We start from the raw sequence: 72089 nt of genomic DNA, 5'->3' as shown, positions 1-72089 counted from the left end.
GTTGTGGGATCGAGCCCCCAGTTGGGCTCTGCACTGAGCATGAAGCCTGCTTAAGATTCTCTCTCTGTCTCCCTCTGCCCCTCCCCCTCACTCACATGTTCTTTCACTCTCTCAAATAAAATAAAATAAAATAAAATAAAATAAAATAAAATAATAATATTAAATAAAAAATTAAAAATTAAAATAAATAAAATAAAATAAAATAAAATAAAATAAAATAAAATAAAATGAAATAGCATTCCCTTGAAAAGTCATCCATTTTCCTCTAGGAAAAATGATACAAAACATCTGAATTCAAGGTCACCAATTCTATCAGTGTCCATTTTATTTGCATTATTTTTATTTATATTATCCCTATATCTTTCGTTTATCTCTCTTCCTCTCTGCTTCCTGCCTTCTTCCCTTCCTTCCTTCCTTCCTTCCTTCCTTCCTTCCTTCCTTCCTTCCTTCCTCTCTCTCCCCTCCCTGCCTCTTTCCCTCTGTCTCTCTCCTTCCTTGACTCTCTCTCTGTCTTTCTCTTTCTCTCTCCTTTCCTCTCTTTTCAGTGGTGAGCATACTGAGAGCAAGGCAGAGGAATCAGGGCATTCAGGCAAGGAAAACCAGGTTTGGACCAGAAACAAAGCATCTTCCAAACAAGGTGACTTTGTTAAAACACAACTCTTTGAATCATTCTCATAGGGAATTTTTTAAAAGAATTTATTCCTATGTTCTTGCCCCTAGATCTGAATTTTCTATCACAGTCGCATTGCCATTTTATTATAGAGCTCTGACACCAAAATATGGGATCATTTCTGAGGCTGCAGGAACATAGCATAAAATGGCTAAAAAAAATTAATCACTCATTTTGATTTAGTCTTCTCTTCTGCCCAGTAATGACTTTGGATGCCATCCTATTGACCTTCTCTGCTTTTGTTCCCATCAAAATCGATACAGTATGCAATGTCATAAATTTGCTTTGGCTACCTTACAGTTCATTGTGGACCAAATGCTCCCCCTGCAAACTGGGTGATAATGAAGTTGTGGGCGATGGGCCTCCTGTAATCAGCCATCATTACAGTGGTGCCTGGCTTTAAAGTAAATGACAGAGCCAGTTAGGTTGGGAAGATATTGATCAATAACCAGCCTTGGGAGGCTCAAACTTTACCTGAAGTTCTATAGCCAATGAGTGTTAGCTACGAAGTACCAGGTTCAAACCATTTGCTTAATAAGGTTCTTTGAAGCTGGACCCGAGAACACCAATAGTTTATGTGAATTCAACATAATGTTTCCTCATGAAAGTGACCCCTATCCAGTTACAAAATATACTGTATACATAAAAGATCATACAGAGCACACATGTAAATTTTAAAGAGTAGGCCTGAACATCCATTTATCCTTAAGAAATAGACATTTCTAATATCTCAAAGCATCCATCATCTGCCCTCTTATGACTGGCCTCCTCTCTCACTCTCAGATATGACTCCAAAAATGATTTTTGTGGCAATAATTCCATTTACTTCCATAATATTTTATCACTTGTAGATGACTCCTTTAAGAATGTATTGACTTAAATGTTGTGTTTTCCAATGTTTTACAAGTGAGATTGATATCATTTGTCTGGGATGACTTTCCCCTTTGCTTTGAAATAATTTTTCTTCTTTTGAGACTCACTCACATTATGCACATGACTGTGGCCCACTCATGGTTACTGTTTTATAGCACTGTTTAAATGCACTGCAATCCATGTATTCTTTCTACTGTTGAAAGACATTTGAAGGTTTTGTGTTTATTTATTTCATTTTTATTTAAAAGCTATCATGAAACTACTTCCATATTTTTTTTTTGCTCATTTTACCAAAATTTAGAATCAACTTATCAAGTTCCAAGGAAAACTGCATTGGAAATTGAATTGGAATTCCAGTAAGTCTGAGTCAATTTAGAATTGATATTTTATGGTAGTATGGTTTTCCATTTATTTATGACTCCCTTAATATCTTTTAATAGAGTATTATATTTTTTGCACAGAGACTGTGCATAAGTTTTTCTACATTTTCTTGAGTAACTTTTTAATGATGAGTGTAAATGGTATCTGTAGTAGTTTCCTAATTTATTCACAGTCTTGGAGAATAGAAATCTAAATCCAAAATGTCAGCATTGGCCATACTTCCTGGTAGCTTCTGAGTAGAATCCTTTCTTGCCTCTTCCTAGCTTCCTAAGGTGGCTATAGACCGTTTGCTTTCCTTGACTTGTAGCTACCTCACTCCAATGTCTGTGTATGTCTCTGTGTTTCTGTCTGTCTCTGTGTTTCTTCTCTTCTTCTTTTTTTTTAATGTTTTTATTTATTTTTGAGAGACAGAGCATGAGCGGGGGAGGGACAGAGAGAGAAGGAGACACAGAATCTGAAGCAGGTTCCAGGCTCTGAGCTGTCAGCAGAGCCGCATACAGAGCTCGAACTCACAAAATGTGAGATCATGACCTGAGTTGAAATCAGATGCGGGGGCGCCTGGGTGGCTCAGTCGGTTGAACAGCCGACTTCGGCTCAGGTCACGATCTCGTGGTCCGTGAGTTCAAGCCCCGTGTTGGGCTCTGTGCTGAGAGCTCAGAGCCTGGAGCCTGTTTCAGATTCTGTGTCTCCCTCTCTCTGACCCTCCCCCATTCATGCTCTGTCTCTCTCTGTCTCAAAAATAAATAAAAAAAAAAAACTTAAAAAAAAATTAAAAAAAAAAAGAGAAAAGAAAAAAAAAAGAAATCAGATGCTCAACCAACTGAGCCACCCAGGTGCCTCTTTTCTCTTCTTATAAGGGCACCAGTCATATTGGATTAGAGTCCATTCTAATGAATTCCTCTTAGTTGATTACATTTGGAAAGACCCTTTTTCCAAATAAGGTCAGGCGCACCAGTACCAGGGAATGGGATTTCATCATGTCTCTTGTGTGACACAATTCAGCCTATAACAGTGTCTTAGTGCTTTTTATATTACATTTTTCTAACAGCGTTGTTGCTAGCATATAGAAAGGCAAGTGACTTCTGCATATTGATTTTAAATTCAGTAAACATAAATTCCTTATTAATAGATTTCTTAGGTTTTCTACATAGAAAATATTATATACAAATAATAGAAATTTTGTTTCCTCCTTTATTAAACAGAGTTTTTCAGAAAATCAGAACCAGTAGAATATATATATTTAATATTTTTTTTTCAATATATGAAATTTATTGTCAAATTGGTTTCCATACAACACCCAGTGCTCATCCCAAAAGGTGCCCTCCTCAATACCCATCACCCACCCTCTCCTCCTTCCCACCCCCCATCAACCCTCAGTTTGTTCTCAGTTTTTTTTTAACGTTTATTTATTTTTGAGACAGAGAGAGAACAGAGCATGAACGGGGGAGGGTCAGAGAGAGAGGGAGACACAGAATCTGAAACAGGCTCCAGGCTCTGAGCTGTCAGCACAGAGCACGACGCGGGGCTCGAACTCACGGACCGCGAATCAGGACCTGAGCTGAAGATGGACACCCAACCGACTGAGCCACCCAGGCGCCCCTGTTCTCAGTTTTTAAGAGTCTCTTATGCTTTGGCTCTCTCCCACTCTAACCTCTTTTTTTTTTTTCCTTCCCCTCCCCCATGGGTTTGTGTTAAGTTTCTCAGAATCCACATAAGAGTGAAAACATACGGTATCTGTCTTTCTCTGTATGGCTTATTTCACTTAGCATCACACTCTCCAGTTCCATCGACATTGCTACCAAGGGCCATACTTCATTCTTTCTCATTGCCACGCAGTACTCCATTGTGTATATAAACCACAATTTCTTTATCCATTCATCAGTTGATGGACATTTAGGCTCTTTCCATAATTTGGCTATTGTTGAGAGTGCTGCTATAAACACTGGGGTACAAGTGCCCCTATGCATCAGTACTCCTGTATCCCTTGGGTAAATTCCTAGCAGTGCTATTGCTGGGTCATAGGGTAGGTCTATTTTTAATTTTTTGAGGAACCTCCACAGTGTTTTCCAGAGTGGCTGCACCAATTCCCTTGCCTTTGGGGATGTGTCGAGTAAAAGATTGCTACGGCTGAGGTCAGAGAGGTCTTTTCCTGCTTTCTCCTCTAAGGTTTTGATGGTTTCCTGTCTCACATTCAGGTCCTTTATCCATTTTGAGTTTATTTTTGTGAATGGTGTCAGAAAGTGGTCTAGTTTCAATCTTCTGCATGTTGCTGTCCAGTTCTCCCAGCACCATTTGTTAAAGAGACTGTCTTTTTTCCATTGGATGTTCTTTCCTGCTTTGTCAAAGATAAGTTGGCCATACGTTTGTGGGTCTAGTTCTGGGGTTTCTATTCTATTCCATTGGTCTATGTGTCTGTTTTTGTGCCAATACCATGCTGTCTTGATGATGACAGCTTTGTAGTAGAGGCTAAAGTCTGGGATTGTGATGCCTCCTGCTTTGGTCTTCTTCTTCAAAATTACTTTGGCTATTCGGGGCCTTTTGTGGTTCCATATGAATTTTAGGATTGCTTGTTCTAGTTTTGAGAAGAATGCTGGTGCAATTTGGATTGGGATTGCATTGAATGTGTAGATAGGTTTGGGTAGTATTGACATTTTAACAATATTTATTCTTCCAACCCTTGAGCAGGGAATGTCTTTCCATTTCTTTATATCTTTTTCAATTTCCTTCATAAGCTTTGTATAGTTTTCAGCATACAGATCTTTTACATCTTTGGTTAGATTTATCCCTACGTATTTTATGCTTCTTGGTGCAATTGTGAATGGGATCAGTTTCTTCATTTGTCTTTCTGTTGTTTCATTATTAGTATATAAGAATGCGACTGATTTCTATACATTGATTTTGTATCCTGCAACTTTGCTGAATTCATGTATCAGTTCTAGCAGACTTTTGGTGGAGTCTATCGGATTTTCCATGTATAATATCATGTCATCTGCAAAAAGCGAAAGCTTGACTTCGTCTTTGCCAATTTGGATGCCTTTGATTTCCTTTTGTTGTCTGATTGCTGATGCTAGCACTTCCAACACTATGTTAAACAACAGCGGTGAGAGTGGGCATCCCTGTCATGTTCCTGATCTCAGGGAAAAAGCTCTCAGTTTTCCCCATTGAGGATGATGTTAGCTGTGGGCTTTTCATAAATGACTTTTATGATGTTTAAGTTTTCCTTCTATCCCGACTTTCTGAAGGATTTTTATTAAGAAAGTGTGCTGAATTTTGTCAAATGCCTTTTCTGCATCGATTGACAGGATCATATGGTTCTTATCTTTTCTTTTATTAATGTGATGTATCACATTGATTGATTTGTGAATGTTGAACCAGCCCTGCATCCCAGGAATGAATCCCACTTGATCATGGTGAATAATTCTTTTTATACGCTGTTGAATTTGATTTGCTAGTATCTTATTGAGAATTTTTGCATCCATATTCATCAGGGATTTTGGCCTGTAGTTCTCTTTTTTTACTGGGTCTCTGTCTGGTTTAGGAATCAAAGTAATACTGGCTTCATAGAGTGAGTCTGGAAGTTTTCCTTCCCTTTCTATTTTTTGGAATAGCTTGAGAAGGATAGGTATTATCTCTGCTTTAAACGTCTGGTAGAACTCCCCTGGGAAGCCATCTGGTTCTGGACTCTTATTTGTTGGGAGGTTTTTGATGACTGATTCAATTTCTTCGCTGGTTATAGGTCTGTTCAAGCTTTGTATTTCCTCCTGATTGAGTTTTGGAAGAGTGTGGGTGCTTAGGAATTTTTCCATTTCTTCCAGGTTGTCCAGTTCGTTGGCATATAATTTTTCATAGTATTCCCTGATAATTGCTTGTATCTCTGAGGGATTGGTTGTAGTAATTCCATTTTCATTCATGATTTTATCTATTTGGGTCATCTCCTTTTTCTTTCTGAGAAGCCTGGCTAGAGGTTTGTCAATTTTGTTTATTTTTTCAAAAAACCAACTCTTGGTTTTGTTGATCTGCTCTACAGTTTTTTTAGATTCTATATTGTTTATTTCTGCTCTGATCTTTATTATTTCTCTTCTTCTGCTGGGTTTAGGCTGTCTTTGCTGTTCTGCTTCTATTTTCTTTAGGTGTGCTGTTAGATTTTATATTTGGGATTTCTCTTGTTTCTTGAGATAGGCCTGGATTGCAATGTATTTTCCTTTCAGGACTGCCTTCACTGCATCCCAAAGCGTTTGGATTGTTGTATTTTCATTTTCGTTTGTCTCCATATATTTTTAAATTTCTTCTCTAATTGCCTGGTTGACCCATTCATTCTTTACTAGGGTGTTCTTTAACCTCCATTCCTTTGGAGGTTTTCCAGACTTTTTCCTGTGGTTGATTTCAAGCTTCATAGCATTGTGGTCTGAAAGTATGCATGGTATGATTTCAATTCGTGTATACTTATTAAGGGCTGTTTTATGACTCAGTATGTGATCTATCTTGGAGAATGTTCCATGTGCACTCGAGAAGAAAGTATATTCTGTTGCTTTGGGATGCAGGGTTCTAAATATATCTGTCAAGTCCATCTGATCCAATGTATCATTCAGGAGCCTTGTTTCTTTATTGACCGTGTGTCTAGATGATCTATCCATTTCTGTAAGTGGAGTGTTAAAGTCCCCTGCAATGACCACATTCTTACCAATAAGGTTGCTTATGTTTATGAGTAATTGTTTTATATATTTGGGGGCTCCGGTATTCGGCGCATAAACATTTATAATTGTTAGCTCTTCCTGATGGATACACCCTGTGATTATTATATAATGCCCTTCTTCATCTCTTGTTACAGCCTTTAATTTAAAGTCTAGTTTGTCTGATATAAGTATGGCTACTCCAGCTTTCTTTTGGCTTCCAGTAGCATGATAAATAGTTCTCCATCCCCTCACTCTCAATCTGAAGGTGTCCTCAGGTCTAAAATGAGTCTCTTGTAGACAGCAAATAGATGGGTCTTGTTTTTTTATCCATTTTGATACCCTATGTCTTTTAGTTGGTGCATTTAGTCCATTTACATTCAGTGTTATTACAGAAAAATATGGGTTTAGAATCATTGTGATGTCTGTATGTTTCATGCTTGTAGTGATGTCTCTGGTACTTTGTCTCCCAGAATCCCCCTTAGGATCTCTTGTAAGGCTGGTTTAGTGGTGACGAATTCCTTCAGTTTTTGTTTGTTTGGGAAGACCTTTATCTCTCCTTCTATTCTAAATGACAGACTTGCTGGATAAAGGATTCTCGGCTGCATTTTTTTTTCTGTTCATCACATTGAAGATCTCCTGCCATTCCTTTCCTGCCTGCCAAGTTTCAGAAGAGAGATTGGTCACAAGTCTTGTAGGTCTCCCTTTATATGTTAGGGCACGTTTACCTCTAGCTGCTTTCAGAATTTTCTCTTTATCCTTGTATTTTGCCAGTTTCACTATGATATGTCGTGCAGAAGATCGATTCAAGTTACGTCTGAAGGGAGTTCTCTGTGCCTCTTGGATATCAATGCCTTTTTCCTTCTCCAGTTCAGGGAAGTTCTCAGCTATTATTTCTTCAAGTACACCTTCAGCACCTTTCCCTCTCTCTTCCTCCTCTGGAATACCAATTATGCGTATATTATTTCTCTTTAGTGCATCACTTAGTTCTCTAATTTTCCCCTCATACTCCTGGATTTTTTTATCTCTCTTTTTCTCAGCTTCCTCTTTTTCCATAATTTTATTTTCTAGTTCACCTATTCTCTCCTCTGCCTCTTCAATCCGAGCCGTGGTCGTTTCCATTTTATTTTGCATCTCGTTTATAGATTTTTTTAGCTCCTCCCGATTATTCCTTAGTCCCTTGATCTCTGTAGCAGTAGATTCTCTGCTGTCCTCTATACTGTTTTCAAGCCCAGCGATTAGTTTTATGACTATTATTCTAAATTCACTTTCAGTTATATTTTTTAAATCCTTTTTGATCAGTTCATTAGCTGTTGTTATTTCCTGGAGATTGTTTTGAGGGGAATTCTTCTGTTCGGTCATTTTGGATAGTCCTTGGAGTGGTGCGGACCTGCAGGGCACTTCCCCTGTGCTGTCTTGAACAACTGGAGTTGGTGGGCGAGGCCACAGTCAGACCTGATGTCTGCCCCCAGCCCACCACTGGGGCCACAGTCATACTGGAGTGTACCTTCTCTTCCCCTTTCCTAGGGGCAGGATTCACTGTGTGATGGTGTGGCCCATCTGGGCTACTTGCACACTGCCAGGCTTATGGTGCTTGGGATCCAGCGTATTAGCTGGGGTGGATGGGCAAGGTGCACGGGGGCAAGAGGGACAGGCTTAGCTCGCTTCTCCTTCAGTGGTCTGCTTCAGGAGGGGCCCTGTGGCAGCGGGAGGGAATCAGACTCGCCGCTGGAGGGATGGATCCACAGAAGCACAGCGTTCAGTGTTTGCGGGGTGCAAGCAAGTTCTCTGGCAGGAACTGGTTCCCTTTGGGATTTTGGCTGGGGGGTGGGAGAGGGAGATGGCACTGGCGAGCACCTTTGTTCCCTGCCAAACTGAGCAATGTCGTCCGGGGCTCAACAACTCTCCCTCCCATTGTCCTCCAGCCTTCCCGCTCTCCGAGCAGAGCTGTTAACTTATAACCTTCCAGATGTTAAGTCCCGCTCACTGTCCGAACACACTCCGTCTGGCCGCTCCGCTTTTGCCGGCCAGACTCAAGGTCTCTGCTTGGCCGGCGGGCTGCCCCTCCACCCCAGCTCCCTCCCACCAGTCAGTGTAGCAAGCACCGCCTCTCCGCCCTTCCTACCCTCTTCCGTAGGCCTCTACGCTTGTAGTCTGCGCTTGGCTCCAGGGACTCCGTTCTGCTAGTCTTCTGGCGGTTTTCTGGCTTATTTAGGCAGGTGTAGGGGGAATCTAAGTGACCAGCAGGACGCAGTGAGCCCAGCGTCCTCCTACGCCACCATCTTCTCCTGGTATCTATATTTAATATTTTTTTAATTTATATTTTATTATATATATATATTATATATATATATATTTTATTATATAATTATATATATATACAGTTGACCCTTGAACAATGTGGGTTAGGGCAACTTTGACTCCCTCAAACCTACTAATAGCCTACTGTTGACCTCACCAATAACATAAACAGTTGGTGATCACATATTTTGTATATTATGTAATTTATACTTTATTCTTCCAATAATTTAAGGTTGAGAAAAGGAAATGTTATTGAGAACATCATAAGGAAAAGAAAATACATTTATAGAACTGGACTTACTTATCAAAACAATTGGCACATAAGTGGACCTGCATAATTTAACCCTATGTTGCTCAAGGGTCAATTGCATAGATAGATAGATATGGATAAGGATATAGATAGATGATATAGTTAGAAATATATAGATGATTTATAGAGAGAGAGAGATAAAAATAGAGATAGAGAGAGACAGAGATAAAAATAGAAATAGAGATAGAGAGAGATAGAAAGAGAGGATGATAAAGAGAGAGATAGAGAGATAGAGAGAGATAGAGATAAAAATAGAGATAGAGAGACAGAGACAGAGATAACATAGAGATAGAGAGATAGAGATAGTAAAAAATAGAGATAGAAAGAGAAATAGAGATGATAGAGATAGAGACAGAGATAGATAGAAATAGAGATAGAGAGAGATAGAGATAGGGATAGAGATAGAGGTAGATAAAAATAGAGATAGAGAGAGACAGAGATAGAGATAGATAGAGATAGAAATAGAGATAGAGAGATAGAGATGGAGAAAGAGAGAGACAGTAGAGATAGATGATACAGGTAGAGATAGAAATGGAGATAGAGATAGAGATAGGGATAGAGAGAGAGATAGAAACAGAGAGAGAGAGAGAGAGATTTATTTTAAGGACTTGGCTTACAGAATTATGGAGGCTGAGAAATCCCCAGATCTGTAGTCAGCAAGCTGAGGATCCAGGAGATTCGAAGTGTAGTTCCAGCCTGAGTCTGAAGGCCTGAGAAGTAGGAGAGCTGATGGTGTGAGTTTCAGCCTAGGAACAGGAGAATAGCAGCTCTCATCTTACTGGCAGAAGTTCCCTCTTACTGGAGTTTGTGTTCTATTCAGGTATTCAGTTGATTGGAGGAGGCCCACTTACATCGGAAGAGATATTCTGCTTTACTCAGTCTATACCGTTTCAAATGTGGCTCTCATCCAAAAACACCCTCACAAGACACACTGTGATGAGAAACCAGCCATGGTCACTGCCCCAACCACCTTATAAGCAGCAGATGCTTTCTCCCTCTTCTCTGTCTCCTGCTTGCTTGTGACCTGGGAGGGAGGACTGCCCTTCTGCTGGTTCAGGGCACTTGGGTTCTGGGATTTGTAAATAATAAACCTTATGACCTTACTTCCTTTGTGTGAGTGTCTTCAAACCCTGCCTTTGCTCATAACAGCACTCGTATGTGGAATTTAAGAAACCAAACAGAGGAACATATGGGAAGGGAGGAAAAAAAAAGAGAAGAGAGGGAAACAAACCACAAGAGATTCTTAGAGAATGAACCGAGGGTTGAGGGAGGGAGGGAGATCGGGGATGGGCTAGATGGGGGATGGGTATTAAGGAGGCCACTTGCTGTGAAGAGCACTGGCTATTGTATGTAAGGGATGAATCACTGGGTTTTACTCCTGAAACCAATATTGCACTGTATGTTAACTAACTAAAATTTAAATTAAAAAAAAAAAAGAAACAAAGCAAAACTGGGGTTTTTCACTGCTGGCCCCATGTGGGTGCATGTGCCTCCTCATTCTGCAGGTCAAAATCTGCATTTTCTTGGGCACCTGAGTGGCTCAGTTGTTTAAGCATCAGATATTGATTTGAGCTCAGGTCATTATCCCATTGTCCTGAGATTGAGCTCCGCACTGAGAACGGAGACTGCTTAAGATTCCCATCTTCTCCCTCTGCAGCCTTCCCTGCTCATGCGCTCTCTCTCGCGCGCTCTCTCTCTCTCTCTCTCAAAAACAGAAACAAGCAAACATAACCCTGCATATTCTTAACTCACCAGCTCGTGGTTTGCCAACCCACAAACCCAAGAAGTGCAAGCAAATGTTCAAGCACCCTGTAGTCCAGTCAAGTTGACACACAAAAGTAACCATCATGCCTCCTTTCCAATTTGTATGGCTTTGTTTTTCTTTGACTAACTGTACTGTCTGAGAATTCTATTTTAAAAAAAAAATGAAAACAATAATCTGTGACTTTATCTTGTCCCTCTTCATCAGGAAACTATTTCCAACATTTCACCATTAATATATGAGTTGCTATAATGTGGTAGGGGCCCCTCACTAAGGAGAAAAAAGAACAAAAAAACCTCAAGGCAACATGGCTATAGCGAAGGTGACAACATCCCTCACGACCTTGTAACATGAGACAACTTAATCAGATTGCATGTTTGTGTGTTACCATATATGGGAGACTAAGAAATAGAAATGTATAAAAACCTACTCCACGTGATGTTCGGGGCTCAGTTTTCCGGTACTAACCCAAATGAGCAGTGCCAACACGAATAAAGTTGTTTCCTGGAAGGAGAAGCCTCGGTGTGGTGACTCTGTGCAAGAATCCTGCTACAATAATTTTTTGTTGTTGTTTAGATACTACTGATGGGTAACTATTTAAGAAATTGTTTTTTCTATTCTTAGTTTGTTGAGGATTATTTTTTTGAATATCATGAGGCACCGTTTCTATATTTGTTGAAATGAACATGCAGTTTTCTCCTATTGGTTAACATGATAAATTACAACAATCACTTTGCTAATAGTAATCCCAGCTTTTCTGGGTAAATTCAGCTTGGCAGAGCTACCTGCCAATATTTTACATGATATTTTTAATTGCATATGTACCCCTAAGTTTGGCTTTAATTTTCTTCCTGGTTTTGGGATCAACATAATGTACAACCCATAAAATGAGCTGGAAATGTTTTTTTTTTTCTTTTTCCATTTTTCAGATGAATTTATATAAGATTGGCAACATTCTTTCTTAAATATTTTCTAGAATTTACCAGGGAATCTCAGAAGTCTGGTCCTAGAACTTCTTTGTGGAAAGAAAGGTCTTCGCTCATTCATTCCATTTTTTAATAGTTTTTAAAATAGATTTTCTATTACTTTGGTATAACTTCTGATGAATTGTAGGAGTTTATTGAATAAAATTTTCAGATTGATTGCAGTGTCTTCTGACATTCTTTGTCATATCTGATCTGTAGTAATGTCCCTCTTTGCATTCTCTTGCTCTTTGTGCCTTTTGTGCCTGTAGTCTTTTCTTCCTTATTCAATCTTGCCAGAGATTTCTTCCTTTCTCTAGCCTTTTCAAAAGACCTGTTTTGCCTTTGTTAACCTCCTTGTAATTTCTCCCATATCAATTTTACTCTCATCTTTTAACATTTACTTCTATTTTGTCAGAGTCTATTTGTCTTAACTTTTGATTTTCAATATTTCGCCCTTTTATGGGAAAAGCTTCTAATTCCCTGTAACAGGGCTTCTCACTGTTTTCACCAGTTTTGATGACAGTATTTTTCATTTTCATTTAGTTCCAAATGGTTTCTAATTTCCCTTTTGATCTATGAGTGTTTTTTTTTTAGAATTTTACTTTTAAATTTCTAAACACATGGCTTTTCTTTTTCCAGTTTTCTTTTAATCGCTTTTTCACAGAGAATGTGATTCATATGACACCAGTCTTTAAAATGTGTAGTTACTAAATTTTATCTCACATGTGGAAATTTTTAAAAACTGGTTACCACGTGTTTATAAAGAAGTGTGTTTTCCAAAGTTGTGTGGGCTATTTTATATATGTTTGCCCAAAGTTATTGTCCTTTTCAAAAACCTCAAAATTCTTCTGTTGGTTTTTTCCACTTCCTTTATTCTCTCTTTCCCTGTCTTCCTCTCTCTCTCTCTCTCTTGCTCTCTTCCTCTCCCTCTTTCTCTCTCTCTTCTCCCTCTTCTATCTCTCTCTCTCTGTCTCCTTGAGGAATAATTTACTAAAGAATATGAATTTTAAAATCTGCCCACTGAGTTTGTGATTTTTTAAATTGTTTCTTGTAGTTCAACCAATTATTACTCTTTATATCCCAATCCTTCAATTATATCAAGGTTAGAATTGTTATATCTTCCTCATGAACTGAATACATATTGTTAATGGAATTATTCTTTCTAATATTATTAAGTTTTAAAAATCTATTTTGTCTGGTCACACCAGTTTCCTTCAGGTTAGTATTTCTGGGGATAAGCTTTTCCATTCTTTAACTCTTTAGCTACTCCTTTTTGCTTTGTTTCTTAAAAACAACAAAAACCTTGTTTTGTTTTTATTGTTTTTAATCTTTAAATTTTTGTCTTAAACTTTTTCATTTTACCAGTTGTCCTTGCATTTATCTCTAACATCTCACTAAGTGCTTTATGCCCACTTGGTTTACAGACTTTCTATACACATATTCTCTTTTTTAGAAAGATTACAAGCTTCTTTTTTTTAACCTTATTCTTACTCTCTTTATCTTTAATTATTGAACAGTTGATGTATAATCTTATGTCAGTTGCAGGTACACAATACAGTGACTCGACAATTCCCAACATTATTCAGTGCTCACCATAAGCGTAGTGCCTGTCACCATACAGTGTAATTGCAACATGACTGTTGGCGTGCCCTGCACTGTACTTATTTCATAGCTGGAAGCTTGTACCTCTTAATCCCCTTCACCTATTGCATCCACCCCCCCCACTTCCCTCCTTTCTAGAGGCTATAATGCTAAGTGACATAAGTCAGGGAAAGACAAACACCATACAGTTTCACTTATATGTGGAATCTACAAAGTGAAACAAAGCAAACTAAAAAACAGAAACAGACTCATAAATATAGAGAAACAACCGGTATCTTCATTATTTTTTATTCCTCCTACTGGTTTGGAAGTTACATGTTCTTATTCTTTTAGCAGAGAGCCTGAGCTTTTAAAAATACATATATAATACAGCATAAAGTTAATCGAAGTTCTTATTCTCCTCTAAAAGAACCATGACATATTTTAACTTTCATTATCCCTTTCACCTGAAATTATATTGATTTCCAGGGTTGCTTTTTTTTGTTGTTCGTATTTGTTTTTGTTGTTTGTTTGTTTACTTCTCCCTTGTCATGCTCCCCCACCCACCACACACAAATTAGGCATTACTGTTTCTAATATATCCGTACACACTTACGTATATATTAAGTACATGTAAACGTATTTTAACAACATACTTATATAAATGGTCATAATTCATTACAAATTCCAGCTCTTACTTGATATTATTTATTTCTGCCTTATATGTGTCATTTAGAATTTCCTTATAAAAAAAAAATCTGTTGATAGTACAGATCCCACCCCCCCACCCCCCGCCATTATCTTCTCTTGTTCTCATTCTCGAAAAGTGTTCAGAGTATAGTATTCTGGGGAAAGATTTATGTAATCTCAGCACATTAGAGATAATATTTCACTGTACTCTGGCTTTACTAGTTGTTTTTAATAAATCAGGCCATGCTAAGTAATATTTGTCTGTGGTGGATCCATCTTTTGGTCTGTAGCTGCTTTTAAATGTTTACTTTTTTGGGTGTCCTGCAGTTTCAACATGATATGTCTGGGAGTAAATTTTTTAAATGTTCTTTTCCTGCTTTTGTTATTCATTGAACTTCCTCATGTGAATTTAGTGGAATCAATAAGATAGGATATAGGTCACAATGGAACACTATGAATACAAAAAGGTTAATTTTACATAGAGAAACATGGATGGAACTGAAGCCCACCCACATAGCTGAAAGGGAAAAAAAAATCAAAACAAAAAGGAATCTAAAATGTATAATATAATAGTATTTAAACAAAGTTTTAAGAATTTATACAAAACTATATAAAATCAGGGACAGTTAAACAAACAAAAACCAATCCACCCACATGTTAGAATGGTTGTTTATGAAGACAGGAGAGAGGGATATGAGTGCAGAATGAAGATAAAGGGTAGAAAATAAGCAAACAAATAAGCAAATAAATAAATACATGAATAAGTGGGTTCTTAAATTGACCGATATGATAACTTATATGGAGCCAAGAAATATTTATTCAAATGTTTACATTTGAGCCCAAAATACATGTGTCTATACTTGTGCATGTGTGTCTATTCAGTTAGTACATTTGTTAATTAAAGTTTTAATTTGCAATGTAATTAAATTTGCAAGTTTTTACTTATATTTTGTGTTTTCGAAGCTTTCTCCAAAACGTCAAAATGATGTTCTCTTGTGTTTTTTTTCCATTAAAGAAGAAAATGTGTGTGTGTGTGTGTGTGTGTATGTACTTTTCATAATTAGGTCTTTAATACAGCTGGTGTACAACTTTGCATGTGGCATGAAGTGAGATTTCCTTCCAGCTTTCTACTGGCACTAACAGTAAGTATTTCATGGTCAGTCTCCATTTCAGGCCCCACGGAGCCCTCATATACTTCTCCCTGACGATGATTCAGATTTGCGTCCCAGTAAGAAGCTCAACTCTAGCAGGTTACAATGCATTGAATGATGTTTCATTAGCCTGAATTATTTTTATTATGGCCACAATTGGAATGCAAACATTGCAAAAAAATAACCATATATTAGCCTACAGCAACTCTATAGCCAGGGTGTAGGACTTAAGCATAATCGGGTCTTTGAAATTTCACTAGTGACCAGATAAAAGTTGTAATTAAAAGGGTAGGCATAATGAAAAACCAGCAAGTTCTCCACTATAGCCAGAACTTCGACCTCTGCTCCAATCATCATTTCTATATCTTCAGTTAATCGGCTTCTTCTGTAAATCCAGATGATTCCTATTAGTTCCAGTATAGTGGCAATCAAAATCCCTCAGGAAGCACTGAAGGGGACAATCAGGGCAATCCAGTAAGTTTCAGCCTGAGTCACACAGGGTCCTTTCTTCTCTCTTGCTTTTACACTCTCACTCCTTCTGTCTGCCTGTCTCATTCTCCATCTCTCTCTTCACTCCCTCTCCCTCCACACAGTCCCTCTCTTTGTCTTAGGACAGTCTTACTTTTCTTCACATGCCTGACGTACTCATCTGTGTGGTCTCAGTTTCAAATGCCACTTTCTTCATGAAGCTTCTCTGAGTAATCAATAAGCACCCTGCATTTGCCCCATGAGAACACTCACCAACTGTAAGGCACTATTCCACAGGACTTGGGGGACTATTGTTTTAAATATGACAACCTTTTCCCTTCTACTTCTGATATTAGATCCCTCCACTTTGATACTTGGCATAGCCCATGCCCCTGGGAACAACAAGGGCCTCAGATTGTAAGTACTTTAATACACTGATTAGAGCTTTTCACTGGGGCTGATATGGATGTCTCTATTGGAGCTTTTAAATGAGAAGATGAAAATCCAGAGTCACCAGAGGCCATATTCACCTGGTAATTGAAAAGTCTTCTCTGCCGAACACAGTCAAACAGAACCTAGGAGAAGTGGGAGAAGCAAAAAGAAGCTTCTGGAAAGATATATGTTATTTGATTGAAAACTCTAAGATTCCACTTCAGGAAGTTCTTCCTTGATCTTTCTGAATCCTAGAACCACTAATTTTCTTTTTTGTTTATGTTCTTTAATGGATCTGTATCTCTTGTAATAGAGTTCTAACTAATATTCTTGACCATTCATTTGTATGTCCCTCAGAATGTAGTCAGCAGACCAACACAGCAGCAATATCACCTGGGAGCTTATTAGGCATCTCAATCCTAGGTCCAACCACACATCTTCATCTGCATGGTTCTGGGAGTCTAATCTCGATGCATCCTTCAGGGTTCTTACACACACGCTAAACTTTGAGAAGATCTCATCTAGATTATAAGCTGTACAAGGACAGAGAATAGGGATCTCCTGCTCAGTCATATGCTCACCACCTAGAAAGTACTTGATACACAAATTACTATTGTGGCATATTGGGCAAGCCACAAATAGGCAGCAATAACACTGTAGCCCAGTAAAGTTATTGCACGGAGAAGTGAACCAGAAGTAAGCAAGGTACTTGGAGGACATGGAGCTGGGGAAAGAAGATGTGAAGCTGAAACTTTTGAGTTGAAGAATAGGAAATGGAGCTGGGTATGAACCTCTGGGAAGTTAACAGGTGCTAAGACCCAGGAGTGTGGAATCCAGCCCAACCTATCACCGCTTATATGTGTGTAACATTTGTTCCTCATTAAAAGGTAGATAGACAATAGAAACCCTCCCCTATCCAGCAAAACTTCCATACAACACCTGCATTGGGAGCATCCAACATACACATAGTAGCTAAGTACCTCACATCAAATTTTCTTTCCCAGATAGACAAGACTTTGAGCAGGTAATGAACATTTGAGTAAAGGTTGAGGTGTGATAGATGTCAGGTGTCATTTCCCTGGGGGCTGCCTGGCATAGAAGGTGAGAGCCAGGAATCCTACCAAAACAAGAGGGCTGGCAGTTCACTTACTTGAATCATAGAACCAAGATTAGAGCACAAGGGACAAGACTGATATGAAACATACTAACATATTATAAACTCTACTTATTTGTTTACTTATTCCCTCTTTGGAATGGTAGCATGAGGAGGGCAGGAATTTTGTTTCTGTTGTTCATTCTGCATTCCTAGATCAGTGCCTGAACGTAGAAGGTGCTCAAAAATATTGAATGAAGGAAAGAATAAAACACAGATATGACAGAGAAGAAGACATTTTAAATAAAAGACAAGAAGCACATCCTGAAACCATACATAAATCAGTAATGACTTGTCAGAAGCTTGCAACCTTGAAAAACAGGTTGGAGGGTGTAGCTAATGTGCCAAACTAGCAAACACTCACTTTCATTGTAGACTATACGTGAACCTAATATATTGGGGCCAACTCCAAAAATATCTTTCCTCCTTCTTTGGTCTTGTCCCTTTCCTATAACTCATTCCACTATAGTAACCATGCCCCTGTCTGTGGGCTTCCATTAACTTCATTGAATTGACCCCTGGCTTCACAGCACCTCCAATCCAGGCCTTCTAAAACCTCTTATCCAGGTCTGTCTTCTTTTGACACAGCATCACATTCATAACTTATCCATCTTGTACTCCCTATAAAAAATATCCTCAATCCTTCTATGCCTTGCCCTCAAAGCCCAGGGAAGTGCTTCAGAGCCAAGGACATTGAAGAGGAAAAAGGGCACAGCATGGTTTAAGAAGCATTCCCAGCTCATAAAAAATTAACATCTAATTGATGATTTATCTAAGGTCGTTTGTTTCCAGGGTTATTTTGAAGAATTATACTTAAGAGAACAGTAATTTAACCCAAAATGAGTGTCTCACCAATGGCATTTCAAGCAAGTCACAGACTGTTAAGACACATGTTTTGGAGTGGCGTTAAGAGATGGGATGAGGCAGGTGGTGGCCTGAAAATCACATCTGAGAAATGTCAGTCCTTGACCACAGCCCCTCAAAAATGTGATTTCCATAAAAAAAAAATGAAATGGTGCTATTTGTAGCAACATGGATGGAGCTAGAGAGTATAATATTAAGTCAAAGAAATACATACCGTATGATTTCAGTCATATATGGAATTTAAGACATGAAACAAGCAAAGAAAAAAGAGACAAACCAAAAACCAGACTCTTAACCATAGAGAAAAAACTGATGGTTGGTTCCTAGAGGGGAGCTGGGGTGGGGATGGGTGAAATAGGTGAAGGGAATTAAAGGTTCACTTAACTTGATGAGTACTTAGAAATGTTTAGAATTGTCAAATCATTCGCATTGTACACCTGAAACTAGTATAACACTATATGTTAATTATACTGAAATTTTAAGATATTTTAATGTGATTTCCTTTTTGCTACAGTTGTGGTTAGAACTGCATGATAAGCCTAGTCCCAGAAGACTGAAGTAACTTCAGTTGGCATTTTCTCTCCTCTCCTGGAGCACTGATCCACATAATGTTTAATGAACACTAGCACTTACCTTTCCATTCTGAGTAATTAAGGGACGTACAAAGCAAGAAACATGAAATAAACTGGAACTGAATCACCTCTTTCTACTATTTTGTAGCTCTTTATATTTTCATAATTTGTATTAGGCACATGCCATCACTTCCACAATTTGGTTTCATTAATGCATTCGTGTTGATGTTATTGTGTGATTAAATGTGCAACACTGAATTTTTTCTATCTGAAATGTACCTCTTTCTCTGCCTTCTTACAGACTCAAATTTTCCCATCTCTGATAGTTGCTTGATTGAGTGGGTATAAAGATAATAGATAGTCAGGGTGCCTGGGTGGCTCAGTCAGTAGAGCACCCGACTCTTGATTTTGGCTCAGGTCATGATCCCAGCGTTGTGGGATTGAGCCCCATGTCAGGCTCCATGCTGAGCGTGGGGTCTGCTTAAGATTGATTCTCTCCCTCTCTCTCTCTCTCTCTCCTTCTGCTCCCCTCTCCTGAATAAAATAAATTATTTTTTATAAAGATAATCAGTAGATAATAGAGACGGAACCATTCATGGAGTCTGAGTCTGCCAAGGCCTTGAAACCAACACATGGGTATATTGTTTGGTGAATTATGTCAACTTTTTTGACATGTGACTGTTTGCTTTGGTAAGGGCTAGAGTGTCATGATTACAGACTATTTGAATTTAATCATGGAAAGATATGCTGTTAATGGTTCCCTTTCCTGTATTCCAAGAAGGTTTTTATATGCCCAAAAGAATGGCCCACTAGCATAATCTAATGAGCAAAATATTCTTCTCTTTTCCCTTTTATCTATTGAAACATAAAACTGTCAGTGTATTAATTTGACATTAATTGAGTGCCTACCACATACTTTCCAGGCACAATCTAAGTCCCTGGAGACATACAGATATACAAAATCCCCATACCTTTGCTAAGGAATTCATAGTAAGAGGGGGAAGACATATAAGTAAACAAAAAAAGTGCATGAATGTGTGACAGGACAAAATGACATAGATGCATTTCTCTTTCTGCCCACCAAACACAATGGTGATCCATAGAAATAACAAAAGAAATAACCAAAGGAGAAGAGGGAGATGTGGAAGAGGAGAGCAAAATGGTTTGAGACTCCAGGAACAGCACAGCAGGAGGGTGCCTCAGCCTCCCTCACCTAGTGGAACATGCCACCTTGTGTTTCCTGACCCTCAGCCTAGCAACAGAAGGCAATCCCTCCCAGGGATCTAAGGGAAGCCCAAACATCAGAAGAGCTTTACACCACAAGCAAGGGGGGATCAATTGGAAACCCCACTAACAATAAGTGGCTAGAAGAAGTGCCTCTACTTCCCACTATGCCTGAGATGTCCATTCTCTTCCAAGACATACAAACATAAGCAGATGGGATCAGCAGGAGGGACCCAGCCATGACAAACAGTCTGCCCAGAAATTCTCTCTTTCTCCATATGTCTGAGACCCTTTTCCCTTCTAGGTGATTCCAGGCCAGGTAGGCAGAACTAGAGTCACACTAATTTTATGCAATTCCTTCCAGAAAATACAAGGAGATGGAACATTTCCCAATTATTTTATGAGGCTAGTATTGTCATGATATCAAAGGACTGAAAAATATAGTACAAAAAATGACTACAAAACATTGTTTCTCATGAACATAGACACAATAGTCCCCCCAAAAATATTAGCAAATGAATCTATTACTGTGTATAAAGAATTACACTCCGTGACCAAGAGGTGGTTATTCTAGGTATCCAAGGCTGACATTCAAAAATAAATAAATGTAATGCAACATATCAAATATAAAGTTAAAGATATATTAAAATAAAAAGATAGGAAAAGATACACAAAGCAAATTATAACAAAAATAAATCTAGCGTGACTATATTACAAGCAGACAAAGTAGAATTCTGGGCAAGGTATAATATAATGGATAGAGATTTTACATAATTCCTTATAATTATTCCTCAAGAAGACATACCCATTGTAAATTTATATGCCCTTTAAGCACAGTTTTAAAATACTTGCAGCAGAAATTGATCAAACTAAAAGAAAAAAAATAGAACAATTCACAATTATAGTTATAGACATAAGTAATCCCCCTTAAGTGATGAAACAAGTGTACTGAAATGAGTAAACATATTTAATACCTGGACATTATCTACCCACGTGACCTAAATAACATCTATAGAACACTTCAACCGACAACAACAGAATACACATACTTTCCAAGTGCACGTGGAGAGTTCACTATGATAGACCATATCCTTAGTCATAAAAAAATATATATATTTTTTAAAGAATTGATATCATACAAAGTACATTCTTGGACCAAAATAAAATTAAAGTAGAAACCAATTAAAAAATAATATTCAGGAAACTTGCCAATATTTATAAATTAAGCAACATTTTTCTAAATAATCCAGTGATCAAAGAGGAAATCACATTATATATTTTATATATAATTATATAAGGCATTATATATTTTATATTAAATTAAAATAAAAATACAACATATAAATGCCTTTATATAAAAGGCATTATATATTTTATATTAAATTAAAATAAAAATACAACATATAAAAATTCCTTGGATACATCTAAAGCAGTGCATAAGGGGAAATGTATGATATAAAATGCTTATATTAGAAAAGAAAAATGGCTTGAATCAATTATTTAGCCTTCAGCCTCAGGGAACTTGGAAAGGTAGAGCAAATTAAACACCAAGCAAGCCAATGAAAGGGAATAATGAAGATCAGAGAAGAAATTAGTAATATAGGAAACATAAAAACAGTAGAGGAAGTAAATGAGACAAAACAAAACAAAACAAAACAAAAAAAAAAAACCTTGTTCTTGTAAAGATAAACCAAAACCATAAATGACACAAATTTTCAAAATACAAGTTGAAGACATCCTACAAGGATAAAAGCCACAAACCATCAAAAGTCACAAGAAGCATTACACATAATGAACAGTTCTGTATCTATTCAAGACATTGAATTCTTATTCACGACCCATTCCACAAAGAGAAATGCAGACATACATAAGTTCACTGGTGAAATATTCCTAATATTTAAGAAAAAAGTTACATGAAAGCACAAAATTTCTTCTAGAAAAATATAATAAGAAGAAAGTCATCCCAATTTACCTTGTGAGGCCAGCACCATACTGATACCAATATCAGACAAAGGCAGCACAAGAAATGAAAAGTAGAGACCAAAACATTTATGACCATATACCTAAAAATCCTTAACAAAGTATTAGCAAATGGAATCCAACAATAGACAATAAGGACAATATTAGCAAATGAGATTTATCATAGGAATGCAAGGTTGGCCAAATATGAAGAAGCCAATCAAGGTGGCCTCAAATAAACAGTCTAAGTTTTTATCTTAAAGAAAACTAGGGAAGGAAAAGTAATATAAGCCCAGATCAAGCAAAGATAAAATATTTCTTTTTTTAAAACTATCTTATTTGAAATTATATAATTTTTATTTGAAAATAAGAGCAGAAATAAAGGAAATTGAAACTTGGTAAGCTATAGAGAAAGTCAATGAAACAAGAGCTGATTTGTTTTTTTAAAAAATAATAAAATTGGTAAACCACTGAAAAGACAGGAAAACAAAAAGAGAAGGCAATATTAAGAATGAAATGAGACAGCACCACAGATCCTGGAGCAATAAAGATAATTAGGGAACACTGCACACCACTTTATACTCATAAATTTGACAGCTTATGAGAAATAAATGAATTCCTCAAAAACCAAGATGACATAAATAATTAATCTGAACAGTCTTATAACCATTAAGGAAATTGAATTCATAATTAAATGCTCCAGAAAAAGAAATCTCCTAGTATTTATAGTTTAACTGGAAAATTCCTCAAAATATTTAAAGAAAATTTTCACAAAGTCTCTTCCAGAAAAATATTAAGACAAAGTGTTTTCCAATTCATTTCATAAGTCCAACATTACCCTGATACCAAAAGCCTAAAAAGTCAAAATTTCCTTAAGAAGGGAAACTACAGACCAATATCTCTAATGAACTTAGACTCCAAAACCCTCAACAAAATATTAGCAAATGAATCCATCACTGTATAAAAGGAATTATAACTTAGGTCTAAGTGGGATTTTTTTCCAGGTATGCAAGAGTTCAACATTTGACAATAAATCAGTGTAATCCACCATATTAGCAAGCTAAAGAAGAAAAATTGTGTCATCTCATCAATTGACACAGAATAACATTTAGCAAAATCCAACTCTCATTTATGTTAAAAACTCATGAGAATAGAGGGGAATTTCCTCAACTTGATGAAGGGTTTTCCTGGTTGGTCCAGTCAGGCCAGTCAGCAAGATGTTGTTCCCATTAGTGCTATAATATTTCCTTTCCTTCTTGACACTATTAAAGTCCTTACTCAAACACAACCTTCTCCAGGAGGAGGAGCCTTCCCCAACTGATACAATCCTCATTTATTAGCCAGTTCTGTCTATCAATCAATCAATCAATCTATTGATAGCTGGATATTTGTGCCACAAAAGAAAACCTTGTAATATTGTTTATTGTTATTACATGTTATGTTAGCTTTGTTCCATTAAGGACATCAGAAATTTCTTAAAAGCAGGAATTGAGAATATAGTTCTTACATTATTTATGGGCCTCCTATTTTAATAAGCTCTTTGTAGGTTCTGTGTAAATATAATTAAAGGAACAGGAAAAGAAAGATGGTAAATTGAGTAAAAATGACAAAAAAAAAAAAAAAAAAAAAAGAGAAAGAGCCCTGGTCTGTAAAAAAAAAAAAAAAAAAAAAAAAATCTGTGTTTTACTTTACATTGCATAATATTTAGTAAGTCAAATAATTTGCACAGCTTTGTTTGCTTCATGTAAACTTGAGAGAAACATATCTGTCTTAATTGCAGTAAAAGCTATTAGACTGGACTAGGAATGTTATGGTTAATAGAGAAGGAGCCCTGAGATGGACATGAGAAGCGTCTTGTAGGTGTGTTGGTGTGGGGGGAAGGCGTGAGGAGACAGCAGGCACCGGTGCTGGTGTCTAGGAGCAGAAAGACTGAGCAGGGATGAGTAGGTGGAGGAAGTTGGCATAGAGGGCTTTCTCAAGAGGTGAGACAATAGAGGTTAATGCAATGGGATTGAGGTGGAGACATAAGTCCATAGGCAGGAAGGTCAAAGACCCTCTGTGAGGAATCTACTTTATGAATGAAGTGGAAAGGGGTGCAGTGCTTGGAGAGTGTCCACAGAAGGCAAGAAACAGTAAAACTGAGTATCTAGATCTGGTTTGGGGGTCAGAGAAAACTTTACTGAGGAAGCAAAGCACATTGTGAGTCAATATACTTTAGTTGCAAGTGACAAAGACCCTACTAAAACTAGCATAGGTGAAAATAGGAATTGATTGATTCAGGTAGCCAAAAGGCTGAGGAGACAGCTATTCTCACAATCTTTTGGAGTGCCATTGTTCTCTTCTCATCACTTGTCCAGACACTGTCTCTCTCTGCTTCTGCCTCTCTTGCTGGTGTCATTTCTCCTACTGTAAGCAGTTTTCTCCAGTTGGTGGTGGGAGTGGTGGAGGCATGGATGGTGGACAGGGCTGTCAGCAACTCCAAGCTTACATCATTTTAGCTGGAGACCACTGAAGAAAGCCCTCTTCCACAGGGTCCCTATACAAATTTCAGGAAAAAAAAAAAAAACATAAAAACAAAAAATCTCTGATTAGCTCAGTTTAGTAGACATGTTTATTCCTGGGAATAAACCCTGTGACTAAAAACATAGAGTATTAAGTTGGAGAATGGCCAAGGGAAGGTCCTATGCCTACCAGGGAGAAAAGAGTGAGATCCTAATGTCAGCAGATCCATCAGAACCATGTGAATTAGAGGAACCACAGTTTTCCAAAGTCTTTCATTTGTACGGAAAGAGGAAAGTCTGCTGGGAAGAAAACAATGGTCCATTCCATAGACAAACACAAATATAGAATCCTAAATGAGTAGTAAATCACTACTTTGAGCTATATACTCTCAGGATGTGTGGTAAACGTCTCCATGACTTTGAACTCTGATGACAGCTCCCTTACTATTAAAATACACTCCTCCCTTGGATTCTAAGACACATGTAACTTAAGGTCCTCCTTCTCTTTCTCAGTTGTCCCTGGAGGTCTCCTTCCCTTCTGTCCATCCTTGGCTTAACCTTTATGGGCTATTCCCCTGGATTTCCACTCAATACCTTCTTGTTGAACAGTTCCCATCACTTCTGTGAAAGTTTCAAATTTCACCTCCTACAACATGAATTCCAGAACTACTATTGCCCAATGCCCAACTGCTACTGAATATCTCTTGCAATTCACCCCAGAGACAGCTCAAATCCAGGTGCCCCATACCAAATTAATGACCTTCCCCTTTGAAAGCGTATCCTTTTTGTTATATTCTATATCTCAGTTAATGGTACCCATTGTCCAAGCATACATTACAAAATATTTTTTTTCTTTTTCTGACCTCGAACAACGTTACCAAAATAAATTCACTTTACCTCCTAAATAGATTCTTGAATCTTTTGTATTTTCTCCAACTTCACCTCACTTTTTAGTTCAGGCTTTCAACATCACTTCCTGTTACTTAGAGCCACTATTTATTGAGCATTTACTATGTGTTAGACTGATACTAAGGACTTCATATATACTTTAACAAGTAATCTTTAGGCCAACCCTAGACATTGTGTTGGTGTTCATTCCTTTTCTTTCTCCTCTGCAAGGTGGAGGTAGATGCTAATGTGATTTAGATGGTAATTCTCAAGAGACAGCAGCATTACTCATCACAAGCATATGGACATGTTTGGGACTATTTAAAAATGGTTAGAGGAAAGGTGCTGCTGGGATTTTGTGGGTCAAGACCAAGAATGTTAAAATTCCTACATCAAACAAAGTAGTACTACATGATGAAGAATGGCCTCAAATAAAATAACAGTTGTGTCTCTATTGGGAAACCACCAGACTAGAATGTTGGTTGAAATGTATCCCCAAGCCAGAACTCACTCATCAGGTGCTTGAAAGAAATGCATCAATGCGTGGCCCTCTCTTCCACTCCATATGGGTGTGTATTTTCCCCCCTATACACAGACCCATGCATTCTGACCATCGCTTTGGGTCACTTCATTCATTCACTTGCTCAGTGGCTAATTGTTGGCCAATTACTGTGTGTCAGCTACTCCGCTAAGTGCCGGGTAATGAACAACACTGACTGTGTCCCCACAAGGAGCTTAGGGTAAGGATGGACAGATAAAAACCAACCAATAAATATAATTTCAATTGGCATAAAAGCAATGAAGGGAAAGTACATGGAGTTACAAGCAAATGAATTAAAGTGATTGGAACTTGGGACCTGGGATGAGCAAGAGGGCAGTAGGCACAGAGGTTTTTTTTGAAATCTGATAGTCATGCTGAGATAATAAGAATAGGTAGGAGGAGCAGTCTAAGTAAAATGGGCAGAGGGTGGACAGAAAGGAGAAACTTTTTCCAAAAAGAATTAGCAGCAACTGCAATTCTCCTGTGGCCGAAAGAACACATTACAGCTAAGGACTGGAGGGGCAGAGTGGTTGGTACTGAGTCAAATCCAGTGTGTGGAATGCATGATCCTGAAGGGCCAGGCAGGACCCAAATCATTCATGGGTTCACAGCTCATATTGAGAATGTGAAACCACAGCCCAAATATCATGGGAGCCAATTAAATCTTTCCAAAAGGGTTCATGTGATCGTATTTGCATTTTGGTATAGATCACTCTGATTGCATCATGAAAAATAGATTAGAATACAGCAAGATGGATAGAGTACTCAAATAAGCTGCAGTAGCATCAATCCTGTGAGCAAGGCGAGGGCTTTGGTCCATGCTGGTTCAGAACAGATAAGAAAAAAAAAAAATGAAGAATCTGAAAGCAACTTACGAAGGACACATGGAAGCCTTCCTTTAAGCCTGATCTGAGAACCTCTGCTTCAACTCTGATTTCCAGAATTCTTAAGGAGGGTATCAGGCTCCTACTTAGGTCTTGAGAATGGTATTTTCCTGCTTAACTAATGTGATGTGTCTGATGCCCTTAACAGTGTTATGTTTGTTTTGAACTGGTCTGTTAGTTTAAGGACCTTGCACGGTGGCAAAATATTAATAAAAAATGGAGCCGAGTTGAAATCTAGCTCTGTCTTTTTTTTTTAATGTTTATTTATTTTTGAAGGAGAGAGAAACAGAGCATGAGCAGGGGAGGGGCAGAGAAAGAGGGAGACACAGAATCCAAAACGGCCTCCAGGATCTGAGCTGTCAGCACAAAGCCCAACACAGGGCTTGAACTCACAAACCGCAAGATCGTGACCTGAGCCAAAGTCGGATGCTTAACTGACTGAGCCACCCAGGTGCCCCGTGAAATATAGCTCTGTTTTAATCAAGTCTTGGCTCTACTTAAATAATATTTTACTGTGTGTCTTTATGCAATGGCCTTCTAAGGGGGACTCTTGCCTCAAGTTCTATCATCCCATTCAATGACTCTCAAATAGTGGACCTCAGACCAGCAGCATCAACATCGCCTGTGAATTTGTTAAAGACACAACTTCTCCAACCCCTTCGCAGTCCGACTGAAGCAGAAATGCTAACATTGGACCCAGCAATTGGTGATTTCACAAGACTTCTGGGTGAATCTGATTCATGAACACATTTGAAATCCAGTGATTTAACTCATTTCCACACAGCCTTGAAGGCTTTTTCAGGCGAGAGTCATAAATAGTGAATGAACTCTGACAAACAGATCCCCTCCCCACATTTTATCCAGCCCTCTCAAGGATAGTCATAGCCATGAAGGTTAGTAACTCAACATTTCTCTCTTCACAGTTGTGCTTCTAGCTTTTAGGACAGAACACAGAACACAGAAGCGGTCAGTATTTGCTGATTGAATGCGTACGTTACCTATCTCTTTTGACTGTCATTTTCCTACTTTGCCTTTGCCTGTCATAATCAGTCTTCCAATTTATTTTCCACTGAGCCTGTTTTCTTACAATTCTTGTAAGGGTAGATCACTAGTACCAAAAAGAGGATAAACATCATAGTTTCCACTGCTCCGTGGGAAGCGTCCTCCTTAGGGGGAAAGAGCCATCAAGGTAAAAGTGAGTTATTCCCAGTGCATTTTTTAAAACCTCATCATTTCCCTCTGCAAAATGTCAAGAGCTATTTGGCTAAGAACTCATAACTTGGTAGGTAATAAAATAAGCATGGATTTGATAATCATATCTTAGGACGAAAGGACTCAAAGGAATTTTAAATAAATTATTTCTCTAAATGAGTGATTGTGTTAATTGCCATATCTAGAACTTAGCTTATCTGTTAATATGCCCTGGTGAATTCAGTGATATGGCTTCTTCCCAAGGTGCTTGCGGCTATCAGGATACCATTCAGACAGGACGGAATGCCCACCCCAAGGCTAAGTGAGAAACATTATCTCAGCAAAGCTGTACACTGGTCAGGAAACATATGGGCAGAGGAGAAATTAACAATGGAAGCTGAAGGGGCAATAGACATCTGACATTATCACTAAGAAAATCCATTTAGATATTCAAATTAAACACTCTCATGTCTAGCTATTTAAATGGACCTATTGATCTTTCTGTTTCAATAAAATTACCCTCATCTTGATTACATGTTTAACCTTGTAGATTTTGAGAAAACATTTCCCTGCCAGAATTTTCTCTTTCTCCTTATATATTACATTATAATCCTTCCTTCCTTTTTCTCTTTCTTTCTCTTTGTCCTTCTTCCCACTACTCAGTCCCAAAATTTGTAGTACTTTTTAAGGAATCTTATAGATCTACTATATGATGTGAGTACAAAAATAATGTGATCTATATGATGTGAGTACAATATTCTTCCTTTCCTCCAGGAACTTACTATCTTGCCTAAGAGATTAGACTATTTCTCAACTTTTACACCAGCTGTGAGAAGTCAGGCACAGAGGCTGCAGTTACTACACTACCTGGATTCAAACTCACCATAATCTGATTGTATGATTTTACCCCATTCTTCAATTTCCTCATGTGTAAAATGAGGGTAAAAAATATTTTATTATATGTATGATTATTAGGAAGAACAAATGAGCTAGTATATAAAAAGTTCTAAGGACACCTGGGTGGCTCAGTTGGTTAAGCATCCGACTTGATTTCACCTCAGGTCATTATGTCCCACTTTGTGAGTTTGAGCCCTACGACAGGCTCTGCACTGACAGCATGGATCTTGCTTGGTATTTTCTCTCTCTCTCTCTCTCTCTCTCTTTGTCTTTCTCTTTCACTACCCTTCCCCAGCTTGTGCTCTCTCTCTCTCTCAAAATAAATAAATAAACTTTAAAAAATTCTAAAAAATTTAGAACACTTAGCATACTCTTTGTAAACATCAGTTGTTACTTAAGTGCAGTAATAGAAAGAAGTGATATGAGACAGATATCACCCTTAAGTTCGAGAAATGATGTGCCAAAGAGAACATTCCTGAAGTGACAATATTTAAGATGGCAATTTAATAATTTAAGTACCAGTGTATTCATAGATATATACTGATTTTTCTTTTAATATACCAAGACCTGGATGAGACACATGAAATAAAGAATGTGTGTGTGTGTGTGTGTGTGTGTGTGTGTGTGCATGTGCGTGTGTGTGGTCTAGGCCTTGGGTGTAAAGACCAGAACTTTTCAACTCATTATAAGGATAACTGATGGTCATTTTACAATAGAGCTCTCCATGGAGTTTGCTGGGGCTGTCTTCAGGCATTCTACCTCAAATTTGACTTGTACCAAATCTTGCTTTCTTTCCCTCCACAAGGATATTCCCCAACAAATATCCTGCAAATTCCATCTCAGGACCTGATTCTCAGAAAGCTCACTCTAGAGCAACTGGTCACACAGGTCTATGGAGGTTACTTTTCTAAGGAAGGGGGCAAATATGTCTTATAGTACCTTTGACTTTACACAAAGAGAAACTTGGGCTGAGACATGAGAGGAGGCTCCCCTCCATTAACAAAGCCTAAAGTAGTCAATCCAGGGTCCAAATTGTAATCCCTTAACTACAAGCCCCATATTCATTCTGGTATTCATGGAGAATATTCTAGATCTTCCAAGACAATTTGGGCTTAATAAGATTTGGATTTCTACAATAACTGAATGGAAATTTTATGTTTGCACACATGTAAGTGTGTAGATTTAAGTCCATTTTCAAGTCAGAGAAAACAATTTTATATTCTAGGTGTCTGAAAGTTTCCTTCAGAAAAAGCAATAAATGCCATTCACATATAGAATCCAATATTTATATTTTCAATCAACTCTATATTTCTGCTTATTTTGTTCTATTTGCAATTCCCTACCAAAATTTCATAACTAGGGTGCGTGGGTGGCTTAGTCGGTTAAGCATTCAACTCTGTATTTCAGCGTGGGTCATGATCTCATGGTTCATGGGAGCAAGCCCCATTTCAGACTCTGTGCTGACAGTATTCTCTCTCTCCCTCTCTCTCTCTTTGCCCCTCTCCTGCTCAAGCTCTTTCTCACTCTCTCTCAAAATAAATAAAGAAACATTTGAAAAAAATTAAAAATTGCATACTGTGCCTTTTCTCCCCATGTTCATTATTGTTGTTTCTTAAATTCCACATATGAATGAAATGATATGGTATTCACTTATTTCACTTAGCGTAATGTTCTCTAGCTCCATCCATGTCATTGCAAATGTCAAGATTTCATTCTTATTTTTATGGCTGAGTAATATTCCATTGTATATATACACCAAAACTTCTGTATCCATTTATCTATCAGTGGATGGATAATTCATATTTTTCCATAATTCGGCTATTGTTGATAATGCTGCTGTAAACATCGGGATGCATGTGTCCCTTCAAATCAGTATTTTTGTATCCTTTGAGTAAATACCTATTAGTGCAATTGCTGGATCATAGGGTAGTTCTATTTTTAACTTTTTGAGGCAAACCAGAAAATAGACTCTTAACTATGGACAACAAACAGGGTTGTTGGAGGGAATGTGGGTGGGCATTTGGGTGAAATAGATTATGGGGATTAAGGAAGGCACTTGTGATGAGCCCTGGGTGTTATATATTAAGTCATAAATCACTACATTGTATACCTGAAACTAATATAACACTGTATGGTAACTAACTGGAATTTAAATAAAAACTCGAAAAAAAATCAAGACATATGTTAATCAACCATAACTGTCTAGGATTCCTTACTGGGGGTGAAGGATTTAATAGAATGCTTCTTTTTTTTTTTTTTTTAACATTTTTTTTTTTACATTTTATTTATTTTTGAGAAACAGAGTGAGACAAAGCGTGAGCCGGGGAGGGGCAGAGAGAGAAGGAGACAGAATCTGAAGCAGGCTCCAGGCTCTGAGCAAGCAGTCAGCACAGAGCCTGATGCGGGGCTTGAACCCACAAACTGTGAGATCATGACCTGAGCCGAAGTCAGATGCTCAACCGACTGAGCCACCCAGGCGCCCCAATTTAATAGAATGCTTCTAAAACATGACAATACTTGTAATCTCCTAGGAAGCTTTTAAAACATTCAATTTCCAGAACTCACTCTTCCCAAGCCAAGTAAACAAGAATCTCTGGCAAGAGCTCTAGACATTTTATATTTTAAATGTTCCCCAAAAGATTCTAAAGTGCAGGCAGCATTAGAAACCACTAGTTTAGTCCAATTTGCTCCATGTGCAATAGATCAACTTATTTTAAAGCTATATAGCAGTGGATAAGACTGTAGCATTCAACCACTGGTGGGAATGCAAGCTGGTGCAGCCACTCTGGAAAACACTATGGAAGTTCCTCAAAAAATTAAAAAGAGAACTACCCTATGACCCAGCAATTGCAATACTAGGTATTTATCCAAGGGATCCAGGTGTGCTGTTTCGAAGGGGCACAGGCACCTCAATGTTTATAGTAGCACTATTGACAATAGCCAAAGTATGTAAAGAGCCCAAATGTCCATCGATGTATGAATGGATAAAGAAGATGTGATATATATATATATAGATATAGATAGATAGATAGATATAGATAGATAGATATAGATCTATATCTATATATAGATCTATATCTATCTATCTATATCTATATATAAATAGATATATAGATAGATATAGATAGATAGATAGATATAGATATAGATCTATATCTATCTATATATATAGATCTATATATCTATATCTATCTATCTATCTATATCTATATATCTATATCTATCTATCTATCTATATCTATCTATATATCTATTTATATATATATATAGATATATATATATACACACACAATGGAGTATTACTCAGCAATCAAAAAGAAAGAAATCTTGCCATTTGCAACTACATGGATGGAACTGGAGGATATTATGCTAAGTGAAATTAGTCAGAGAAAGACAAAATCATATGACTTCACTCATATGAGGAATTTAAGATACAAGACAGATGAACATAAGGGAAGGGAAACAAAAATAGTATAAAAACAGGGACGGGGACAAAACATGAGACTCTTAAATATGGAGAACAAACAGAGTGTTACTGGAAGAGCTATGGCAGGGGGATGGGCTAAATGAGTAAAGGGCATAAAGGAATCTACTTCTGAAATCATTGTTGCACTATATGCTAACTTGGATGTAAATTTAAAAATAAATAAATTATAAAAAAAAGAAAACAAAAGCAAAAACAAGACCACACACACACACACACACACACACACAAAAAGACTAGCATTCATTGATTCATTCATTCTTTTTAAACTGTGTTCCTGAGGGGCACCTGGGTGGCTCAGTCAGATGACTGACTTCAACTCTTCAAATCAGGTCATGATCTCACTGTTCATGGGTTCAAGCCCCATTTCAGGCTCTGTGCTGATAGCTCAGAGCCTGAAGCCTGCTTCAGATTCTTTGTCTCCCTCTCTTTATGTCCCTCCCCTACTAGCACTCTGTCTCTCTCTTTCTCACTCTCTCAAAAATAAATAAGCATTAAAAAATAAAATAAAGTAAAATAAAATAAAATTTATTCTTGAAACAAATATTTCCAGAGCATTTGCCATGCGTCAAGCATTGAGCTAAGCCTTGGAAATTCAGAAATGAAAAATATACCGTCTGTCATTTTGAGGAGTAGTTTTTCTGGTGGGGAGTGAGCCAGAATAGAGACATTTAAGAAAGCAATTCAACTTCAATGCTTGACATAAGTTTGTGCAGTTAATTAAGAATGGGAGGTTTTCTAGATCATGCTATTGCATTGGAGAGAACTTTCTTGATCTGGTTATAGTTAAAATTAGAAGGAATTACAGGAATCATTCAGAAAGGTAAAAGGATGAGATAATTTCAGCCAGAGGGAATGAATTCAGAGGACAAAATACCATGTTTGTTGAAGTACTTCAAGTAGAACCAATTCATGTTCAAAAATCACATCACACAAATGAAAAGCAAAGTATTAGTTTATCATTAGTATGAACTTATTTCGACAAGTTGCATGGAATTCTAGGTGGAAAATACTTGCTGTTCTATGTCAATTCAAATGCTTATGAAAATATTTATATAAAATCAAATGCTATGCATTGACAGCAATTTTGAATGACAACTATGTCTAAAGCATTATGGTAGGGGGCTTTACATACATTATCTTACTTCAATAATCATGTTAAAAAGGCAGTATCAGCTCTATTCTTCAGGTGAGATAAATTAGTTTCAGAGAGGATAAAGTGCTTAAACAAGGTCTCATCTCTTAAGAATTCAAAATCCCAACAAGAATCCAAAAAAGCAGAACGTGAAAATATACATATTCTTTTCTACTGAGACTTATTTTTACAATAATGAGTTTAGAGTCCTAAAAATACCCCAAAAAAATAAATTTTAAAAAGAAAGGTTAGATTCAATGGTGTCTTGCAAAGAAAATATAAATAACTGAATTATACATTTATTGTGATGATTGTCACAAACAATGCAAATAAAAATCATTATAGTATATTTGCTATGTAGCAGGTTGTATTCAGTTGGTATCACATCAGTTTATTATTATTATTACAAGTAATGTTATAAACAAATAATATTATACATAACTTGTGACCATGTTTTACAGAAAAATTTAGCTTATGGTGTTTTCAAGAAAATTATCTTACATTATATTTACATCAGCTCTATAAAGTAGGATGTCTCTACTTTAAAGGTAAGGAAACAAAAATGTCTTCAGGTTAAGTGACTTTTATTTATTTTTATTTTTATTTATTTTTTAATGTTTTTTTTTTTGAGAGAGAGACAGAGAGACAGAGTACAAGCAGGGGAGGGGCAGAGAGAGAGAGAAAGATACAGAATCTGAAGCAGGTTCCAGGCTCTGAGATGCCAGAACAGAGCCTGACACAGCGCTCATACCCCATACAATGGGATCATGACCTAAACGGAAGTCCAAAGCTTAACCAGCTGAGCCACCCAGGCACCCCTGGTTAAAAGACTTTTAAAGATCATAGACTTAAAAAGACAATAAAAATGAAATTCAAAACAGTACCATGGCCCTCCACTTGCATATATTAATTAAGAGTTTTTATCAACACAATTCTCCTACCAAAAACAAATAAGACAACTGTGCAAACACACGCACGCACACACACACACACACACACACAGAGGTACACACAAATACAACTATTTCATGACATTAAGGAAAAACAAAGAAGTGAGGACAATAAACTGCTTCATGTTTCCCTTGAAAGCATTTGATACAGATTTTTAAACAAAGTAAGATGACAGTCTAAATATCAAGAATAAAGCAGTGCCTAAGAACCTGAGAAGATAAACAGAGCTTTTGAAAGCCTTACACTACGATGTGCACAAAGAAATACTTGTCTAAACGAGAAATAGAGACCTTATATAAACACCCAGGCTCAGAGTTGGGACTCTGAAGGAATTCACACTGAGAGTAGGGACAACTCAGAAATAGAGCATGCATTAAAACATAAAAACCCAGACTGTATTCACCTAGATCCCAATAGAAGTTTGTGATCTGCCCCTTTTCTAACTGGCTAGAAAACATTAAATTAAATCACCATAAAGTATATAGCATCAAGCAGCATCTCTATAACTTACCTATACACAATGTCTAGGGTTTGATTATAAATTTTCATTCCAACACCAAAACAGTACCAAGAGAAGGAAGGAAGGAAAGAAAGAAAGAAAGAAAGAAAGAAAGAAAGAAAGAAAGAAAGAAAGAAAAGGAGAAAGAAAGAAAGAAAGAAAGAAAGAAAGAAAGAGAGAAAGAAAAGAAATAAACTCATAGATGGTCCAGATATCTAAGTTACCTGAAATGGACTCAAATTTTGTTTTGATTTATATGTTTAAGAAAGTAGATGACAAGATATAAAAATTTACCAGAAGGCAAAATCAATAAAAAAGAAGCAAAGAGCAATTATAGAATGCATAGCTTCTACTTCAGACCAAATTAGAGTAAAATGAATCAGACATGACCTCCCACCAGAAAAAAAAATAATAAAATAATGAATAAAATATAAAAGATAGTTTCCAAGACACTGAACATCAATAAATGAAAACAGTGATTCCTATGAGTTGAAAATAAAATGAGAGCCCTATAATTGCCCATATTGTTTCCATGACAGAGTTTCTAGGCTGCAACTCAAGAAAAAGAAACCTGGGAAGAAATCAGAAGACACCCTGAGTTGAAAAGATAGGACTGAGCATCAGAAGAGGTCAAGGAGGTTAGAGTTTTCAGGGTGGAGTACCAGAGAAGGAAGAGCTACACAGACAGAGGATTGCACATGGGATTCTAGACATCTGCAGATGCCGCTCTTTTAAGTACTCCACAGAGTATTGATTGATACATACTTGTAAGAAAACTACCTAAAGTCTGGAAAGAAATGCCTGTAAGGATTGGAGAGAAGAATACTTGGGGTTTCTCATTTCTAATAATGCACATGAGGGCTTTGGGAGTCAGTCCATCCTAACAGAAAATAAAAAGCTGAAAAATTTGAAAAATCTGAAGTTCTTCTTAGATGCATACAAGAAATGAGCTTACAGGGAAAACTGCTGTCCCCCAAACTGGAAAGACCTACAAGCAAATATAGAGAATCATAGCCCACAAGAGCAGAAGCCTCCATGGGAACCAGAGCTGGAGCAGGAAAACCTGAGCTGTAATTGACTTATTGCTGGAAGCTCAGTGTGAGCAAGTATGAGAAATAAAAACTCCAAGGGATTCAGTTATCAGGAGGCCCCGCATTTATGTTATATTTTTATATCCTGAAGCTCTGACAGATACTCAAAGTCAATATCAGAAAAAAAAATTTTCTGTCAAGGAGAGGGAAAAAATGAAGCATGTTTAAGTATACCAGAGCACTGTGTTTTTCTTAACAAGGTTTCTCTTATAAAGGTTTGACTTCAGGAAAAACTATTTAATGAGAGCCTTCCAGGACTTAACAGAACCTATATAACCTGGGATCAGGAAAGTTTTCAGCTTCATTCAATTCTAACCTTCCATGTAGAGGAAGGGAAATACCTCCCTCTCCAGACCCTTCTAGATATCCTGTTCCACCTAAGTGGGGAGAGTGATGGTAGGGGCTGATAAACACTTGTGAAGTTCACATCAAAAAACAAATGCTCTAAAAAACTGAGAACTAATTAATTGACTATAGAATGCTTATCATCAAATTACTATTAGCCTACTGAGAGTAGTCCTTTTTACTCCGTACATGTCCATCTATCAAATATATATATATATATATATATATATATATATATATATATATAAAGTACCAAAATGTAATAGCAAAACCAACCAAACAAAAACCATGGTTTGAAGAAACAGAACAAGCTTCAGAACCAGGCTCAGGTATGACAAGAATGTTGCAATTATCATAACAGGGATTTAAAACAACTATGATTAAGGTAAGGGCTCTAATAGATATAGGAAGTAGCATGCAAACATAGATAAACATTATAAGTAGAGGTGAGAATCTTAAGAAAGAAACAAAATAAATGCTAAAAAATCAAGAATACTGTAAGAGAAATGAGGAATGCTCTTGTAGGGCTTATTAGTAGATTGGACATAGCTGAGGAAAGAATCTCTGAGCTGGAGAATATCACAAAAGAAAACTCCAAAAATAAAAGCAAGAAGTAAAACAGACAAAACAAAACAAAATATAATACCCCAAAACTATAGGACAACTACAAAATATGTAACATAAGTGTAATAGGAATACCTCAAGGAGAAGATAGAAAGGGTCAGAAGAAATATTTGTAACAATAGCGACTGAGAATTCCCCCCAAATTAATGTCAGAAGTCAAATCATAGATCTGGAAAGCTCAGAGACCACCCACTAGGATAAATTCCAAATGTACAACACTTAGGCATATCATTTTCAAAATATAGAATATCAAATATAAAGTTCTACAAGAAGTCACAAGAAAAATAACACTTTAAGGGCACCTGGGTGGCTCAGTCAGTTAAGTGTCAACTCTTGATCTTGGCTCAGAACATGATCTCATGGTTCTTGAGATCAAGCCCCACATTGGGCTCTGTGATGGCAGCACGAAGACTGCTTGGGATTCTCTCTCTCCCTCTCTCTGCCCCTTCCTAGCTCTCTTTCTCTCTCTCTTTCAAAATAAATAAATAAACAAACAAAAAAAAGAAAATAACACCTTACTTACAAAGTAGTAAAAATAAGTATTACATCTAATTTCCCTTAAGAAATTATGCAACCAAGAAGACAGTGGAGTGAAATAAAGTGTTAAAGAGAAAACAAGTAAAAATAATAAAACAACCCTCAAACCTAGAATATTATACCCTACAAAATTATCCCTCAAAAAGGAAGAAGAAATACAGGCTTTCTCAGATAAACATAAATTGAGGTTATTTGTTATCAGAAGACCTATACCTGTATTTCAAGAAATGTTAAAAGAAGTTCCTTAGAGAAGGAAAATAATATAGGTAAGAAACTTGATCTAGAAAGAAAGAAAGAAACAAAGAAAGAAACAAAGAACAAACTAAAGATGGAATAGTAAAGGTATAATAAATTATTTTAGTATTAGTTGATCTAAAAGGAAACAGTGTTCAAAATAATAATAGTAATAACGTATTCAGTTATGTATGCATATATAGATATATGCATACATATATGCTTATATATGCTTATGTATACACAAAACAACATTAGGGATGAGAGAAAATATTGTTATAAGACACAATACCTGTAAAGCACTATAGTGTTATTCAAAAATGAATTTGGGTTAGTTTTAATGTATATTGCAAACTTTAAGGTAACTTCTAAGAAAAGTAAAAAAAAAATGTATAAAATATGCTAAGAAATAGAATCATATAGAATACAAAAAGCTCAATTAGAACCTATATTGAAAAACAAGTTCTTTTCTTCTTTTGTAGGGAAAAACCCAGTTCTTCCCTCTTTGTCTTTCTTTTCTGTGAGCCTTTTTTACTGCTCACAATTTGACACTTCTGATTACCAAATGTATGGAGGTTTTACCCTACACCAAGAAATTATCTGTGACACCAGCTAGCATCCTACAAGTTAAATCAATTCTGACACTATATACCCAGAGATAACATCAGAACCAACAGATTAAGGGCTCATTCCCACAAGACTGCTCCCACCCTATTTCAGATGCCAATCTCAAGTAGTAGGTCCCCAGGGTACCCATAACTTCTGTCCAGGGTGGCTACAAATCAGGGGTTCCCATGACCCTCTTCTCAGTTTTGATTTATTTCCCAGAGCAGCTCACAGAATTCAGGGGGAAAAATACTACTTGTTTACTTTATTTATTTATGCATTTATGCATGTATGTATGTATTATTTGTTTATTTATTTATTTATTTATTTATTTAAATAATGTCATAAAGAACAGATGAAGAGCTGGATGAAGAAATACATAGGGAAAGGTCTTGGAGGGTCCTGATCTCAGGAGCTTCTGACCTCATGGAGTTGTGATGCATCACCTTTTCACTGTGCAGGTTTTCACCAGCTTGGAAGTTCCTCAAACCCCCTAGTATTAGAATTTTTTGGAGGCTTCCCCACATAAGCATGACCAATTATTTAACCCCATTTCTGGCCCCTCTCTCCTCGTTGGAGGATAGGAGGTAGAGCTGAAAATTCCAAGCCTTTAATCATGGCTTAGTTTTTTGGTGACCAGTTCCCATCCAGAAATCATCCAAGAGCCCAGTAGGAGTCACCTCAATAGAACCAAAGATGGCCCTAGTCCTCTTATCACTTAGGAATTTACAAGGGTTTCAAGAGCTCTGTGTCAGGATACATATTTTTTTTATTACACAAAACAACAAAATGGAGAAAAATAGTGGAAGACAAAGATAGTAACAAAAAGCAAGAGCAATAAGTAAAAAACAGAAACAAATAAGGTTGATATTAATCACTCTATATTAATAATCACATTGAACATCAGTGGTCTAAATGCACCAATTAAAAGATAGGGTTTGTCAGAGTGGATTGGAAATAATACCCAACTATATGTTGTCCATAAGAAATCCACTTTAAATATAAATTAAAAGTAAAAATATGGAGACAATATACCATTCTAACATTAATCAAAAGAAACCAGAAAAATTATACTAATTTCAGAAAGAGTAGACCTCAGAGCTAGGAAAGTTATCAGAGGCATTACATAATAAAGGAGTCAATTTTCCAAAAAGACATAACAATCCTCAATATCCACACATGTAACAAGAGAGCATAAAAATGCATTGAGACAAAAACAATTAGAACTACAAGGAGAAATGGATGAATCCATTATTATACTTGATGACTTCAACAACCTTCCATCAGAAATGTACAGATCCTCTGACAAAAAATCAGTAGGGACATAATTAAATTCAACAACACCATCAATCAACTGGATATAATGGGCATTTATAGACTATAAAACAACAACAGAATACCCAGTTTTCTCAAGTTCACATGGAACATTCACCAAGATGCACCACATTCTAGGCTGTAAAACATACCTTGAAAAATTTAAAAGAATAAAAATTCTATCATGCCTGCTATGAGACCACAATGGAATTAAACTAGCGATGTTAAAGACAAAATTATCAGAAGGGGCAATTTCTTACAAACTAAACATATTTTTACCATATAATACAGTAATTGTGCTTTTGAAAATTTTCCCAAAGGAGTTAAAAACTTGTGCACGCATTAAAAACACCTTCATGCATAAGTTTATAGCAGCTTGATTCATTAATTGCCAAAACTTGAAACTAATCAAGATATGCTTATGTGAATAGATAAATAAACTCTGGTACATCCAGACAATGCAATATATTCAGTATTTTAAAAAATGTTATATTAAACCATGAAAAGACATGGACAAAGCTTAAATGAAAGTTATTAAGTTTACGAAGTCATCTGAAAAGGCTGCATCCTGTATGATTCCAATTACATGACAGCTTTGAAAAGGAAAAAACTATGGAGAGAGTAAAAACATCAATTGTTTCCAGGGATTAGGTAGGGAGTGAGAAGTAAATAAGCAGATCACAGAGGATATTCAGGATATAAAATTATGATCTCCCAATAGCAAATATGTGTCATTATACTTTTATCCAAACCCATATGATATACAACACCAAGAATAAAACTGAAGGTAAACTATGGACTCTAAGTGATAATGATGTGTCAGTGTATGTTTATCAATTATAATAAACGTTATCACTCTGGTGTGAGATAACTGGAAGTTATACATCTGTAGGAGGAGGTAAATATGAAAAATCTTAGTACTTTCTACTAATTTTTTCTATGAATCTAAAACTGCCCTCAAAAATAAAATATATTAATAAAATAAAACAACACACACACACACACACACACACACACACACACACGATAGTATTTAAAGCTCACAGAGGACTGGCGATAGTGCCTGTTCTTACCCAACTGATTGTAAAGTCTAATGAGTCACAAGGCATTGGGTAGGGTACTCACCTGGGTCTTATCAAAGTAGTGGAAGATAATTTGCCTTAAAATAATGGCTGTTCTGACTTCATTTAACAAATACTGAAAGCAATATGCAAAGAATCAAACTATTCCTGAATATTGTAACTGTATTCCAGGGAAAAGTTCAAAAACAAAATTAGAAACATAAAAATATCCAACACCAGGTAAAATTCACTATATTTTAAGCCAACTAAAAACTACTAGCATGAAAAGAAGCAGGAAAGTATGATCCAAAAGGAGGAATAAAGTCAGTAAATCCAAACATCCAGAATTGACACAGATGTTAGAATTAGCAAGGAAAAAAATCACAAATAGTTTTACAACTGTCTTCCATATGTTCAAAAAGCTGGGAGTCAAATTGAATATGTTAAATAGACAGAAAGATACTAAAACCCACATTATACATGTAGAAATGAAAAATATTATGTCTGAGATAAAATATAATACACTGAATAAGATTAGTGACAAGTTAGACAGTTTAGATGTTACAGAAGAAATAATTAGTAGTCTGAGAACACACCAATAGAAATTTCCCAAATTAAAAATAAAACGAAGACTAAAAGATTCAAAACAAACAAACAAAACAACAACAACAACAACAACAAAACAAGGATAGCCTTATCATTAGTAATGAGGAATACAGCTTCCATTAGCCTAAATTATGTATAACCGGAGTGTCTGAAAAAGAAAAAAAATATTTGAGTATGTAATGGTCATTTTTTCTAAACTTAACAAAATGCAAATCAAAACTATAATAGGGTACCAGTACACCTATCATAATGACTAATATTGATGATTAACCAAATCATGTGCTGATAAAGACTTAGAGGAAATGACATTCTCACACACTGCTGGTGAGATGAGTTTCTCTATAACTGTAGTTTTGAATATATAATTACAATATGAATCAGTCATTCTACTTCTATATATTTACACATACTTGTAGAAATGGAAATATGTACACACAAAGACTTGCATGCAAATGTTCATGGTGGCTTTATTTCTAAGCTAAAAACTGAAAAGAGCCTGTGTGCATGTCAAGAAGTGAATGTATAGACAAACTATGGTACATCTACACAGTGAAATACTGTTCACTATTAAAGCTAATGAACTATTGATCATGCAATTAACAAACAAATTACCCTAAGTGAAAGAAGCCAGTCAAAAAAGGGTACATATCAACAACAAAATAAACAGCCCAATTAAAAATGGGCAAAAGAATTGAATAGACATTTCTCCAAAGACATACAAAAAGCAAATAAACACATGAAAAGATACTCAACATTAGTAACCATTAGGGAGATGAAGTAAAATCCACAATGTTGTACCACTTTATACCCATTAGTATAGCTATCATGAAACAAACAAACACAACCAAAGTAAGTGTTGGCCAAAACGTGAAAAATTTGGAGACCTTGTGCATCACTGATGGGAATATAAAATGATATAGCCACTCTGGAAAACAGTGTGATGGGTCCTCAAAAAAGTTAAATAATTACCAAATGATCCAGAAATTCCACTTCTGGGTATATATCTAAATGTTGGAAGGAGGTCCTAAAACATATTTGCACAACAGTGTTCATAAAAGCAGTATTCACAATAGCTAAAGGTGGAAACAACCCAAAGGTTCCATCAAGAGATGAACAGTTAAACAAAATATGGTATAAATGCACAATTAAATATTATTCAGCATTAAAAATCAATGGACTTTTGATTCATGTTACAGTACATGTTAACCTTGAAGACATTATACTACGTAAAATACCAGACCCAAAGGGACAAATATATGAAGTACTTTATATAAGTTATCTAAGAATAGTCGAATTTGTAGAAATGAAGTAGAATGGTAGTTACCAGGAGTCTGGGAAGGAAGTAATGGAAAGTTACTGCTTACCAGGTACAGAGTTTTTAATTCAGAATGATGAAAAATGCTCTGGGCTGGATGGTGGTGATGGTTGCACAACAATGTGAATGTAATTAATGCCAGCTAACTGTGCACTTAAAAATAGCTTTAACAGTAAGTTTTATGTCATGTTTATTTAGCACAATAAAAAATGAACAGAAAAGAAAGTAATATTATATAGCTAAATTTACATAAAATTCTAGAAGTTGAAAACTGATTTATTATGACATAAATCAGCAATTACTTGATGGCAGGGAAAACAAGGGGTACTCTTATGCCCCTTGTTTTATGATTATAAAGATGCACAGAAACTTAAGGAAAGAATATGTTCATTTTCATGATTTTGGCACCACTATCTCCGTGTACATGTACAGTGAAACAAATCAAATTATACATTTTCAACATGGGCAAATTATTGTAGGTCAACTGGGCCTCAGTAAAGCTTTAAAAATAAACTTAAATTTTTTTTAATGTTTATTTATTTTAAAAGAGAGAGACAGAGAGAGAGAGAGACAATGAGTAGGGGAAAGGCAGAGAGAGAGCGAGACAGAGAATCCCAAGCAGGCCCCACGTTGTCAGCACAGAGCCCAATTCAGGGCTCGATCTCACAGATGCAAGATCATGACCTGAGCCAAAATCAGGAGCCAGGAGTGAAACTGACTGACCCACCCAGGTGACCCTAAAAATACATTTTAAAGAAGTAATTATGGAATTAGTAGATATGACAACTGAAATTAGAAACAACAGATGGGTTTAACCTCAGACACAGATGAATACAGCATTAGCTAAAAGAAGTCAGAAGAAAAAAAAATATGGTATTAACCATTAAAAGCATGGAAATTTTTTTAAAGTGATTAAGAAGACTATGATACAAGGTGAAAAGTTTTAACTTGTCAGTAATTATGTATATATAATTAAAGTCCAAAAAGTGTAGGAAGCAAAAGATTGGGTTTAAAAGAGATAATTCCTAAAAATTCTCAAAAATTGATAGGGCACCTGGGTGGCTCAGTTGGTTAGGTGTCTGACTCTTGATTTCAGTTCAGGTCATGATCTCATGATACATGTGATCAAGCACCACACCAGGCTCTGCACTGACAGCACAGAACCTGCTTGGGATTCTCTCTCTCTTTCTCTGTCTCTTTCCACCCTTGAAAAAAAAATACACTTTAATTTTTTTAACATTTATTTATTATTGAGAGACAGAGAGAGACAGAGCATGAGCATGGGAAGGGCAGAGAAAGGGGGAGACACAGAATCGAAAGCAGGCTCCAGGCTCCAAGCTGTAATCACAGAGCCCAACGCGGGGCTCAAACTCACAAACTGTGAAATCATGACCTGAGCCGAAGTTGGATGCTCAACCAACTGAGCCACCCAGCCACCCCAAAAATAAATACACTTTAAAAACTTTTAATTAAAAAAATTAACATTTTTTTAAATTGAAAAAAAATTATCTCACAAATTCAAAACATGATACAAACTCTAAGCAGAGGCATCTAAAGACAATAAAATTAAGCACATCAGAACACTAACAGAACATGTGAAAAAGGTTTTAAAAGAAGCCAGAGGAAAAAAGACCTATCACACTGAAAGGAAAAATAACACAGCTAAAATAAGACTTTCCAGAAGGAATGATGGAAACCAGGTAATTGGAATATATTCACTAAAATTCTAAAGGAAAAGAACTGCAAATATAAAAACAGGAAAAGTAAGTGTGTGTATGTAAAATTGGAATATCTGAAAAAGAAAAAAAATATTTGAGGATGTAATGGTCTTTTTTTTTCTAAACTTAATAAAATGCATATATATATATATATATATATATTAGTACATTTACATTAACAAATTAAAATGTGTATAATACTATAGGTATTAATATGTATAAGTGATTAAAAACTGACAGAAAACAGTGCACACAGACATCAGAATTTATATTTGTTCTTAGAATATTCACCAAAATTGGTCATAAATTGAGTTGTAAAGTAATTCCCAACAGGGGTGCCTGGTGGCTCAGTTGGTTAAGCGTCTGACTCTTGACTGCAGCTCAGGTCATGATCTCACAGTTGGTGAGTTTGAGCCCCTCATAGAGCTCCACAGCTGACAACCTGGAGCCTGCTTGGGATTCTCTCTCTCTCTCTCTCTCTCTCTCTCTCTCTGCCCCTCCCCAACTTGTAGACACACACACACACACACACACACACACACACTAGAAACAATCTTTCTATTAACTATAGATTACATAAACAAATTGTGGTCTACTAATGGTAAGTAAGCCACTTTTGCTAAGTGCAACAGCATGCAAAAACATAAATAAACCCCATAAACATAATGCTATATGAAAAAAAAATTGTAAAATCATCTGTATTATAAGATCCAATTTATAGGAAGTTCAGAGTAAAACTACTCAATGTTGACAGAGGATAGCATAGTGGTTACATTTGGGGGGGACAGGTTAGTGACTGGAGGGCCCATGGCAGGCTTCTGAGTGACAAGTAATATTCTATTTTTCAACCCAGAGTATGTTCACTTTGTGAGAATGCACTGAGCTGAACACTTAGGATGGTGTACTTTACTGTATGCATGTTATACTTTATTAAAATGTTAAGAAAAAAAAAACAAACATAACTTTCTGGCTCTGTGTCTTACAGTCTTTCCCTTAAAGGGCTGTGTTGGTGCCTTGAAATTCATATGTAGATGTTGCAGAAATGCAGAAATGATGGTCATGGTTAACAAATATTGACCAAGGGCATACTCTCTGTGCTGTGTTTTCTTTAGGGCCAGTGACAATGATGAAATTCTATATACAATACAGTTCCTGTTCTCTTGGGGCTTATAGTCCACTTGGGGAGAATTTTATAAAATAATACTAAAAGCAAAGATATGCATGTCAGATAATGACATTTAGTAATAGAAGAGTGATAGAACATAAGCATTTGGAACATAAGCAATTTAGTGATGGAACAGTGAGATCACTAAAAAGTCAATAATCACTTACATGGAGTACAATAAAAGAAGAATTTAATGAGAAGGCCATATGTTTGTGGAGGCAAAGTTGATAGCCTAAAATTTTTTTCTTTTAAATTAGCTACCACTGCCATACACAAATATAATTGCAGCTCTTTGTAAAATTTTCACGTGCACCAGAAAATAATTTATTAGTTAAATGCCGGATTATTTCTTATTTACTAAAGATCCTTTCAAACTAAACTGATTATATAGAAACCAATAATATATAAATGCCAAGTGATTAGAACTACTAATGTTTTTCTTAATATTAAGATAAAGGGAAATTGCCCTTTAAATCAAAAAGTAAACATCTAATTGCAATGGCAATTGCATTTTAATTAATTTCATGCAAACGGATTATTAAAACATAGATTGATGTACTATTATATGGAGTAAGAGCATATCAAAACCTTGAGTTTTGGATGCTGGAAATTTAAATTTATGAGATGCCTATGCTAAATTAGGTAAAGCAATATCAAGTTTAAAACTGCAGCAACTTTAGAGTGAACAATAATCAGAAATATAGCAGTGGGCTGGAACCTTGGGCTTTGTATGTAACATAGAAAGATGAGAAGTATCAGGAGTGGATGGGCTTTCCAGGAACCTTGAAATTCATGAAAGAGTTCTCTGATGCCTTTGGAAAGTCTGTTCCTCCAAGGAAGAGCATTAGAGCCAGAACTTTGGGCATTAAAGGTTTGAAAACTTGCAGAAATGGACACACATTTTACAGCGATGTTTTTAGCCTTGTGACTCTTCCTAGCAGCCATGCTTTAAGGTGGCCAAAGGGTTTGAAATCACAAAGCAATGGTTTCTCTAACAATCTATATCCAGGTCAATAAAATTATTACCTAAAATTATAATTAGAAAATGATCAGCAGGGGAACCTGGGTGTCTCAGTCAGTTGAGTGGCCCACTTCAGCTCAGGTCAGGATCTCATGGTTTGTGAGTTCAAGTCCCACATCAGGATCACTGCTGTTAGTGCAGAGCCCACATCAGATGCTCTGACACCTTCTCTCTCTGCTCCTCCCCCACTCATGCTCCCTCTCGCGCTATCTTTCTCTCTCAAAGAAAGAAAGAAGGAAGGAAGGAAGGAAGGAAGGAAGGAAGGAAGGAAAGAGAGAAAGAAAGAAGGAAAGAAAGAGAGAGAGGGAAAGAAAGAAAGAAAGAAAGAAAGAAAGAAAGAAAGAAAGAAAGAAAGAAAGAAAGAAAATAAAATGATGAGCATAAATGTGTTCTAGTTTTCTAGGAATTACTAATACTATATATGCTTGTGTGTGTCCTTTTTTCAAAAATGAAATGTACTAGAAAAGAAAAAAAACTCCCTCAACCCAGCATCCTAGACAGAATGTTGACTTGAAAATCAAATAAGACAATGTATCTCAAAGACATTCATTCATAAACTTGGATGAGCACTGGGTGTTGTATGGAAACCAATTTGACAATAAATTTCATATATTGAAAAAAAAAGACATTTATAAACTTGAAGTCCTATATATTGTGTAAAAGGCATTAAAAATCTATATCTTTTTCATAATTAGTAACATAACATCTGAGAGTGGGAAGGCATTTGAGAAATTTCCTTGTTCAATGGCAAACTTTACAAATGGGGAAAACAGTGCCCAGATTGGGGATTTACCTGTGCTAGCCTGAGTTTAAAGAACATTGTACAGATCAAGAATTTTAAATATGATAAAACAGTAGTATCTAACACTGAACACTTTCAAAATTTATTAATTGTTGATGTTTCAGTAATTAAAACTGTTAATGGTGATAAATAAACTTACCCATTCCGCAAGCAATCTGTAGTGATAGAGAGTAATTAATAATGTATTTCATTGCTCGAAATTGGTGTTAATTAATTCACTTGCCAGGTAATTTGTTCATCCTGATAAGGATTTTTCCTTATAACTCTGTTATTGACTTTGTTCAATATTTTAAACAAAATGCAATTACATGATAACCCAAACTATCACAAATCACATTCAGTAAGTACAGTGATAGGCCATCACTTTTTTGTGTGTCCGTGAAATAATGAAACACATTATATATGTGGTATGGTGAGCTAGGCAGGACATACCGCTGTTGGTTTTGTCTGTTTTAAGCTGCTAGTTTGTACAGGTTTGTGTGTGTGTGTGTGTGTGTGTGTGTGTGTGTGTGTGTGTTTTGGTTTAGGGTTTTTGTTGTTTTTTGGTTTGTTTGTTTGTTTGTTTGTTTTTTGGTCACCAAAATAGTGACTCCAAGAGAGACATTTATCTTTCTCTTATGCCCCAGCATTTAAGCTCATTCTGGTCTTCTACTGATTACTGATTTCTCATCACCTCCTCTTCACTATCTCTATTTTAGCACTGCATTTCATTCTTCTTCTGAAGCACCCCATTGGGGTGGGTGCACCCCCACTTCTCTTGGTCGTCTTTCAGATGGTAGTGAGGTCCTCCTCTCTGAGCCGCCTCAAGCCTCTGCTCGCCTACCACCATAGTAGTCTTTATCCTACATATGAATCACTTGCCTTCTGCACATAAACAAGTAGCAGTTGCTATTTGTTCCATCGGGTTCCAAAAGCCCTGCTGGTGAACACCACCAACAAACCCGTTGGCCTCATGTAACTTAAAGTAAAAACAGGCGGGGAGTCTTGCCATTCTAACTCAGCAGTAAAAAACATACAAAATACTATGAAATAGAAATACCAGGGATCTCTGTAGCAATACCAAGGAAAATGGCTACTATCCTTTTTCAGTATCCTGATTATATCTGAAATATAAACAAACACACCAAAAAAAAAAAAAGGAAAATGGTTTATTTCTGCAAACAGTGTTCATGCACAAAAGCAAAGAATTCTTAGGCAGTGTGGCACATAAATGGCTATTACCCCAGATTCTTCCCTAGACCCAGATGGAAAATCCTAAACAGTGTTCACCTACTTTGTACTAATCTTAAAATTCCATCACTTTCTCAGACTTTCATTAAAGCTGATGAATTTGGTTCTCATTTAAGATCACTCCAAATGTGTCTTCATTGGAATATGAAGCCCTCTTCCTCCCCAAGGCTTTTCCTTGCTTCTGGCTTACATTTTGCCTTAAGAGATGGACAAGAAAAACCTTTCAGGGTCTTCTGACTTAACTATTCTTTTTCATTGGCTAATGAAGTTTCTCACCCACCTCATCATGACTGGATGTCAGAACCATCTCCCTACTGAGTACCTATGGCCCCTTGGAATGCTGTGGTAATATAGATCATTGTTTGCCAAATGTGTATCCAATGACTAGGAGATCATTTGAGAATGCAATTTCAGATACAGTAAGTCTACAGTAAAGTTTGAGAGTCTACCTTTCTAACAAATGTGTGAGAGATTACAACAATGCCGGTTCAGAAACCACATGTTGAGCAGCAAGGATGTAGAGAACACAGAAATTAATCTGGATGACAGATATTTCAGAATATTTTTTTTGGTGTTATAATATCAATGAAACCAGGGCAAGGATAGAGAGGTCTGCAACTCAACTTAAAGGCACACGTGTTTGACCAAGGCTTTCAGAAGTTCCAAAAACTCCTCGTATTACAAGGTCTCATTAGAATCTCCCAGTATGAGTCTTGTGTCGTTCTCCATAATATAATATTTTTTTCCAAAGGAGTGAGCGGGGCATAATCCAGAAAGAAGTCTGACTTCTGCCCCAGTTTAACCAGCGAGATCTATCCCATCATCCATTTTTCATATGGGTTCTTAGCAGCCTATGCCTGTTGCTTCCACCATAATGAGAACATGTTCTGTGTTAGGGTGAGTTTTTTTCTGCATCCTGTACTGGGGTAACCATTGGATTATACCGTAAATCCACCATCAGTAAGTCAGGCAGGAATCCCAAAGGTCCATAAATGCTGCAAACAACCTGGGTGAAAAGAGAAGTTAAAAGTTTCAAAACAGAGTTATTATCAGATGCCTTTTTTTAAGTAACTAACTAAATGAATAATCATACAGGGTTGTATTTTTGCCTATTTCTAGATATCAGAGTAGAAAATATGCTTTCTTAATTTATTTGTTTATTTTGAAAGTGAGAGAGAACAAGCAAGGGGAGGGCAGAGAGAAAGAGAGGGGGAAAGAGAGAATCCTAAGCAGGCTCTGCACTAATGGCACACGGCCCAGTGCAAGGCTTGATCTCACAAACCTTGAGATCATGATCTGAACTGAAATTAAGAGTCGATTGCTTAACTAAGTCACCCAGGCACCCCAAAGGAGAGAATATTGATCAATAAGCTTTGACTCCAAAGTCCCAACAATTAAATGGGGAATCCCTAATGGCTGCTTCAATGCTTACTGAAGTAGACTCAATGAAATCCCTCTCTGACCCTTCTTTCCTCTATTATCTTTTATCATGATTTTTTTCTTATCACCCTGGATTCTGCAAAGACAATGAGATGGTGAGCTTTATGTGCACCAGCACAGATTCAAAGTGCAACCATCCCCTTGTGACAGACCCAATGCACCCCATCTCATATCTCCTGAATTATGTTGTTTGTTTTTTTACCTGTTTGCCTCTTGTTCTTTCCCCCATCGATCCTTCTTTTGCTTTGAAATCATGAAACTCCATGCAACACACGTACAGGATCCTTTAGATGAGCAGCAATCATGATGCTACCTCTTTAAAATCTTAATTATGATGCTAAGTCATCTTTCCTTAACTATAAGGCAGGAAAGCTGGACTTTTCTCCCCTCAAGCTCAAGTAGTTGGCTATTGTTCTATGGTCTTTATATTTGTTAAATAGAGCGATTAGAAAATTTAATCCCTTTCAAAGTGTTATGACGAACAGAGATAATGGTCGAGAAAAACATTTGAAATGTTGAAAATCTTGAAGCAATACTGGACAGTTAAGTCATAGTTTATTAAGTAATAAAATAACAATGTAGTAAGTTTATGAAAATAGTAGTTTTATTTCCCTAAAAAAAGTTTATATACACTTTTTTTTTTCTTCAAGAAAAGTGTATAGCATTTATTACTCTTTGGAATCTTCTAACCCAAAACTTTTTCAAAGAAATTTGACTTAATAGCTTTGGGCTTTACAGGAGGCTACCATAATCACAGCTTCTTTTATTTTTCAGAAGATAGTTGGGGGAGGGTTCCATGTTATTACAACCTCCTCTGAGAGCTTGGTTCCTAGCAAAGCCAAGGTCCATCTTTCACTGTGCAATTCTAGCCTAATAGGAAAGTTATATCACTGTTGACAGCCTTGTCCTTTCTTCATAAATCCTGGGAGTTATCCCATAAGGAATATTCATTTTCCTTCAGACATGAAGTGACCATTAAGATGCACCAGTAAAGAGTCCATGGCTTTTAGTGTCTCACTGTATGTCTTCTAGTTTAAGGATTTTAAGGAAAAAAATGTTGCAGTGAAAATGTATACTTTTATTAGAAAAGAAGTAAATACATTCCTTGTTTCTTAATAAATGAGAGTTATAAAAAGCCAAGAGTGATATTTTCTTAAATTTAATGAAATCTAGGGCTGTCTGGGTGGCTCAGAGAGTTAAGGATCCAACTCTTGATTTTGGCTCATGTCGTGGTCTCACAGTTTGTGAGTGCAAGCCTTGTATCTGGCTCTGTGCTGACAGCAAGGAGTCTGCTTGAGATTCTCTGTCCCCCGCTCTCTCTCCCCCTCTCTCCACCCACCTCCCTCAAAATAAATAAACATTTTTTTAAAAAATTAACAAAATTGTGCCGTTTGCAACAACATGGATGGAATTAGAGAATATTACGCTAAGTGAAGTAAGTCAGACTAAGAAAGACAAATACCATATGATTTCATTCACATGTGAAATTTAAGAAATGAATCAAATGATCATAGGAGGAAGAAAAAAGAGAGAGGCAAACTAAGAATCAGATGCCTAACTATAGAGAACAAACTGCTGGTTACCAGAGAGGAGGTAAGTGGGGGGATGGGTGAAATAGGTGATGGGGATTAAGGATGCACTTGTGATGAGCACTGGGTGATGTATGGAAGTGTTGAATCACTAAACTGTACACCAAAAACTGACATTTGGCTTTATGTTACCTAACAGAAATTTAGAAAATTTTTTTTAAATTGAAATTTTCAATAAAAGCTTCATGCTTAACTATAAAAGAGAAAATATTATTTACTTACAGAAAAATGTCTCTGTAAGTGGAAACAGGTTTACAGACCATATGCTGAGACTAGCTGAGAGTGGTGAGGTTTACTTATAAGGAGAGGGTAGTGCCACAGAATGGAGAGTGGTCCAAACCAAAGGTGGATCTGGCTCCTCAAAGGGCTTGGTTTGTCCTGTTTTATGGTTCTTTCTAGAACCATAATGAATAAAAATAACAGAGGGCTTCCACTTTGAGATCCAGTCTTCCCCCCACATATAAATAAATAGACCTCTAATGAAGGTAACCTCCTCTCTGTCCCTGAAGGTTGTTGACTCCATGATATTTTCTTCCACTACCTAAAAGTACCTGCTCACATGAAGAAAGAGAGACTAATATTCCATGTTATCAGGAAAGAAGACAGTTCATTTGGCAAGTATTTCAAGAGAAAGTAAAAGTGAAAATATATGGGCATAGGAGAGGAATAGCAACATGTATTGAATACTACCACATGCTGGAATCTGAGTTAAGATGCTTTCACATGTGTTCTCTTGATTCAATAATTGCATTCCCTACTGCTTCAAGATCCCTCGTACTTAGAAATTAAGTCACTTGTTTCAGATGAGACAACTAATAAATATTAAAGCCAATCTCAATCTCATAATCTGATGTTCAAATCATATCACGATTCTTTATAGACACACTAGACCAGCACTTTCCAGTAGAACATTTATCAATTATGGAAATATTATAAATTTGTACTGTTTAAAATGTTAGTCACTAGCTCCATGTGACTATTGAACTCTTCAAATTTTGCTACTGTGAATGAGAAATTGAATATTAAATTTCATTTAATTTCAGTAATTTGAATTTAAACAGATATATGTGGCTGGTGGCTACTGTATAGACAACAAAGGCCTAAACAATAGTTTTATTAGAAAGAATTTTCTTTAACTCAAATTTTTTTCCTCAGTCTAGCATCACTGTTTCTCTTCAACTCTTTTTTCATTTTTCAAAATGCAATCCCTAGACTTAGCACAAATGATGGAATAAAGACCTCTGAATTTTTGTTTCCATAAAAGAAGTTAGAAAACTAGCAAAAATTGTGAGAACCAAGTTTTTTTCAAGACTCTGGAAATTAACCAGAGTTTCCACAAAGCAATTTATTAGAGAAAACAGCTGAATTCAATAATAACAGTAAACTTCGTGGTACTTTCATTAGTCTCATTTTCATCCATACCACTCCAGCTCCATAGTAACCTTGGAAAACTGTAGGCTGAAATTACACTGTAAACTAGTAACCTGGCAGGAACACGAAGAGTCAGATAGTGTTGAACCTCCTTCAAACCAGAGAACTGTCATTCCCAGAGAAATGTCATTACTTTAACCTGTCTGATAGTCATTGGAAGATCCTACTTGCAAGACTGTCTTTACTTGACATGGCTCAGAGCACACCCAGTGCTGCAAAAGCTTCCCCAGAGCATTTGTCAAAAAACACTGAGAAGAAATTTTTGACTTTGCAGCTGCCTGAGGCAGTGGACAACAGTTGGTGAAAACTATATAATAATTGTTTTAAAAAACTTAAAAAACGTATCTGGAGAAGAAGATATCCAGAGTGTCTTTGAAAGTCTCTGGCATATTTCTGGAATTACAGAAATTCCCTAATAATGGGAGGTTAACTTACTCCAGATGAGACACCTCATAAAAATTAAAACTAATCTCACTGTTATGTCTTGATGTTCAAACCACATATCATGTTTCACACGCGCACTGAGCCAGCACCATCCAATATGGTTATTTGCATGCTCTGGGCTGTGCACATACTAAGAAAAGAAGACTGAGAAAGCCCTAAGATCTGACCTTGCACTAACTTTGAGGCTCTGTACAACCATGAAATGGAGGTTAAATCAGAGTTCTCAAATGTCAGGCTGAGTGTTGACTTCCTGCCTCAATATGCACGTGGAGTTCTTTGGAAAATACTTAGAAAACCATTGGTTCAATCCATTTTAGAATATTTATAGAATTATTAGCTGACCACAAATCTGATAGAGCAGAGACTTCTGTGAACACACACAACAAACATCACAGACTTTATACAGAATTTTTTCAGAGAAGTCATTAAACAAACAAATAACAATAAAACAACAAAATGCAGCAAAAACAAGCCCTGGGCAGGGAAAGTAATCTGATCTCCAGAAATGCCAAATAATATGATTTTAAATATTCAATTTTCAACAACAAAAATACAAGACATGCAAAGAAACAGGAAATGTTGGCTCATAGACAGCAAAGTTTAATAGTCAATGGAAACTATCCCTGAAGAAGCCCAGACACCGGATTTAGTAGAAAATAAATAAATAAATAAATAAATAAATAATAAATCATCTATTATAAATATGCTTAAGGGACTAAAATCCACATATAAAGAACTAAAAGAAAGTATTAAAACTATATTTCTCACAATGAAGAATATCAACAAAGAGAAAGCAAAATTATAAAATAAAGGGGTGCCTGGGCAGCTCAGTCCATTAAGCATCCGACTTCAGCTCAGTTCATGATCTCATGGTTTGTGAGTTTGAGCCCCATGTTGGGCTCTTTGCTGACAGTTTGGAACCTGGAGCCTGCTTCAGATTCTGTTTCCCTCTCTCTGCCCTGCCCCCACTTGCACGTCTCTCTCTCACTTTCTCTCTCTCAAATATAAATATTTAAAATTTGTTTAAATTATAAAAATTATAATTTTTATAAAATTTTATAATTTTCTAAAAATTATAAAAAGAATCACATTCTTTATTATACACTGCTGTCAGTTTATAATAACTGAAATGAAAATTTCACTAGAGTTTGACATGAGACTTGAGCAAGGAGGGAGAATCAGTGAACTAGAAGACAGATCAATTATCTAGTCTGAGAAACAGAAAGAAGAAAAGAATGAAGAAAAATGGCAGAGCTGCAGAGATCAATGGCACACCATCTAAAATAAGGACACATGTATAATGGGGGTCACAGAAGAAAAGTTAAAGAAGGAGGCACAAAGATATTTGAATAAATAATACCAAAAATTTTCCAAATTTGATTTTGAAATATTAATCTTTATAGCCCCAAATCTCAGTTAAGTGCATGTTGGATCAATTCAAAGAGACTCACACCTAGACATCATAACTAAAGTGGTAAAACTCAAAGACAAGGATATTCTTGACAGCATCAAGAAATAAGACTCGTCATATAGAAGGGATCCTCATGAAGTTTTTCATTAGAAACATTAGAGACCAAGGTACAGTTGGGTGACATATTCAAAGTGCTAAAAGAAAGGTTGTCAACTAGTAATTTTATAGCTTATAAAACTATCCTTCAGAAATTAAGGAGAAATTAAGACATCCCTAAATAAACAAGAACAGGGAGAATTTATTGCCAGCAGACTTGCCCTGCAAGGAATACTGAAGGGAGTTCTTCAGGTTGAAGCAAAAGATCACTAGATCGTAACTCAAATCCACCTGAAGAATGAAAAGAATTAAAATATATAGGTAATATAAAACATAGTATAAATATATTTTTGTATGTAACTTTTTGTCTTGTCATCTTTTTTTTTTTATGTTTATTGGTCAGAGGAGGAGCAGAGAGAGAGGGAGACACAGAATCTGGAGCAGGCTCCAGGCTCTGAGCTGTCAGCACAGAGCCTGATATGAGGTTTGAACTCACAGACCGCGAGATCATGACCTGAGCTGAAGTCAGAAGCTTAACCAACTGAGCCACACAGGCTCTCCTGTCTTATCATATTTTTAAAACAACTTTATAAAGCAATGATTATAAATCTTTGTTGATGGGTGCACGATGTATAAGATGTGATACATATAATAACACTACAGAGAGAAGATTGAATGAAGCTAAACAAGTGCCAGAGCTATTATATACTAAAAATTAGGTTGATGTTAGTATGAACTAGACAGTTATATATTAAAACATGAATGGTAACCCCCAGGGAAGTTACCAAGAAAATAACTAAAAAATACCTATTAAAAGAAATGACAAGAGTGTAAAAGGCTACTCTATAAAATATTTACTGAACTCATAAAAGACAATAATGGAAGAATTAGGAGAAAAAAGACATAAGATATACAGAAAAGAAACAGGAAAAAGTAGATATAAATCTTACATTATCAATAATTAGATTGATCAGGTAAATTAATGAAACATTATTAAAAGGCAGAAAATGGCAAAAGAACTTAAAAAATTATCCAACTATAGGCTGTCTACAAGAGACATACGTTAATTCAAAAATACAAATAGGTTGAAAATAAAATCATGGAAAAAGCGATACATGGAAATAGTGACAAGTAGATTGACTATATTAATATCAGACAAGATATATTTTATGGTAGGTAGGATGATGGCCATCACCCAAGTGCACATATTAATCCGCGGAAGTCATAAATATGTTACAATATGTGTCGACAGAGACTTTGCAGGTGTGATTGTGTTATGGATCTTGAGGAATGAGAATCAAAGTCAGAAAGAAGAAATATGATGTAAGAAGTAATTGACTGGAATGATGTGCATCCAAAATGGAGGAAGGGATCATAGGCCAAGGAAAGCAAATCGCCTCTAGAAATTAAAAAACTCAGAAAAAAGTATTTTCTCCTAAAACCTCCAAAATGACTTTGGCTCAGTTGATGGCTTAAATTTATCCTATAAGACTCATAATGAACTTCTGATTTCCAGAATTGAAATATAATAACTTTGAGATTTATGCAATTAAGTTTGAGGTCATTTTTTACAGTAACAATAGAAAACCTAATAGAGATTAAAAGATAAATAATGTTGCTAAAGACTTTTTTATGATAAAAGTTGATTATAAACATATATGCATGAAAGAAAAGAATCCTAAAATATAAGAAGTAAAAACTGACAGAATTGAAGGGAAAAGAAAGAAATTTCATAGTAATACTTGGAACTTCAATACATTACCTTCAGTAACAGCTACAACAACTACACAGAAAATAAAAGCAAAAAATAGAAGACTTGAAAAATGCTTTAAAGCAAGCGACCTTCACAGATATCTACAGAACTGTCCACCTAATAGCAGCAGAATATGCATTCTTCTTAAGTACACTGGAACATTGTCTACATAGGCCATAAAACATGTTTGAATAAATTTAAAAGGTTTTAAATCATACAAAATCATGTTCTCTAAAGTCATGAAATGAAACTAAAAATCAATAACAGAAGCCAACTTGGGAAATTCAGTAAATATATGGAAATTTCACTACAGATGTTCCAACAACTGATGGGTCAAAGAATAAGCCACAAGGAAATTTAGAAGAAAGTTTGGTAGAGTGGTTCCAGTCCAAGTGGCAACATAGAAGCCCATGAGTTCACCTCTCCCCGTGGGCATACTTAATCTACTGCTACACAAGAAATTTATACAGCTCAATAGCAAAAACAACCAAACAAAACAAAGAAGAAGAAGAACAACAACAAAAAAAACTTAATTAAAAATGGCCAGAGGACCAGAACACCGATTTTACCAAAGAGGACACCCAAAGGCCAAAAAGTACATGAAAATATACCCAAGATCACTAATATCAGAGAAATGCAAATCAAAACCACAGTGTTATACTACCTTGCACCCTAGAATTGCTATTTCAAAAAGACAACAGGGATGCCTGGGTGGCTCAGTCAATTTAGTGTCCGAATATTGATACTGACTCAGGTTGTGATCTCACAGTCATGAGATCTGAGATCGAGCCTCCCATCAGGTTCTGCATTGAGCATGGGGACTACTTGGGATTCTCTCTCTCCCTCTTTCTGTTCCCCTCCTCCCTTCATGTGTGTTCTCTCTCTCTCAAAATAAATAAATAAACTTAAAAAAAAGACAACTGATAATAAGCACTGGCAAGGACATGGAGAAGAAATAACCCTTGTGCACTGTTGAAGGGAATGTGAATTGGAAGTATGGAAATGGAATATGGAAAACAGTATGGAAGCTCTTAAAAAAATTAAAAATAGAAATACCATATGATCCAGCAACCCCATTTCTAGGTATGTATCCAAAGGGATTGAAAGCAGGATATCACAGAGATATTTGCCCTCCCTTGTTCATTGCAGCATTATTTACAATACCCAAGATATAGAATAACCTAAGTGCCCATCAATGGATGAATGGATAAAGAAGATGTGAGATATATTACAACATGGATAAGCTGTGAGGGCATTATGCTCAGAAAGACAAATACTAAATGGAATCACTTATATTTGGAACTTAAAGAAAAGTCGAACACATAGAAACAAGGAGTAGAAAAGTGGCTGTTAGGTGCTAGGAAGTGTAATAAATAGGGAGAGTTTTACAAAAGGATGCAAAGTGTCAGCTCTAAAATGAGTAAGATTTGAATATCGAATATAGAACATGGTGACTATAGTAAATAAGACTGTAGTGTATAATTGACACTTGTTAAGAGAGTAGAACTGAAATGTTCTCTCTCTCTCTCTCTCTTTCACACACACACACACACACACACACAAAGACAAGTATGTGAGGTGATAGATGTGTTAATTTTATAGGAGGAATCTTTCCACAATATACATATAACAGATCATTGCAAGTTATTCTTTAAATATCTTACAATTCTGTTGTTCAATTATACCTCAGTAAAGTTGGAAAATAAAGTACTTTGACAGAAATGGAAAAGTAAAAAACAATATATCCAAACATAGAAGATTCAGCTGAAGCAGTGCCCACAAGAAAATATATAGCTGTAAGCACCTGTATTGAAATGAGATGAAGTCTGAGATGAAGTGGCTCAGTCAGTTAAGTTTCTGACTCTTGGTCTTAGCACAGGTCATGATCTCATGGTTTGTGCGATCAAGTCCAATGTTGGGCTTTGAGCTGATGACACAGAGCTTGCTTGGGATTCTCTCTCTCCCTGTCTCTCTCTCTCTTTCTCTCTCTCTGCCCCTCCCCACTTGCTCTCACTCTCTCAAAATAAATAAACTTACAAAGATGAGGTAAAATATGACATCAATAATCTATCCTGTAACCTTAAGAAACTCAGAGAAAAAAGGAAACTAAACCTGAAGAAGTTTAATACAGGAAATAATGATTAGAGCAAAAATTAATTAAAGGATATAATCATAACAGAGAGCACCAACAAAACCCAAATCCAGTTATTTGAAAAGATCATCAAAATTGACAAAACTGTAGCTAGGCTCATTAATAGAGATAAAACTCAAATTACTAGAATCAGAAAAAAAGGGGGGGCATTACTATTTACTTTACAGAGATAAAAAAGAATTATAAGAGAATACTATGAAAAACTGGATGCCAACAAATTAGATAACCTAGATGAAATAGACAAAAATCTTGAAATATACAAACTATTAAAATAGATCTATAATGACTATATTATTAATTAAGAACTTCCCACAAAGAAAAGACCAGGATCAGAAGGCTTCAACTGGTAAATTCTTTTCTTTTAGAAAAGAATTAATACCAGTTATCAACATTCTCTATCAAAAAATAGAAGAGTAAACACTTTCCAATTAATTTTATGAAGTCAGTATTATCCTCACATGAAAATCAAAGAAATCACAAGAGAAGCAAATTAAAGACTAATTTAACTCATATGTTTTGATGCAAAATCCTCTTAAAAAATACTACACCATATAAAGCAACATACAAAAAGAATTATACAACCATAACCTGATGGGATTCATTTTAGTAATGCAAGAAAAGAAATTTAAAAAAAAGAAAGAAACAGTCCTTCTAACATGAATGTGGCTAACTGGCAAGTTTCTACTGAAGACAATGTAAATAGTTTGCCACATTAAAATCTACCTCAGCAAGTCCACTGGAACTTAATGACTCCTGGAGAAATAGTCCAAGAGTCAGACATCATCAATGCCAAATGGAGACAAAACCATGCTGTACAAAACCTAAAGGGAATTTTACATTTAACTATTCTCTATGTAAAACCTACCAGAAGCTATTAGAACACCAGTTCCCATTTTTCAGTTTTAAGCAAGTGGGTACACAAATAGACCCTGACAACAGGTGATGAAACAGGGAGAATCTCAGAGTGGATATTCATCACACAAACAACCGTGAGTGGATATCCATTCAAATAGCTCTCTAGTTAGGCTGTAGTGGTAATTGAGTAAAGGGAGATGGATAGACAGTCCAGTTTGTTTCAGCAAAGCCCCAGAAAATAAATATAAATCTTCTCCAAAACTCTGGATCCTATGTTGTTCTCTGACCATAGAACTTTGTGTTAACACGTGATTATTGATCTTGGATTATGGGTGCTCCTTGTGAACAGAGCCTCTGATTTAATGTTGCAGCTCCAGATCTTATCATATTTTTCCAACACAGATCAGAACTCTGAAATTGTTTATGGGGTTTATTGTCTAAATTAATTTAGTATCACCAATGTGAAGCAATTACTTTTCAAACTGGGTTCTGTGATTGCTATGACAATTCCGACGGAAACCAGAGTAGTTTTAATTGCTTTGTTTTTATTTCATTGGTAATATAAAAAAATTATAATTCTGTATTCAGGATCATTTTATGACCATCTTATGATCTAATTCAGACCCAAGATTCTAAGGTCTGCATCAGTTTTTAAGATACATTTACTTCCCAACTCCTGGGATGCATGTGTATGCTTAGCTCTGTGATGAAAGGTCCAGGCTTCTGAAGAATACCCATAGCTCCAAAGTCAGAGACAATGAGAACTGATGAAGATATTGGTCCTTCCTTTTGGGATTTTAGCTCCTGATGTAGGTTCAGTTTACCCTTGACAGCTCCCACTTTGATTCCGTCTTTTCTTTCTGCATGTCTGTCAGGTGGACTTCAAGCTCTAGTTTCAGAAGCAAAGACAATAGTCTTCTGGAGGTGATTCAACCACCTCTTACAATTATGTCAGCTAATCCTCTGCAATAAATCCCATTATGTTGTAAACTAGTCTTTCTGCTTCTCTGGTTGAACTGATAGAGTTGAGGCATTACTTTGCTTTTATCACTGTTCTACTCTTGCCAAAGTTTTACTAGTAGCACATACAGAAATAACTAAGCAAGAAGGAGTCGTGTTCCTATTCCATAAACAATTGCATTGAGACAGATTTTAATAACAGTATAATCATAATTTGATCTTCAACTAGACCAAACAACTTAACAGAGTTATTAAGTGATGTACGTAGTAACTGTAAGACCTTATCAAATCCTTGGTACACACACTAACATAATCACAGTAGCACAGGATTTGCTATTGGCAGGTAAACTTGGACATCTTTATTGTCTGATGTCCAATAAGGTCACCATCTTTGCTAGTCCTTTGCCTGACAAGACAATGGTTGTGTGACTAGGGGCCATTTGGAGCAAGAGACTCCCAGTTTTTCAGAAACTATAAATGTGACTCAACAATGACATTTTGCAGTGTCAGGGGTCAATGAACACAGATATGAGTGTCATCTCACCTCCAAGCAACAGCCTCAAAATTTCTTTTTTGGACAGTATTCTGGAAATTTTAGGCAGGTTCTACAATGATCAGGCATTTAATGGCAAAGGGAAGGATCAATGGGTAGCAGAGAGCTGAATCCACCACAAATGGGGAACAGTTCTTTCAATATATATGGTGTTTTTGCTTTTTATTAAGAATACTTTTGTTTTTCTACAAATGAATAAAAGTAAAATTCTGTCATAATATAGAAAAAATATCAAATATTAAGATACCGTTCATTAATATTAGCCTTCAAGAATTGCTTGCTGGCAAAATTTTGGTTAAGGACAGAAAATGATCATTTTTTTTAACCAGATAATAATGCTGTTATCGATACAATTTAGTACAACATAGTTATAGGAAATATCTCTGCATAAGTATTATTGAATTCAAAATGTAAAAGGAAATTGAATATAGAACAAAATCTGAAGCCACATCTTTCCACTATTAAAGCCAACACTGGCAATGTTGTTTTAGCAAAACACAATCCATAAGACATTAAATTAATTTTGTTAATTTGAATATTGGTTTTGTGCCTTTTATGTAATTCTTATATTTATCTTGTTTTTACAGTTCTATACTATAAGTAAGGTATAATCAAAGTTTAAATATCTATTTTGTACACATTTAAGCAACATAATTATAAAAGGCATTTTTGTCAACAAATATAGCATCAATAAGAATTTCATTTTTTCTAAATTGGTAGTTTTCAACCCTGCTGACACATTATAATTACTTGAGGTCGAGGGTGCATTTCCAGTGATTCTGATTTAATTGGTGTAAGGTGAGCACTGACCTCCAGGTAATTTTAATCTCTCAGTAACCAATAAAAACAATAGGAAAATAATAACAATATACATTTGAAGAACACTATTAATCAAACTGACATTATTAGACTTTATAGAACATGACATCTGACAGATGTAAATTGTTTTTCAATTACACCTGAAATCCTCACTAACATAGACTACAGGGGTGCCTGGGTGGCTCAGTTGGTTAAACAACCAACTTTGGCCCAAGTCTTGATCTCATATTTGTGAGTTCGAGCCCCACATCTAGCTCTCTGCTATCAGCGCAGAGCCTGTTTCAGATCCTCTGTCTCCCTCTCTCTGCCCTCCCCTGCTTGTGCTCTGTCTCTCAAAAATAAAAATACATTTAAAAAAACTAGGATAGATTACATATTGGGACATTAAAATAAATCTCAACAAATTATTAAATGTTTGGAATATTTCATAATACAACTTCTGACCAGAACATAATTATTTTATAATTCAGTTACAATAGCACACTTAGAAAAGTTCCCAAATATTTGGGAATTAAACAAGACACTTCACAATTATAATTGTGTAATAAGTTAATTGCAAGACATATAAGGAAATATTTTTAACTAACTTTAACTCATGTTATAACAGAAATACAGCATAACAGAACTTGTAGAATGCAGCCAAAGTAGCAATTGAGGGAATTTTATATTTTTAAATACTTATTTTAGAAAAGAAAAGGATGGTTTAAAATCAGTTGTCTTAAGAAGCTAAAAATGAAAAGGAAGTTAAACCCAAAGTAAGATGAAAAAAAGAAGATAATAAAAATAAGAACATAATTCATTTTATCTTAAAAACAAAAATAGAAAAAGTCATGGATAAAGATGGTTCTTTTAAAATATTAATAAAATGAAAACTCTCAAGCAAGACTAATGAGTTTTTTTTTTAAAAGATAAAAAAATTATCACAATTAGAAATAAAATAAACATTATCTCTATACATCTTACAGACATTAAAAGTAAAATAAATAACAGTTTTGAACAACTGTTTGTAATTAAATTTGACAATTCAGAGAATGGACCAATTACTCAAGAAACAGAAATTACCAAACTGACTCATAAGAAATAAAAATCTAAGTGAAAGAAAGAAAGAAAAGAAAAGAAAAGAAGAGAAAGAGAAAGAGAAAGAGAAAGAGAAAGAGAGAAAGAGAAAGAATTCATAATTAAAAACCTCATCAGAAAGAAAACACAAAATAATTATGCTGGGTAATACTATTAAATATTTAAGAGTGAAATAATACTGAACCTAAGGAAATTTTAGACATTCTCTTTTCTGAAAAGGATATCAAGCTAGGAAATTTTGATACCAAAACCTGAGAAAGTCCTCACAAAGAAAATTACAGACTAAGTCTCTTCTGAATGTAAACAGCGATAGCAAAAAAAAAAATTACTAAATATTATCAAACAGATTTAGCAATATATAAAAAAGAATAGTACATTATATAACCACATAGTGTTTATCCCACGTGGTCGGGTGGATTTAACATTCAAAAATGTACTGATTTATCACATTGACTGAGTAAAGGAGGAAAGAATTATCTCAACAGATGTAGGAAAACCATTGGATAAAAATCGCTATCCATCCATGATAAAAATAGAAAACTAGGAATAGAAGGGAAATTTCTTGATAGGATAAGGCATATCTACAATATCCTTACAGCTAGTATATATTTATGGTGAAATTTTGAACATTTTCTCAAAAAAACAGAAATAAGACAAGGGTATCTGCTCCTACTACTTCAAATCAATATTCCCTAAGGAACCTAAAAACAAAAAAGAAATTTCTCAACTAATAAGTAAATTTCTCAAGATTGCGAGATACAGTATTTTTATACTAGCAGGAAATAACTGGAAACCTCAGTGAAAAAATTATTCCATTTAAATAGAGTCATAAAACATGTAACACACTTCCACCTTGTGCCTACAATATGGCTCCAACTTCTTGGTTGATAGAAATATTTTATACCTTGATTGTTGTGTGTTAGTTACATGGTTGTACTTATTACTAAACCTTGTTGAACTGTATACTTACAGCCTGTGCATTTCATTGTATGCAAATTTTACCTCAATTAAAACAAAAATATGTTTGGGGTGCCTGGGTGGCTCACTGGTTAACTGGCTGGCTCTTGGTTTTGGCTCAGGTCATGTTCTCATGATTCGTGGGATCAAGTCCTGTCTCAGGCTCTGTGCAGACAGCACAGAGCCTGCTTGGGATTCTCTCTCTCTTTATGCCCCTTGCTCACTCACTCACTCACTCTCTCTCTCTCAGAGTAGATAAATAAACTTTAAAAAATATGTGTTTAAATCTTTTGTGTGTTTACTGTTTATTATTGACACTGACCAACACCCTCCCTGACTCCCACTGGGCACCAGAGGGAGAGAGCCTTACTCATCTTTGTTTACCCAATACTGAAGTGGAGGAATACATTTTTTAAATTAGTAGAGTCCATGCCCAATGTGGGGTTCAAATCACAACCCTGACACTAAAAGTTGCATGCTCTACTGACCGAGCACCAAAGAAATACATGTTTATAATGAAGCGCTAAGAAGAGTCCAATAAATCAAAGCAGAAAAAATATAATTCAGGCAGACCTCAAAAACTAAATTTTGTCCTAAACATTGTTTCATTGCCCTCATTGCTGCGGAGACAGAGCTTTTACAAGCCAACAAGTGTTTTGCCTACAATTCAAGTCAAAATCTAGTGGTAATTTTTTTGTCTTTTTAAATAAGTTTAAAAAACAACAACTAGTGAGTGGCAAGTATAGAAATACACTATTTATTTATAATAATAACTGGCACACACAATAACAAATGCAGTATTGCTATAAAAACTGACATTTTTTCCCCTAAACTATTGTTTTCACTCAAGAGGTATATGAAAAGGAAAGTAAATTACTTGAATCCTGTATCCACGCAACAGGTCATTCATTCATTCATTCATTCACTTAGCATTGGTTTGTTGAGCACCTACTCTATGCTAGATACTAAACTAGAAGTGGGAATATACAGATTAATATGAAACCTTTTCTAAAAATAAACTGACACTCTAGTTGGGAAAAAAATGAATAAGCAGACCAATATAAGAATGGCTAATTGAACTATGGTAGAGATAGGTACAGACTAACATGGGTTTCTGCTATTTTTTATGGAAAAAAAATATGTATATGTATATATATGTATGCATATGTGTGTAGATATCTATAGATAGATACAAATATAGATATATAGATAGGTATAGATATAGATATATATATAGATATAGATATAGATATAGATGATAGATATAGATATAGATATAGATATAGATATAGATATAGATATAGATATATAGATATAGATACACACACCATGGCTGGCCAACTCCTCCAGACTTCTCTGCCAGAAGCAAGTCTTTCCATTGCCCACCTCTTGCCTTCATTCCTCAATCTCAGATTTTTGCTCAAGTCGTACTCTGCCTAGAAGGTTCTGTCACCATTTTTCCCTACCATATCCTGATCTGTACTTTCATTTTCTTTTTATTTTGTGAAAATATTTTTAATTTATTTTGAGACAGAGAGAGAACATGAGCAGAGGAGGGGCAGAGAAAGGGAATCCCAAGCAGGCTCCATGATGTCAGTGCAGGGCCCCACACGGGGTTCAATCCCACACACCCAAGATCATGACCTGAGCTGAAATCAAGAGTCTGATGTTCAACCAAATGAACCACCCAGATGCCCCCACAACCTGCACTTTTAAAAACATGGACTTAGTCCAATTTATTCCAACCATCATTCGCTGGTGTTTTCCTATCCCTGTGGCTCCCACATGCTAGCATATCCTTTCTCAACTTATTTTACATGAACCTGTGTATGGTGCATTGTGTGCTGTATGTTCTTATGAGAATAGAGACCCAACTCATACTCAGAGGTTACTCACAGCATTTGTCCATGATTGTCACATAGAAGATGCTCAAAAGTAGGAGCTGATGTTATTAATGCACAATTGTTGAGCACATGACATGCACAAATTACTGATCATTTTTCTTGCTGAACGTGGGATAGGTGTGACCCAGGCACCTTTGATCCACTCTCCTTACCTGTGTACAAACACATACTCTTTAAACACAGTCACTGCAAATGTAATACAAGCAGAGGCCACTGCATGCAATTTCTCCATTCAGCAAGTGTGCTGATGTGGAAAACCTATGAAATACCATTTAGAAACAATGACTGTCATTCCTGAATTTCTCTGGAGCAGCAATTTGCTAGTGTGTCAGTGTCATTGGCAACTCATAAAGTATTGGCTTAAAGGACAAAGATGAACATTTTCCTTCTCTCTGTGCAAAAGGGAAATAGGTCTGAAATCCCTTGGGGGAAGAGCTTTCTCCTTGCAATGGGATGGAGATAGCCAAAATATATGTCAGGACTGTCCTTGTATGAGTCTAAAAGCTGTGGGTATAATTTGATCCCTGGCTACTTCTCAGTATGGAGTGAGCAGTGACACACCATCTGAGAGGGCCAGAATGACCACAATCCCTGGCCGTGGCACACCATCCGAGAGGGGCAGGAAGACCACAATGCCTGGTAGCTAGGAACAGAGGGCCACCAGCTTCATTTCAGAACAATGGCTATAACCTTAGTCTCAGGCTTGACTACACATTAAAATCATATTAATTAAAGAAGAATTCCTAGGGATGGGAACAAAGGCATAAGTCACTATTGAAGCCCTTCAAGTAATTTCAATGGACAAATTTAAGACCTAATGAATACAATGGTAGGGATATCCCAGGGGGTTCAGGCCCTTATGAATATAAATAACCTAGGGAGATTTCCAAAATGGCATGTGATGATTAATCTTATGTGGAAACTTGACTGGAACAAGCGGTGACCAGATACTTGGGCAAACATTGTTTTGTGTGTTTCTGTCAGGATATTTCTAGGTGAGATACACATTCGAATCTATAGACTGAGTAAAGCAAATTGTCCTCCCCAATGTGAGTGGCCTTCATCCAATCAGTTAAAGGCCTAAATAGAACAAAAAGGCTGACCCACCCTTGAGCAGGAGGAACTTCTGTCTGGCTATTGAGCCAGGACAGGAGTCCTTTCCTGCCTTCTTACACAGATGTTAACATTGGCTTTTGGGTCTTGAAGCTGCTGGTTTTCAGACTGGAGGTTTACACCACAGGTTCTCTGGGTCTCTGGATTGCTGAATGCAAATCTTGGGACCTGTTAGCCTCCATAATTGTGTGACATAATTCCTGATAATAAATCTGTGTGTGTGTGTGTGTGTGTGTGCGCGCGTGCTTGCATATACATATACATCCTGTTGGTTCTGTCTCTCTGGAGAACTCTAATTCACTATAGGTGGCTTATCTCACTGCCATAGATTGTGTTTCTACTGGAAAGGCATGGCCCCAGAATTTTGCTGTTTTTGTAATTATTACTGGTATTGTTATTGTTATTCCCAGATTGTTCTAATAAAGACAGACTTTGTAATTTGGACATAACTGGATAATCTCGGGCAAGTTACTTAACCTTGTCTAAGTTATTACCATCTTTTTATGTAACATGAGGATAACCATACTACATTTTGTGGTAATAGTATATTACATTGCATTGTCATGTATATGGTACAGCCTGGCACATGCATCTTAGGAACATTTATCTTTCCACATATGTGTGCAATTGGCAAAATATTTTTCCATAGTAAATGCTCAATATTGATTTTAAATACAACTAGAAAATATTTCAAACATCAGTGACTTAATTTCCTTCAGAGTACAATTTGGGACTTATATGTGTCTCAGATATATCATTCTTGTAATTTGCCTCATAACAATATATAACTACTTTTTTGCTGGTCTGTCTATTTGTGACCCAAGCATCAACCCAGTACAGATGGGCACTGGTCCAACAAACAAAAGTTGTTTCATGCATTTTTGCCTCTTCCTAATCTCTTCCAGTTACTCACATGACTTTCTTCAGGCACTGAGTACCATCCAGTGTCAGCTCGTGTCATTTCAGAGAAGCAAGTGATAATAACAAACCATTCCTACATGACACGGAATTTTACTGAGCACCACTCGTTGGATAATACTTGGTCTGATTTTTAAACCTATGTTTCTCATTCATGCCACTGTACAGTTGTTTGAAATTTGAAATTCCTTAATACATCCAACCCTAAAACACTGCAATATTTTAGGGTCCCTCATTGGCTATACAGTCTGCCCTTTTACCCACCCCATCTTTGTCACCTTTAAAGGATTTGCAAATGAGCCTTTGTGTAGAAAGATGCTAACACGTTTATAGCCATAAATTAGTGAATGTTTAAGAGAGGTTTTCCATAACGATTAGTTCAGGTTATTTAAATATCATTTTTACTTTAAAAGATTGCCTTACTTGAATCTGAAACTCCAGTAAAGGCAAATAACTCAAGCAGTCTAAGCAGCAAGTATGATGCAGTTATAATTATCTGAATATGTTAACATTTAGGGAACAGTCAGGCGCATTACTGGCCTTTGGAAAATAGAATGCTTCATGTAGACACTAATTAATCAATAAAATCCTAATTGGATTCTATTAAGTATTGGAAACGACATTTCAACTTAAATATTCCATGTACAACCCTGACCCATTCCCAAGAAGCAATAAAAGCCAATTAGGGTGGTATTCAAATTATAATTATGAATGCTATCACCACCCTCATCTACATTAATATTACAACAATTAAAGAGAACACAGTAAGGAATGAATCAGGCAAGTCCTCCTGCACAGATGCCTCATTTTGGGGCTATTGTTGAGAAATTCAATATAACACAAAAGTGGCTATTAAAGAGCATGAGCTTTGGAATTAGGAAGCCTGAGATAATATCCACCACTCTACTCATTGTGTATGTATCTGAGACCAATGTCTCCCTCCGTGAAATGGGAATGACAGCAGGCTTTTTCAGACCTATGTTGAAGATTAGAACTGATGCATATGAATGTTTCAGTGGAAGGCTGTGTATATGGAATCCTGCAGAAAATGCCAGATCTAGTCCAGAATACTGAGGTCCACATTCATAGAATCTTCGGAAGAAACCCAAGATTTACCAAACTCACCTGCCATTTTTAGTGCAGGAACACTTTTTACTGCAGTCCCCAAAGATTATGTTCCAATCTCTGCTTGCACACCTTTACTGCTTCAGAATTTATTTCTTCCTGGGTGTACCACAGTTTCATTGTTAGCATTTTTAGAACATGCAGAAACTGCCTTCCTTATTGACTCCCATTGGACCCAGCTTTACCATAACCAATAACATAAACCATATTGAAATTTTGTTCTAGATGAATTGTTCAGGAAATACAACCAAATTTCTGATATCACAGGCTCTGGAACTAAACTGCCTTGGTTCAAATCCTAGACCTATGACTCACCAGCTGTTGACCTTGGACCTATTAACCTCTTTATGCTTTAGTTTTCTCACTGTTAAATGTGGATTATAGTTTCTGTATCTTGCATGTGCTGTGAACACTAGCTATCATTTCATTCAGAGCATTTCCCTTTTTCATATTTGCAACCTCCCCTTGAAGTTATTATGTACAATCTTGCCTGAATGCCAGTTTAAACACAAAACTTCTATTAAATTAATCATGTTGATGCACATCTTGGTAAAATGAGTTACACCTTCTCAGAGATGTGTGTCAACAAAATTTCCTTCTTTTTCCACTGTACAAGTGAGAAACAGAGTCTTACTGAGGTGAACCAAGGCAACTTGCTCACAGACACTTACCTTGTACGTGGAAGGCCAGAGATGAAGGAACACACTGCAGGTGTCACAGTCCAGGCTCTTAAGGGATTTGCTATACTCTCTCCAGCATCCATCACAGTAAAAAATTAAAGGAAATCAGAAGGGATGAGATCAGAGTTGTGGGAAGCTGAGACCTTTGCTTTCACACTGGCCACAGTAACAGTGCAAACCAGGCCTAATTGACATGACAAAATGACTTGATCTGGTACCAACCAGGGTGTTCAGATGTTCAGGCAGAGATGCTCAGAAGTCAGGCAGCAGAGTCATGCTATTTCTCCTAGGAGAGGCAGAACTTGATTGTAGTTATGGTGTTACGTTACAAACGCTTGGCTGAAAATGGTCTATTCACAGGACACAAAGTGTAAAAGCATATTAATTAGCAACTAGACAACACAAGCACAGTCTAACCATGACTCTGTGGAAAAAATGCCTCTATTCAGTGGATTCAGAGGATGAGTTTAATAGGTAAATTTTTGGCTACAGAGGACAATCTGACTGTGAATATATTTGGGGTGGCACAGGTCTTATGATGACCCTCAAATCATGTTATATAATTAGTCATCTCTTTATTTATTTTTAATATTATTGGTAGAACTAGTCCTGATTCTCAGGACAAAGAAGGATGGTGCTACCCAGGGGCTGCTACCAGAGTTAAGCCTTGTTTTAGAACATAGACTACTAGGGAGAAGCATTCTAAGACTAGACTTCAAAATGATATAGACTGACTGCTCTGTAGCCCCTAGAATCTTATCTTGAATTATTTCCCTGGCATCACAAAGTCAGCAGATAATTGAAATAGATCCTAGATTCAAACCCCTTTGTTCCAAATCTCATGCTTTTTTTGGCAGCTTTTCTCATGTTGTAAATTAAGTTAAGTACTCAAGATCAAAATTATTTTACTACGATATCTACAAAATTCTCTATTACAGTAAGACATTTCAATGATTTGATCTTATATAGACTTTCTATATTTCAAATAAGTTCTAATTGAAAAGGCCATTAAATAATTGTATGATTCAATGTATATGAAATATCCAGAATAGGAGCACTCATAGTAACAGAAGGAAGATCAGTGGCTATCAGTGATAGTGGGGAGGGGGAACCAAGAGTGGTTCATAATGAGTGGCAGTTTTCCTTTAATGGTAATGCAAAAGATCTTGAACTGGATGTGTTGATAATTGCACAAGAGTGTAAATTTACTAAATGTCTCTAATGGTAGATTTTATGTTGTGTGTATTTTACCAAAAATCAACCATAAAAAAATATTTTGGTAAGATTTCACGGGGAAAAAACTGGGGACAAAAACACTTTGCTCTATTCCTGGCTCTACAACTTACTGGCTACAACTGGCTGGATTCCCCTGAACCACATGTACCACATAAGCTTCTTATAGAATCGGCTAATGCAGGTCAAACACTTTGCATAGTATTTGATGTACAGTAGGTGCTTGGTTATAGTAATGGTCATGTAGTCTTGGGCTCTCTAAGGTGACATAACAGGTAAAAAGACAGTGATTTAGAGGTTGGTTTTATTGTAAGGAAATTTGCTATAAATGTGCAGCAGTGATTCCCAGAAGCCTGGTTTTGGTGTACTCATATTAGTCTACCAAGTTTTAGTCTTTTATCTCTCCCTGAGCTGGAATTCAGTGCAAAGAATATTTTGACATTTAAATAAAACCAATAAGGGAAAACATTATCTATCGAAATTATTGAACTTCTGAGGCTGACACCAATACCCCTGCTTGAAAAAATTAAACTGTGAAGTAGAAGATCAAGTTGACATGGACCATATATAAAGGATTAAACTTATAAAGAAAGCTATAATTCTTAAACATATATATATATATATATATATATTTTTTTTTTAACCAGCATTTCTTGAAGGGTCTTATCTTGTGTGATGAGTAGGGCAAAAAACAGATGAATAGCAGGTAAAAATATAGCTGATAATTATAATAGCTAATACATTCAGCACTTACTAAGCTTCTAGCGGTGTCTTAAGGAAATTTATATATACAAGTACTATATATACTATATGTATATTGGTTGTGTGTGTGTGTGTGTGTGTGTGTGTGTGTGGACATACGTAGAGTATATATAAATATATAGTACTATATGTCATCATTCCATTTCAAAAT

The 72089-nt window shown here is 36.1% G+C and overlaps 1 long non-coding RNA gene across 1 annotated transcript; it reads right to left on the bottom strand.

Moving 5' to 3' along the window:
* Positions 1–49269: 49269 nt before the first annotated feature.
* On the bottom strand, positions 49270–70223 carry LOC122240868. Its single transcript, XR_006220607.1, has 3 exons — positions 69935–70223; positions 66100–66259; positions 49270–49672 (listed from the first exon to the last, which is right to left on the bottom strand). It is a non-coding gene; the product is annotated as an uncharacterized LOC122240868 (long non-coding RNA).
* Between the last annotated feature and the right edge of the window lie 1866 nt (positions 70224–72089).

The sequence above is a fragment of the Panthera tigris genome, chromosome C1 (genome assembly GCF_018350195.1).
Source record: "Panthera tigris isolate Pti1 chromosome C1, P.tigris_Pti1_mat1.1, whole genome shotgun sequence".
NCBI lineage: Eukaryota > Metazoa > Chordata > Mammalia > Carnivora > Felidae > Panthera > Panthera tigris.
Note: the sequence above shows the minus strand (reverse complement) of the source record. Positions and strands in the feature narration are given on the sequence as shown.